Source organism: Capra hircus, chromosome 22, assembly GCF_001704415.2.
Source record: "Capra hircus breed San Clemente chromosome 22, ASM170441v1, whole genome shotgun sequence".
Lineage (NCBI taxonomy): Eukaryota > Metazoa > Chordata > Mammalia > Artiodactyla > Bovidae > Capra > Capra hircus.
The window spans coordinates 51624169-51693812 of record NC_030829.1 but is presented as its reverse complement, the minus strand read 5'-3'; the positions used below and the strand labels follow the sequence as shown (position 1 = coordinate 51693812).

Genomic DNA, 69644 nt, shown 5'->3' with positions numbered 1-69644 from the left:
CAACTAGAGCGCAGCCCCTGCTCTGTGCAGCCAGACTAGCTGGTGGGCGGCAACGAAGACCAGGACAGCCAGAACGAACTAACTAAAAAGCGCATTTTACTAAAAAAGCAAAAGAGAAGAAGGGATGTCCTGAAGGCTTTGGGAGTCAAGGGGAGGAGGTACCACTTTTGGTTAAGGTCAGGGAAAATTTTGCAAGGTGGCATGTCAGGGCAAGCAGAGACACCAGCTGCCGATGTGGGGGCCAAGCAGGAGGCTCCGAGATGGCTTGTGGTTGGAGTGGTCAAGGCAGCTTGAGACCTGACCTGCAGGGCCAGGTTGTGGACACTGAGGAGCTCCAGGAGAGCCAGACCCTGCTGTCAGGCGGGGGTCTGTGTGCTCTGAAGGCAGAGGGTGAAATGGTCAAATCAGCATTCTGCCTTCGCATCTAGAAATGGTGTGAAGGGTGGACAGTGGTCTGGGGAGAGCCTGAAAATCAGGAAACATGGAGTCTGGAGGTTGTGGCTTCACTGAGAGGAGAGGAGATGGGAGTAGGCCCAGGGCAGGGGTGGCGGGAGGTCAGGGGAGTGTCCTCAGGAGGAAGAAGGAGCAGGTGGGGCTCCCAGGCTTCCAGCTCAGGGCTCCTGCAGCAGCACCCAGCCAACAGCCCAGTGTAGACCACCAGGGCATTCATGGGAGTCTTGAACCCAGAGGCACAGTCCAGTATGTGTGTGATGGGCACTGGTGTCTTGAGAAGGGCCGTCCCCAGGAACGTGTGAGGACTGCGAGGAGAAGCAGCCCGGATGCTCCTGAGCCAGCCCTGCCTCCTAAGAGGAGAGTCCTTGGAGAAGACTCAGCAGGAGCCCCAGGGAGGAGGAGGGGACCCAGGAGAGCAGTGACAGGGGAGAATTGGTCAGGGGGCAATTTTAGGAGGACAGTGTTTCCCCAGCACCTGTGAAGATAAAGAGGTTGAGTGTAGCAACAGGCCACAACTGCTGACATTTTTAGTGTAAGGAAGTCAGAGAAGAGTAGGAGAGGGGACACGTGAAGCAGAACCCCTTGACTGGCTGAGGGTTGCAGAGAGACGAGGATGGTCTGACCTTGTGACTGCCTAAGGACAGGCTGGATGGGTGAGACTGTAGAAGGGATTGGCGCTGTCATCCAATCATCCAACTTTACCTATGTGCCTACTGGGTGCCTAGAGGAGGGGTTGTTGCTGTTCAGTCACTCAGTTGCGTCCTACTTTTTATGACCCCATGGACGCCAGGCGTCCCTGTCGTTCACTATCTCCCAGAGTTTGCTCGAACTCATATCCATTGAGTCAGTGGTGCCGTCCAGCCATCTTGTCCTCCATTGTCCCCTTCTCCTCCTGCCCTCAATCTTTCCCAGCATCAGCGTCTTTTCCAGTGAGTCGGCTCTTCGCATCAGGTGGCCAAAATATTGGAGCTTCAGCTTCAGCGTCAGTTCTTCCAATGAATATTCAGGGCTGGTTTCCTTTAAGATGGACTGGTTTGAGTCCAAGGGACTCTCAAGAGTCTTCTCCAACACCACAGTTCGAGAGCATCAATTCTTTGGTGCTCAGCCTTCTTTATGGTCCAACGTTCACATCCATACATGACTGCTAGAAAAACCATGGCTTTGACTAGACGGACCTTCGTTGGTAAAGTAATGTTTCTGCTTTTACATATGCTATGTAGGTTTGTCATAACTTTTCTTCCAAGCAGCAAGCGTCTTTTAATTTCATGGCCACAGTCACCATTCACAGTGATTTTGGAGCCCAAGAAAATAATGTCTGTCAATGTTCCCATTGTTTCCCCATCTATTTGCCATGAAGTGATGTGACCGCATACCATGATCTTCATTTTTTGAATGTTGAGTTTCAAACCTGCTTTTCACTGTCCTCTTTCACTTTCATTAAGGGGCTCTTTAGTTCCTCTTTGCTTCCTGCCGTAAGGGTGGTGTCCTTTGCATATCTGAGGTTACTGATATTTCTCCTGACAATCTTGATTCTAGCTTGAGCTTTATCTGGCCCGGTGTTTCGAATGATGTACTCTGCATGTAAGTTATATAAGCAGGGTGACAATATACAGCCTGGATGTACTCCTTTCCTAATTTGGAATCAACCCACTGTTCTATGTCCAGTTCTAAGTGTTGCCTTTTGACCTGCATACAGGTTTCTCAAGAGGCAGGTCAGGAGGTCTGGTATTCCCATCTCTTGAAGAATTTTCCACAGTTTGTTATGGTCCACACAGTCAAAATCTTTTACGTAGTCAATGAAGCAGGTTGAATAGCAAATACACTCCTTTACACTGAATCCTGAGGTGTGGAGGCAGAGGGGATGTAGATAGTGCCTGGCCCCTCCGTCTTCTGGAGGACTCAATCCTCTTGAGCAAGACTGCCTGTGGCACTCCCAGTGGGGTTCAGGAAAGGCCAGTAAGTTGTCAGGGAGATGGAGAAACCATTTTTTCACCTTGCACAGGGGCCTCCCTGCCCACTATTCAGAAATCCCATGAGGCAACAGCAGGGGCTGAGGCAAGTCCAGCTCACACCCTGGGAGGAGGGCAGGGATGGGGCGGGTCAGGAAGACTCCCGGTTGAACCATTGCATCAGGCGCAGGCTGAGCATAAAGGCAGATCCTGCAGTTTGGGAGGTGGCAAATTGGGGACCATGGAGACCCAGAGGGCCAGCCTCTCCCTGGGACGGTGCTCCCTGTGGCTCCTGCTGCTGGGACTAGTGCTGCCCTCGGCCAGCGCCCAGGCCCTCAGCTACGGGGAGGCCGTTCTTCATGCTGTCGATCGCATCAATGAGCAGTCCTCAGAAGCGAATCTCTACCGCCTCCTGGAGCTTGACCCGCCTCCCAAGGACGTGAGTTGGGGGATAGGGTGGGAAGGGGGCTGTCTCCCGCCTGCCTTGGCCACATTCTCACTCCTTTCACTCTGGCTGGTCCTCCTGTCAGGACGGCACTTTTCTCTCTCGGTGGGCTCCCATCTCTTCCAGGAAACCTTCCGAGACCTGGGGCCCCTCCCAGCACCAGGCTTCCTGCCTTAGCATCTCTGCTGTGGGATCAGGCACCCTGCACACCTGGCTCAGGCTCCCTGGACTTCTGGGAGCTCCAGGGATGGAGGGGTCACAGGCTCTGTGAGGTGGCTTCCCTGCTAATGTCCCCCTGAACCTCGGTGTCTCCCTGCCAGGAGGGCCTCTGTCAGCCTGGAGGCTCCAGTGACAAGGGCTCTCCCTGCAGGCGGCCCTGACCTCCCTGGGCCCCTCTGAGGGGAGGCGCTGCCAGCAGCGCTGCTGTGAGGGCCGCTCCTGCTCTCTGTGTGCCCGTGAGGCCGGGCACGGGCTCTGTGCCCTCCCCTGTGCTCCCAGCACCAAGCCCAGGCCCGGACACACAGGGGGCTGGAGAGGCTGCCGTCCGGGTGGGGGGCAGGGAGACAGATGAAAGAAGGAAACATGAGCCGAGCCCAGTCTCCCCACTTTATTCCTGGATCAGGATGAGAATCCAAACATCCCGAAACCTGTGAGCTTCAGGGTGAAGGAGACTGTGTGCCCCAGGACGAGCCGGCAGCCCACGGAGCAGTGTGACTTCAAAGAGAATGGGGTGAGCCTGGGGGCAGGGGCCACGGGTGAATGCTTCCCAAGCTGCTGAACAAGGGGCTTCAAGGAAATTTTTAGTCCCTGGGCAGAGCCTGGGAGGTTATGGCCTGGGGGTTCCAGTTTGACCTCCAGCCTCTCCTTCCAGCTGGTGAAGCAATGTGTAGGCACAGTCACTCTGGATGCGGTGAAAGGCAAAATGAACATCACCTGCGAAGAGGTGAGTGGCCCTTTCTGTCCTGCAGGAACTGCTAAGGTGATGGGTTGTGGAACATTCTTAGGACCAAAGACCAGGGCAGAGGAAGGCACTCCTGCCCTGGCCACTCCCTCCCGCAAGCCCCAGGTCTCCAGCACTGGTTCTGTGTCTTTTAGAGCAATGGTTCGCTAATGGGGTCCCCACCTAGGAACTGGCAGAGATGCAGATTCTCAGCCCAACTCAGACCTCTGGGGTGGGGTGCAGCCATTTGTCTTTTCACAAGGCCTCCAGGAGATTCTGATGGTTTGAGAGGCCCTGACTCAAGTAATGGTCTTTTAGCCCAGCTTGCTTCCATCTTTGCCAGGATGGGCCTGTGACCCTGGTAAGCCCCTTGTCACCCGAGGGCCTCAGTTTGCTCTTCGGTCTATAGGTGTCGAGGTTCAACCTTGTGCTTCAAAGGTTGCCTCCAAAGGGCGTGCTGGGGCTCCACATCTCCTGGTGTGGGCCTGGGAGCCTGTGTATAGATGCAGATGGGTCTGGTCTTACCCCTGGTTCCCTTTCCCACAAGTAACCTGCTTCTTCCTGGTTCATAGTTGCAGAGTGTTGGGAGATTTAAACGATTTCGTGAGAAGCTCAAAAGACTCTGGCACAAAGTCGGCCCATTCGTTGGCCCGATACTCCATTATGGGTAAATTGTGAGCCCATGGAAGAATCCTACGTGTGTCCTCCCTGGCTCAGGCTTCTGGATTCTGAGAAAGTAAAGTCTTCTGAAAACAACTTCCTCCAAGCTTTAATTTCACTTGTCTCCTCTCACTTAGCGCGACCAAATCTTTCCCTCTGGGAGCCCTCCTATGTGTGTGTGTATATGTGTGTCTGTGAGAGTGTTTTCGTGTGTGTGTGTGTGTGATCACAAACGCACAGTACAGAAGTGGTTGTTATTTCCAGGAGGGGAATCAGGGGCTGGCAGCAGGGCTAAGAGATCCAGGACAGCATCTTTATTCTCAGGTCCCTCCATGCCCAGAACCCGACCATGAACATGCATATGTGAACACTGATTTCAACAACAAAAAATGAATGTATTTCACCTCAGGAGGGAGATGTAATTGGCCTTTGTGTGGGAGGTCAGCAGGCCTTGTCAGTGAGTCAAGTACAGGGCCTGATGTGGAGAAGGACCCAGGGTGTCCAGGGTGGTGGTACAACAGGTGGGAGGGTTGGGGCTGTGCTGTAAGCCCAGGAGAATCAAGGATTTTACAAAGTGGTCAGAGTAGCACAGGAGTCAAAGAGGTCCAGGGAGTTGACATGTTGCATGTACATAGGAATTATGCACTAACACTAAGTGCACAACTTGTGGAGTTTCTGCTGTACAAACACATGTGTGTAATGCACCTAGAAAGGCTTCCCTGGTGGCTCAGTGGTAAAAAATCTGCCTGTCAATTCAGGAGACGTGAGTTTGATCCCTGGATCAGGAAGATCCCCTGGAGGAGGAAATGGCAGCCCACTTTCATATTCTTGCCCGGAAAATCCCATGGACGGAGGAGCCTGGCCGGCTACAGTCCATGCGGTTGTAGTCTTAGTGACTAAACATCACAATAGCATTGCACCTAGAAATCTCTGTATCCCCCTTCTAGTTGCTTCCCCATCTCCATAACCATGGCCCTGACTTTGGAACACTTAGGTTAGTGTAACTAGCGTTTGAAATTCATAGAAAATTATATTGTAGCATAGAGAGTCTCATTTGCACAATTTTTTTATGCTATATGTGTGTGAGAACTCATCATGTTTTTGTATGTAATTATAGTTGGGGAATTTTTTATTGCTGAGTTAGTATTCTGGGCTTCCCTGGTAGCTCAGTTGGTAAAGAATCCATCTGCAAAGCAGGAGACCCAGGTCCGATCCTTGGGTGGGGAAGATCCCCTGGAGAAGGAAATGGCAACCCACTCCAGTATTCCTGCCTGGAAAATCCCACGGACAGAGGAGCATGGCGGACTACAGTCTATGGGGTCGCAAAGAATTGGACACGACTTAGCGGCTAAACCACTACCACCTAGTATTCCACTGTATGAATATACCAAATATATTTACTTTCACTACTGAGAAATGTTTGTGGAGTTTATACATCGCTGGTTTTAAATCCTGAATGGACATAGCATTCCCAGTTACACACGTCTGGAAGGTTTTCAGTTCCCAAGGCTAAGAGAAGATGCAGGAGGCATCTTGGCTCCTTTGTCCCCGGCCATGTGAATGAGCATCCAGGCTTCTGAAGAGTGGGACTTCTGGGGGGACCCCGATAATGTATTGTGTTGTGCAGGCTTTCTCCTAGTGAGCATGTTGAGGGGTAGTATGGAGTGGGCAGGTGCTCTTTTCCCCAGGAGTTGGAGAAAGCTTTCTGGAAACTGACTCCTCTGACCCTCAGCTTCAAGGTCAGAGGGGGAAAATGTCTCCACGGAGGAGAGGAGGGCCTTCTGTGCATTTTACAGACAAGGAGGAGAAAGGGCAGCTGGTGAGAGTCAGCTTTACATTCACACCACTGGTCAGCAGGTTGGGCAGAGGGAGGGACGGGAAGTCAAGGTGCTCAGCCTTGGCCTTGCTCGTTCTCTTCACTGCTTTGCTCTCTTTGCTGGGAGGTCTTGGGCTCTGGGCTGGAATGAGGACATGTATAAACACAGATGAGGCTGTGCTTTGTCCAGTTAGGGTTTAAGTGCAGAGCATGATGGGAAAGGATATCTGGCTCAACCAGACTGGGAGGGGAGACAGAGGAGGACTGGGAAAGGTGGGCGCCCCAGGGTGGGGACGAGGTAGTGACAACAGTCTTGCAGCAGCCTCTGCCAGGACCTGTGCTCCCATCACTGGGCTGCTGATCCTCTGTTGGGTTAGGAGGGGGCGTGGCCAGAGATCCTAGGATCCAGTCTGACCATCTCAGGGCACAGAGGTTCTCGCACACCTGAGGCTGCTCCTCTGCGCCCTCCTTTCCCTCTCCCCCTGCTTCTCTCTCTCTAAGCAAGAGCCTGCAGAGAGAACTGCAGGAAAATGGAGCCGCAGGGGTTTCTCAGTTTTGTCTCACGCCATGTGAATTGGGTTCACTCTCATTCGCTGCTGAGAGTTCCACCAGAGCAGAATATTTGCAAGGAAGTCACAGCTGGTGAGAGGCAAACCAAGGATTCAAACTCTCATCTGCCTGACGCCAGTGTCGAAGGAGCTGGGTAGCCGCTGGGGGCAGCTTCTGGCCCCGCTGATATTAACAGCTGTTATGGAGCATCAGTTATGGGCCAGGTGCTCCCAAGTTCTTTTCCATGGTGGACTCCTTTATCAGACCTCGTCCCGGAGCAGCCACCTGTCCCCATGGAAGGATGGGGAAGGGGACTTCAGTGCTAAGGCTTAGGAAATGCAATGATGCAGAGGCAGGAAGCCAGGCACCAGTAACCATGCGTGTTGCTGATTATTTTCTACTGTAATCACCTCCTTTTCCATCTGTGACTTGGGGAAAGGATACCATTTGACTAAAAAGCCTCTCAGGCAATACCTGGACTGTGAAACCACATCACACAGAGGCCCACCTCTCCTCCCTTCTCCAAGGCTGATGTGTAACCAGCGCCATCCATCCAGCTGCCGCCTTCCGAGGGGCCCTGTCCAAGCCCCCAAGGGTCCCACAGGAACAACTGAGTCCAAGAGTTACCCCAGACCTCACAACTACATGGTCATTTCTCCCAAGACCTGTATAGGAATTTCCTTCTGAGCCCGTGGCCCCTCTATTCTTTTGGTTCATTATCTTCCCAGCTGTGTTCTCAAACCATTTCCACACCAGCCACCCCAGCGTGGTGTCCCAATCAGGGCACTGGACAGAAAGTCACTTGGGGTCAAATCAGAAGAGACTTCCTGAAGGCTGTGGGAGCCAAGAAGTAGAGGTGCCGAGTCTCCTTGGACATCAGGGAAGGCTTCCCAAGGAGGAAGGTCAGGGCAAGCAGAGGGATCAGGGGCAGAGATGGGAGGAGAGCAGGAGGCTCCGAGAGGCCTGAGGGGTTATGGCGGATGGGGCAGCCTGACACCCGAGGCCCGCAAGTCTGGGGTGAGGACAACTAAGAATAGCAACCGTCCAGGCCCTATGCCAGGTCAGGGGAATGTGGGCTCGGGAGGCAGGGGGTGACACGGTAAAACGGACAGTGTATTGGAGCCCTAGAAAATAACATGGACGGTGGACAGTGGTCAGGGAGAGCCTGATAATCAGGGAAGGTGGAGTCTGGAGGTTGTGGCTTCACTGAGAGGAGAGAAGACAGGGTAGGCCCAGGGCAGGGGTGGAGGGAGGTCAGCGGAGTGTCCTCAGGAGGGAGAAGGAGCAGGAGGCTCCCAGGCTTCCAGCTCCGGGCTCCTGCGGCAGCACCCAGCCAACAGCGCAGTGCGGACCACCGGCGTTCATGGGAGTCTTGAACCCAGAGACGGAGCAGTGATGCGTGTTCAGGAGAACTGGTGTCTTGAGAAGGGCCGTCCCCAGGAACGTGTGAGGACGGGGAGGAGAAGCAGCCCGGATGCTCCTGAGCCAGCCCTGCCTCCTAAGAGGAGACTCCTTGGAGGACACTCAGCAGGAGCCCCCAGGGAGGAGGCGGGGCCCCAGGAGAGCAGGGATGGGGAGAATTGGTCAGGGGCAAGTTCAGGAGGACAGAGGGTCCCCGGAGTCTGTAGAAATGAATGTGAATGCGGATCCAGTGAGGACTGGGCAGCCTTGAGTGTAGAGAGGGCACTGAATTGGGGTCACAGCGCAGACGACCTTTCCCATGCTTGACTGGCGAGGGGTCAGTTGAATAGGCAATGCCTGTTGGGGGCGTATCTGTGAAGAAGGACTGTACTTTTTACCATTTTTATTTTGTATTATAGTATAGCTGATTAAGCTAGAGGAGAACAAAGCAACCCACTCCAGTATTCTTGCCTGGAGAATCCCATGGATAGTGGAGCCTGGCAGGCCACAGTCCATAGGGTCTCAAAGAGTCTCAGAGTCAGACATGACTTCAGTGAATGAGCAGGCATGCATGCACGCATAGCTGATTAACAAACATGTTATGATAGCTTCAGGTGAACAGCAAAGGGACTCAGCCCTCTGTATATATGTATCCATTCTCTTCCAACCTGGAGGCGAACTTCCTAACTGAGAAACAGTGGAGATGAATCTAGGAGAGGGGACAGATGGAGCCAAGCTCCTGACAGGCTGAGGGCTGGCCCCAAAGACAGGATGGTGTGGGGTTGATGGCTGCCTAGGGACAGGCTGGGTGGGTAAGGCTCAGAAGGGGTTGGTCCTGTCATCCACTCATCAAATGTTAAATGAGTGCATACTGTGTGCCAGGCAGTGCCTAGGGCTGGGGGTTGAGTGCTGAATACACTCCTTTGCCCTGAATCCTGAGGAGCTCATGGTGTGGAGGCAGAGGGGATGCAGAGAGTGACTGGTTCCTCCCTCTCCTGGAGGACACAACCCTTTTGAGCAAGCCCGCTGGTGACACTCCCCATGGGATCCAGGAGAGGCCAAGAAGTTGTCAGGAGATGCAGAAACCATTTCTTCACCTTGCAAACGGGCCTCCCTGCCCACTGCCCAGAAATCCCATGAGGCAACAGGAAGGCTTGAGGTAAGACCAGCCCACACCCTGGGAGGAGGGCAGGGATGGGGCGGGTCAGGAAGACTCTTGGTAGAGCCTTTGCATCAGGGCTCAGACTGAGCAGAAAAGGAGGGTCCCTCGGGCTAGGAGGAGGCAGACTGGGGGCCATGGAGACCCAGAGGGCCAGCCTCTCCCTGGTCACTGTGGCTCCTGCTGCTGGGACTAGTGCTGCCCTTGGCCAGCGCCCAGGCCCTCAGCTACAGGGAGGCCATGCTTTGTGCTGTCGATCAGCTCAGTGAGCGGTCCTCAGAAGCTAATCTCTACCGCCTCCTGGAGCCATCTCCCCCCAGCCTTGGCCACACTGTCGCCCCCTTGCTCAGGCTGGTCCTCCTGTCAGGAAGGCACTTTTCCCTCTAGGTGGGCTCCCATCTCTTCCAGGAAACTTTCCCAGACCTGGGGCCCCTCCCAGCACCACACTTCCTGCCTTAGCATCTCTGCTGTGGGATCAGGCACCCTGCACACCTGGCTCAGGCTCCCTGGACTTCTGGGAGCTCCAGGGATGGAGGGGTCACAGGCTCTGTGAGGTGACTTCCCTGCTAATGTCCCCCTGAACCTCGGTGTCTCCCTGCCAGGAGGGCCTCGTCAGCCTGGAGGCTCCAGTGACAAGGGCTCTCCCTGCAGGCGGCCCTGACCTCCCTGGGCCCCTCTGAGGGGAGGCGCTGCCAGCAGCGCTGCTGTGAGGGCCGCTCCTGCTCTCTGTGTGCCCGTGAGGCCGGGCACGGGCTCTGTGCCCTCCCCTGTGCTCCCAGCACCAAGCCCAGGGCCCGACACACAGGGGGCTGGAGAGGCTGCTGTCCGGGTCGGGGGCAGGGAGACAGAGCAGAGAAGGAAACATGAGCCAAGCCCAGTCTCCCCATTTCGATCGTTGACCATGTGGAGGACCGGGGAGCTCGAAAGCCTGTGAGCTTCATGGTGAAGGAGACCCTGTGCCCCAGGACGAGCCAGCAGCCCCCGGAGCAGTGTGACTTCAAGGAGGATGGGGTGAGCCTGTTGGCGGGGAGTGAAGGAGGATGCTTTCCAGGGAGCTGATCCGGGAACTTCAGGGGACACTTTCTAGTCCCTGCGGTGAGGTGGGGTGTGGCTGGCAGGTTATAGCCCAGGAGTTCCAGTTTGACGTCGAGCCTCCTTCTCCAGGTGGTGAAAGAATATGGGCTGACAGTCACCGTGGACCACTGGGACGATGTATTCGCATAAGCCGTTATGAGGTGAGTGGCTGCTTCTGTGGTGTGCAGCTGACAATGCTGTGGTGTTTGGAACATGCTTTGGATCAATAACTCCCTCCTCAATCCAGGGCAGACCTTGCCCCTGCCTTCCCGAGCCCTAGGTCTCCAGTCCTGGCTCTGCATACCTTAAAGCAGTATGGTCTGATGGGGCCCCCAAGAAGAAACTAACAGAGAGGCAGGTTCTTGGCTCCACTCAGTTCAGTTCAGTTCAGTCACTCAGTCGTGTCCGACTCTTTATGACCCCATGAATCGCAGCACTCCAGGCCTCCCTGTTCATCACCATCTCCCAGAGTTCACTCAGACTCACGTCCATCGAGTCCGTGATGCCATCTAGCCATCTCATCCTCGGTCGTCCCCTTCTCCTCCTGCCCCCAATCCCTCCCAGCATCAGAGTCTTTTCCAACCTCCTGAATCAGACTCTGGGGTGGAGCCCAGGCATTTGGATTTTCACAAAGCCTCCAGGGCACCGACTGGACTCATGGGCTTTCAGCCTCTGTTCCATCCAGCTTTGCTGGGATGGGCTTGGACACTGGAAAGGCCCAGGCTTCCTGTGGGCCTCAGTTTCCTCATCTGTTTATGGGTGTAGGGATTCAATTGCACGTGTCCAGGGTCACAGCCAGAGGTGAACTGGGACCCCAAGATTCCTGGAGTCCACCACAAATGGAATGTCAGATGGGAAGGGATGGGCCATGTCTTGACTGTCACCCAGTTCTTACCAGAAACCTGTTTTTATTGGTGCACAGCTTAAGAGTTTCAGGAAATTTGGCTCATCGCCGTTCAATCCCACGAGAGCCCCTGGCAGCGGTTCCCTCCACCCACCTCCCTGCTCCATGGTTAGCTCCAGAAACAGTACCTCCATCTCCATTCCCCAGGCCACAGTTGAACGATATGCAGATGACTCCCTCACAGGGGTTTTTGGTGAATCAGAAGCTCAGGGAAGACCTCTTGGGATCAGTTTTGCCCTGTGTCAGCATCTAAAAAATAAAATCTTGTGAAAACAACTTCCTTCAGCCTTCAGTTTCAATTGTCTCCCCTCTTCTAATTTACTGGGACCTGTTAGGGGTGTGTGTCTGTGTGTGTGTGTGTGTCTGTGTGTGTGTGTGTCTGTGTGTGTCTGTGTCTGTGTGTGTCTGTGTATGGATGTGTGTCTATGTGCATGTGTGTATCTATGTCTGTGTGTGAGATCACTCCTGTGAACACAGAGAAGCGTGAGGCCTCTGTTCCTTCCAGGAGGGCATGGGGGAGGCAGTAGCCCCAGGAGCTCCAGGACAGCGTCCCCACCCCCGGGTCCCTCCCGAGCCCTTCACTCGCCCCTGCCTTCCTCCTCCAACACCCAGTAGGACGTACAGAGACCTGCTGTGTGTGCAGTCCTGGTGGGAATGCTGCTCCTGCTCATGTGGAGCTGACAGTCCACGAGGGGCCAGGCTTCTCACCTTGTAAAACACTCACAGAGACGCAGTTCAGTCTCGGGGCTGAGCCTGCAGGTGCAACGCCCAGAACGTACCTCTGGCCTTTAATTCTGAAATTGCCTGCCCCGCCTGGTTTTTCCTGTGGCATTGTGACACAGCACTGTTTCTTCAGCTGGGTCCCAGATTGAAGTGGTGGGCTTGTGTTTAGGGATCACATGGTACAAAATTTGCACCATTAAATACAAGCATCTTTTCCATCAGGATGAAGAGCTCTGCATGAGGGTGAGAAGCACAGAATCACATGTCAATTTGCCTGTGTGTTTCAGACACTGCCCATGTCCTGCCCACTCCCCATTCTCTAGCTGACCTTTGCTCTGCGGCAGACTGGAAGCACTGGGGAGTTTGAATCCAGGGAGCAGCTTCAACTAACCCCTGAGGGGACTTGATGGAAAAACACCTCTTCTTCCTCCTTGGGTGGCCCGCTTGCAGACGTTTCACCCCTCTGCCTGAGGTCCCCAGCTGGGTTGAGCCCATGTCCGCTTCCTCACTGATGTGTTCATTGACACCTTTTCTGATTCAGGTCCTGCCCTGTCTCCCCTCTCTACACTCCAGCCAGTGCTTTCTGGAATCGCCTCCCAAACAAACGACTTCTACTAAATGCTTGTCTTAGGTCTGCTTCTGGCCAACCTGTTCCTGAGAGGGACAGAGGGCAGGATCTCACAGAGCATTTACTTTGTTACCTGTTGGGCTTGTCTTCTCTTGGTGAGCTGGAGGGGCTGGTTTCAGGCAGTTTAGAGGAACCTCATGCTTCTCACTCTACATCACCCCAAGCTGAGGGAAGAAACTCTACAGAGGAAACCGAGGGGGCTTTATTGGGTCTGTGCCCGAAGATACAGACTTGCCAGAGCCAACTGCTAAATGGTCTGGGTATTTTTGAGCTGGTTGTTACATTCTTGGTAGCTTGAAATCAGCCTTGGTAGGAATATTTACATCATGGAAATTGGCAAACACTCCATATCAGGCCTGTCACAGTTGGCATGTTCCCGCCCAAACGGAGAGGGGGACCACTCATCAGGATGACATGGCGTCTGTGCAGGTCACATGTTTTCAACTCCTTCCCATGATTGCCCATCCTGCTTCCATGGCAACCCACCTGTAGCCTCAGGCCTATCTTGCCCTTTCATGTTTTATATCAGTGTTGACCAGATGTCCCTTGGCATGGAGGAAGCACTCAGCCTGCATATGTGACCTCTGATAGCAGACAGGAAATGATGCCAACAGTGTGTCCGTCTCAGCCCTTGAGAAGGAGACAGAACTGCTCCCAGGCAGGGAGGCGTGCAGGCCTTGTCAATGCCTTCTACAGTGATTGGGGAGAGAGTCTGCTGCTTGACCTTTTGACCTCTTACCCCTGAGAAGACAAGTGACAGATTATTTCATGAATGGCACAGAGCATCTCTCCATGACAAGCTTGAGTCGTCAGTTCTCCTGCAATGGATGGGGCCTAAGCCCAGCAGGAGGGAAAGAAGGCATTCTGGGGAGAAAATTACTTAGGAAAAAGCTCAGTGACTGGAGTGGTAGGATTAGAAGTAACACTCAGTTCAGTGCTCAAGGCAGGCATGCAAAAATAGTGCATGAACTCTCAAATTCTCTATTTCCAGAATCACCTACATTTTGCCTAAAGTGTTTGTTTCTCTCTTTCTCTTTCCCTCCTTTTCTCTCCAACTTTCCCTGTGTCTCTGTCTCCCAGCGTTTTCTATGTCCCCAGTGTTTGGCTTTATTCACCTGTGGTCCAATCACTAGGTGGGGAGCCCATCGCTGGTGCAGAGTGAGTCTGTTACTCACAGTCCCCGGGGGAGGAGGAGCAGGTCGTGCTGGCCCACAGGAGAGGATAGTCACAGCCCGTGTGATGTTCTCGGGGAAGGAATGGGCAAGGAGGGAGGGTGAGACCAGATTGAGGATGTATTAGCTTGAGTCATTTCAGTGGGCTGGTGTGGGTGTGGGGCTCCCCAATTTGTTGGTACCTGGCCCTGGGGTTACTAGGACAGAGATTTAGAGTCTCAGCGATAGAAAGGGTGGGATGGGGGTGCTGGTCAGTTTGCATGTGACAGGCGGACTGAGGGAGAGAGTGTGTGGTCTCCAGGCATCTACTAACCCTGGGTGGAGCAGCGAGATGTGAAAACATCAGATACAGAAACTAGAAACGCTGGGTAACACAGGACCACTTGTATTACATAATCATTGACACATTTGGAGTTTAATCTCATATCTGAAAATTCTTTTCTTCCTTCAGATAGTACCTTATTCTCTCTTACTTTTCTGCCTTCTTTAGATTTTGTTTTAGGATCCTAGCTTGCAAGATGTTAGTTCTCCAAACAAGGATTGAACCCGAGACTCTGGCATTGAGAGCACCAAGTCCTAACCACTGGTCGGCCACAGAGTTCCCCTTTGGATTTTTTTTTTTTATGATTCTGTTATATGTCCACTTTCGGCTGACTAGTTTTACTTCTGTTTAAAATACTTTTATGTGATTGTGGTAGGGTTTACAGACAGAATTCATCTGTCATCAATGCATCTGTATTCAATAATATATCAACATACAGTGGAAGGGACTTGCCACAATATACTGACAACATTGTCTAGTGATTTAATGTGTAGATGATGCTTGTTGGTTGGGAAGCCAAAAGTTTCCATCTAATTGCTCTGCCTTCTGTGTTATCAATAGTGCAGGTGTGACTGAACAATAACAGCAATACTCAGAGGCTTTTTCGCTGAGTGAAGTTTCTTGAAACCATGAGTGCATTCCACAAAACGGAATCCGTCAAGCATCAATGTGAAATTGCTCCCTTTTATAAAGTAAAGGCAGGAGGAGAAGGGGATTGAAGGCAGAAGGAAAAGGGGGCGACAGAGGATGAGATGGTTGGATGGCATCACCTACTTGATGGATATGAGTTTGAGCAGGCTCCGGAAATCGGTGATGGACAGGGAAGCCTGGTCTGCTGCAGTCCATGGGGTCGCAAAGAGTCAGATGTGACTGAGTGACTGAATTGAACTGATGAAGTAAAGACCTTGATGCTCCTGGTACTAGGACTACCTCTGTGCTGAACATGAAATGCCCTTTAAAAGCTGGTCCCTTTTTCTCTTCGTAGTAAACAAAGCCACACTCCATGGGGCTGTGGCCCCGCGTGGTCCTGATGACATCCCTGATAACTCCTCTTTAGGCTGAGATGGTACTATAGGATGTCTTTTTTAGGTCACAAATGTTCCCTTTCAGGATTTCCCTGATGGTACAATGGTTAACACTCTGCCCTTCGAATGTAGTGGGTACTGGTTTGATCCTAGGTTGGGGAAGCTCCGCAGCCATTCTGTGTGGCCAAAAAAAGGAAATAGTGACTGAATCCAACTAGAATGCAGTTAATAAAAATGTATGATGCAGGGCGCCCAAAGTCAGTGCTCTGTGACAACCTGGAGGGATAGGGTGGGAATGGAGGTGGGAGGGGAGGTTCAGATAGAGGGGACCCATATATACCTATGGCCGCTTCATACTGATGTATGGTAAAAACCATCACAATATTGTAAAGCAATTATCCTCCAGTTAATATATTGTATAACCCTTACTGTGAGGGGTGCTGACATTGGGGAAAGCCCAGTTAAGACAGTGACATTGGTACAAATGCCCAGTGAGAGCCCTCCAGGCTCTCCTGCTTGGCTTGGCCACACACGTGCCAGGTTGCTTCAGTCGTGTCCGCCTCTTTGCTACCCCATGGACTGTAGCCCGCCAGGCTCCTCTGTCCACGGGTTTCTCCAGGCCAGAATACCGGAGTGGGTTGCCATTTCCTTCTCCGGGGGATCTTCCCCCGCTCGGCCACAGGGTGGCAGTAAAGCAGCTTAGGAGACAAGAGTGGAAGTTTAGGAAGGCACTCACAACAGCGGGAGAGCTGGGGATGCGGGAGAGCTGGGGATGCAGAAGAGCTTCAAGAAAGCCACTCGCGGGTTGTGCAGACTGCCGTCGGCTCAGGCTGATCTGCCCTAGCAGCCTTTCCAGTGACACGTGGGGGGGGACTGAGAACCACACAGCCTGGGGCCCGGGGCAGAAGGAAGCCGATAGCAGGCGACGGTCTTCCTGCAGACACGGACACAGCACAAGCCTGACGCTGCAGCCCATTCAAGAGGCGTCACTGGCTTGTTACTGGGCATCAGTGGATGTTCAGAGCCTCAAAGAGCAACACGCCTATCACGGGAAGGGTGAAAAATGAAAATCTCAACAAAATGGTCCTTTCCCCGAAAACGGGAAAATGGGGCATTTGGAGGGAAACATCTAGAGGAAAACGTGGCTGGTCACATTCTAGATGCAGCTCTCTCAGACGTGGGGTCTGTGTCAGAGCTCCCGGGGTCGGGGTGGGGGTGTGGTTTGGTCCACCACTGTCCTGAAAATGCCTAGCCCTTCATGGATGGATCAGCTAAGTTAAATGTGGATGTGTGGGCTGTGCCACTGGGCAGGAGGGGAGGCTGTCCCAGCCCAGGAAGCAGCTTGCGATGCGGGACCTCCTGGGCTTGTGCAGGCGGGTGGGGTGGAGGGTGCTGGGCTGGACAGGAAGACAGGGGCCTAGTCACGAGCTCCAGATGCCCCCAGGGGTGGACGGCTGGAGATGCTGAGGGGAGTGGAAAGAGCACTGATCTGGGAGTCCAGCCCTAGGCTTGCCACGGCCACCCCTTGGCCTTGCTAAGCTCCCCTCTCTCTTGCTCTCCTGGGGCCTGGTTGCCCTTCTGGACAATGGGAGCTGCAAAGGCACTGCGCTTCTGTATTGGTGTGTTCAGAGCCCTACTTTTTTTCTTTCTCACTCCCTCTCTTTCTGTCTTTTTTTTTTTTTTTAAACAGAAATCACTTTATGTTCTTTACACAGGAAGAGGTTTTTCTTTTTGCTTTTGGCTGCACTGAGTCTTAGTTGCTGTGTGCTGGCTCTGTCTAGGTGCGGCGAGTGGGGGCTACGGTCTAGTTGCAGTGTGTGGAGTCATTTCTCTAGCTGCGGATCACAGGCTCCAGGGCACCGGGGCTGCAGTAGTTGCGTCGCATGGGCTTAGTTGCGTCTCGGCATTTGGGATCTTCCCTGACCAGGCATTGAACTTGTGTCTCCTGCACTGGCAAGCAGATTCCTAACTAGCTGACTCCGGGGAACGTCCCCTTCTTTACTTCTTAGAGAAGACTTTAGAGAACCAGTAAATCTAAACGACACGTGCCTGTTGTATTTCCCAGGGAATTAAAACCTCTACTATCTGAGGAACTCCAGAAGCAGGTACTTGGTGTCCTTCTTATCATCACTGTGTTTTGGGGGCTGGGGACAGGGCCAGAATCATGGGTGTGTCACCAGGGAGGTCACACAGGCCCCTGTGCTCAGGAGGGCTGGGTACCTGGTTTAATGCTCTATATATCCCTGAGGTCTTGAAATTCTATATACCTTTTGGAGCTGGGAGGCTGCAATTTCAATTTGCTAGTGGTATAGCTGGTTCTGGGCAGTGGTGACTCCACACCTCCCACAACACATGAAGGAGTCTATGGAAGTCGTTCTGAGAAAACTTATTTCCCTGTGAACTTGCCCAGAAAATCCCCGAGTCCTTGCCCCCAGCCTTGAGCAGTCAGAGGGCAGGGGAGAGCCCAGGAAGGGAAGGAAGAGAGTGGCAACACAAGTCAGAAGGGGACCCCCACCAGCCCTTCCCTGCACAGAGTGCTTTTGAACTGATGCTCAGCTTTTGAACTGTCTTCAAAAGCACTGGGCTGCAGGAGAGAGGCAGGGCAGGTCAGGATGATGGTTGCTGGGGTCGTACAGGGAACCAGGGAGCTAGTCTGAGAGACAGGGAGGCCCCAGTGGGCCCCAGGAAACTCACACAGGAACCAGAGCTCTGGGTGCCACCATCCACCCTGACTTGGCCAAGAGCTCCCTCCCAAGGCCACACCCCACCCGACCCTGGGCCTCAATTTCCTCTCTGGTCTTGTAAGACTGGTGGTGTCGTGCCCTGCTTCCTGACAAGAGTGCTGTGAGCTCAGAGTGGGTGGATGCATGGGAGACCATTGTACCCTGAAGGACCATACACCCAGGTCACATCCTTGGACTTATGTCTCCAGACTCCGTAGACAGCACAGCCATGGGAGGCTGTGAGGTGGGGGCAGGACACAAGAGGCCCCAGGCTCCAGTGTTGTCACCATGACCATCCTAAGGATTAGTGTTAGGGTTGTTGCTTTGGTGACAGGATGGACCTGGGGTCCTCAGTCAGTGCTGCTGCCACTGGCAAATTACTTGGAAGAAAACTCTTTCAACGAGGTTGCCCAAGGGTGCACAGGTGACCATCAGGGCAGGATCTCCCAGGAGAATGGAGAGGGTCATCTGTTTCAGGGATAGCAGGGGGGATCTCACTGATGTCCTCATAGCTTGGGTTTCACACCATCACAGCATGGCTCCCACCAGCTCAGCTCCACCCGCCATGGATTCTGCCACCCATCAGCCCTCCCAGTCTCCACCCCCCACCACCTACCTTTAATCCTAGCTTCCTAGGCTCTTCTTTTGTCTGTTGGTTTGAACAAGATGGGGCTTCCCTGGTGGCTCAGACAGTGGCCTGAAATGTGGGAGACCTGGGTTTGATCTGTGGGTTGGGAAGATCCCCTGGAGAAGGGAATGGCAAACCACTCCAGTATTCTTGCCTGGAGAATTCCACGGACAGAGGAGCCTGGTGGGCTACAGTCCATGGGATCGCAAAGAGTTGCACACGGCTTAGCTACTTTCACTTCACTTTGATCGAGAAGGTCATTTCAGATAGGAAAGAAACACCTAGAGAGGCAGTTTTTTTGCTGGAGACATGATCAGTGGTTCTCAGCTGGTAATCAGAGGCCAGAAAGGTGTCTTTAAAATCTACTAAATTCTTTTTGGAAATAAGAAACGTAGGTCTTCCCTGGTGATGTAGACATCGCCACCCGAGTCTGTTGGGCTTACGTGAGTGGTAGGGCTGGGGAAAGTGTGTTCTGATCAGCAATCTGTCCTTCTGCTCAGGGGTTGGTGCCTGCTCTAGTCACTTTACAAAGTGGACCTGACTAGAGCATCTGAAGGGGCAGTTTCTGCCTTCCCAGGACATCTCTGTGCAAATGGATTGAACAAGGAAAATCCAGGATGTAGGACAGGATCACCCAAGTACCAGGGACCTGGAAGTGGAAGGGTGTGTGTGCCTGTGTGAAGTGCCCTCTCTTACTCCATCCTCCTGGCAGTTGGGCTCCAGATGGCTTGACCTGCCTCCTGTTTGCAGCACATGGGGGTCCTTCTTGGAATACCACATGTGGGTCTCATTGACTCTTCAGCTGGTCAGAGAGCTGGTGGGTGTCCCCACAGTTGGGGGCACGGCAGCCTGGGGTTCAGTTCTCTTTCCCGTGGAGGGTCTGGACAGGAAGGAAGGGTGAGAGGAGCAAAGGAGGGGGCCGTGCAGGATCCCAGCTCATTCCTGAGTGAGCTGGGGGGAAGGCTGCATGTCGGTTTCTCAAGGACCAGATATGGAGTCAGGGACCACGTGCCTGGGGACGAGGACGTGGTGTCTTTCCTGAGAAGACCTCAGCTCTGACAGGCTGTGAGCACTAAACAGGAAAACTGGTTGCTGGAGGAAGGGAAGGTTCACCACCAAAACAGGAGGGGCAGCCTGAGGACCCAGACGCGGAGCCTCCAGGGGATCCAGGGAGGATGGGGGAGGGAACTTCAGTTTAACGTTTGAGCAAATGCCCAAACCCAGAGGCAGATAAGCACAGGACAGGTTTCAGGCTTACCTAATGGCCAGCAACCATGTGTACTACCAGTTGTTTCTGCTGTGGACATTCCTTTTCCTCGGTTGAGTTGGAAAAAGGATACAGTTTGAGGTCGCTGGGGCAATACCTGGACTGTGAAACCAGGTTGCACAGAGGCCCACCTCTCCTTCCTTCTCCAAGGCTGACGTGTAACCAGCACCATAAGACCCAGCTGAGGGGCTTTGGCCCAGTCCCCAAGAGCCCCATAAAGGCAACTGAATCCAAGAAATATTACAGGCCTCAAGTCACAGGACCAGGTGAAAGGGAAGATGGATGAAAATTTGCTTCATCACTTTCAGACATCTTCATCATTTTGGTTCATTATCTTTCCCAGCTGTGCTCTCCCAGCGCTGGCCTCCTCAGCCTGCTTTCTCAGCCAGAGCACTGGACAGGGAGATACTGAGGTCCAATCAGAAGGGAAGTCCTGCAGGCTGTGTGGGTGAAGAGGAGGAGATGATGAGTCTAGCTGGAGGTCAGGGAAGGCTTCCCAAGGTGGAGGTGAGGGCACACAGAGGGATCAGAGGCAGAGATGGGAGGAGAGCAGGAGGCTCAGAGGGGCCTGGGTGGTTGAGATGTAAGTGGCAGCCTGACACCTGAGGCCCGCGGGGCTGGGAGTGAGGAAAACGGAAAACAGCAGCCTTGGCCCTGATGCCTGGTGCGGGGAGTGTGGGCGGCTGAAGACAGGACTTGAAAAGGTCAAACTGGTGGTGTGTTGGGACTTCCAGAAAATGGTGTGGAGAGTGGACAGTGGTCAGAGGAGAGCCAGGAAATCAGGGGAGGTGGAGTGTGGAGGTTGTGGCTGCACTGAGAGGAGAGAAGACGGGGGTAGGCCCAGGGCAGGGGTGGAGGGAGGTCAGGGGAGTGTCCTCAGGAGGAAGAAGGAGCAGGAGGCTCCCAGGCTTCCAGCTCCGGGCTCCTGCAGCAGCACCCAGCCAACAGCCCAGTGCGGACCACCAGGGCCTTCATGAGAGTCTTGAACCCAGAGACAGATCAGTGATGCGTGTTCAGGAGAACTGGCGTCTTGAGAAGGGCCGTCCCCAGGAACGTGTGAGGACGGGGAGGAGAAGCAGCCTGGATGCTCCTGAGCCAGCCCTGCCTCCTACGAGGAGACTCCTTGGAGGACACTCAGCAGGAGCCCCCAGGGAGGAGGCGGGGCCCCAGGAGAGCAGGGATGGGGAGAATTGGTCAGGGGCAAGTTCAGGAGGACAGAGGGTCCCCGGAGTCTATGGAGATGAAGACACGGCTTAAATGTGAATATGGATCCAGTGAGGACTGGGCAGCCTGCAGTGGCCTTGAGTGTAGAGAGGGCACTGAATTGGGGTCACAGTGCAGATGACCCTTCCCATGCTTGGTTCAAGAGGGATCAGTGGAACGCGCCATGTCTTGCAGGGACAGGGGGAGGGTTGCTGTAAAGGAGAACTTTTTCAGTGAGAAAATAGTGGAGATGAATCTAGGAGAGGGCACCAAGGGAGCCAAACCCTCACTGGCTGAGGTCTCGGCCCAGAGGACAGGATGGTGTAGGATTGATGTCTGCCTAGGGATGGGCTGGAAATGTAAGTCTACAGCAGGAGTTGATGGTCTTACCGTCTTCAAGTGGTAACTGAGTGCCTATTAGGTGCCAGACAGGGCCAAGAGCTGGCGATTGAGATGTCAATACACTCCTTTACTCTGGATCCTGAGGGGCCCATGGCGTAGAGTCAGAGGGGATGTGGACAGTGTCTGGCACCTCCTCTCCTGGAGGACACAACCCTCTTGAGCAAGCCTGCCTGTGACACTTCCTATGGACAGGCCAAAACACTCAGGAAATGGAGAAACCATTTCTTCACCTTGCATAGGGTCCTCCCTGCCCACTGCCCAGCAGTCCTGTGAGGCCACAGCAGGGGCTGAAGCAAGTCCTTCTCACATGCTGGGAGGAGGGCAGGGATGGGGCGGGTGAGGAAGACTCCTGGTTGATCAATTGCACCAGGCCCAGGCTGAGCATAAAAGGAGGGTTCCTCAGGCTGGGAGGATGAGGACCGGGCACCATGGAGACCCAGGGAGCCAGCCTCTCGCTGGGGCGCTGGTCACTGTGGCTCCTGCTGCTGGGACTAGTGGTGCCCTTGGCCAGCGCCCAGGCCCTCAGCTACAGGGAGGCCGTGCTTCGTGCCGTGGGTCAGCTCAACGAGCGGTCCTCAGAAGCTAATCTCTACCGCCTCCTGGAGCTAGACCCTGCACCCAATGATGTGAGTTACGAAGGGATCTGGGGAGGGGGCCAGCTAGTTGGGGGGCAGGGAGACAGATCAGAGGACGAAGAAAGAGCCCAAACGCGGTTTCCCCTACTTTGACCCGTGACCAGGAGGTCGACCCAGGCACCAGAAAGCCCGTGAGCTTCACGGTGAAAGAGACCGTGTGCCCCAGGACCACCCAGCAGCCCCCGGAGGAGTGTGACTTCAAGGAGAATGGGGTGAGGCTGGGGTAGGGGGGAAGAGAATGTCAGATGCTTCCCCGGGGTTGGACAGTGGGCTTGGGGATGATTTCCAACTCCTGGGAGGAGGCCGGGAGGTTATGGCCCAGGGGGTTCCTTTGACCTTGAGCCTCCCCTTGCAGCTGGTGAAACAGTGTGTGGGGACAGTCACCTTGGATCCATCCAATGACCAGTTTGACATAAACTGTAATGAGGTGAGTGGCCCCTTTGGACTCAGGGGGTACTGGGCGGGGTAAGTATGTGAACGATCCTTTGGACCAATGGCCCCACTGCCCCATCGAGGGCAGAGAAAGACCCTCCCACCAGGCCCAGCTTCCCTGAGCCCCAGGTCTCCAGCCCTGGCTGTGCATCCCTTAAAGCAGTAGTTCTCTAATGGGGTCCCCACCCGGGGACAGGAAGGCAGATTCTCAGCACCACTCAAACCAACTGAATCCGACTCTGGGGTGAGGTCCAGCCGTTTGTATTTTCACAAGGCCTGCGGGGGATTCTGACTGTGCAGAAGCTTGAGAGGCACTGACTCAGTAATGATCTTTCATGCCCTGCTTTCTTGGGATGGGTTTGTGACCCTGGGAAGTCCCTTATCATCTGTGGGCCTCAGTTTCATCTCTGTCTGTGGTATGGAGACTTAACCATATGCTCCAAGGGTCACAGCTAGAGGGTGATCTGGGTCTACAAGGTTCCTGGAGTCCACTAGGAACGGGCTGGCAGACGTGAAGGGTTGCATCTTGTCTTGACCTTCCCCCGGGTCTCACAAGAAACCTGTTTTTATTGGTTCACAGCTTCAGAGTGTCAGATTTCGTCCACCAATCCGTCGTCCACCAATCCGTCCGCCATTCAATCCACCGTTCCGCCCACCGGTCCGCCCACCGTTCCGGCCACCATTCAGGCCACCTTTCCGTCCACCCATAGGACCATTTCCTGGTAGACGGTGAACAATAGGCAGAAAACTCCCTGATAAGCCCAGGGAAGACCTCTTGGGATCTCATTTGGCCTGAGTCAGCATCCAAAAAATAAAATCTTGTGGAAACAACTTCCTCCATCTTTCAGTTTCAACTGTCTCCCCTCTTCCAAATTACCATGACCGTTAGGAGTGTCTTTGTATGTGTGTGTCTGTGATCACTCCTGTGAACACAGAGAAGCGTGAGGCCCCTGTTCCTTCCAGGAGGGTACGCGGGGAGGCAGCAGCCCCAGGAGCTCCAGGATAGCGTCCCCACCCTCAGGTCCCTCCGGAGCCCTTCACCCGGCCCTGCCCTCCTCCTCCAACACCCAGTAGGACGTACAGAGACCTGCTGTGTGTGCAGTGCTGGTGGGAATGCTGCTCCTGGTCACGTGGAGCTGACAGTCCACGAGGGGCCAGGCTTCTCACCTTGTTAAACACTCACAGAGTCACAGCTCAGTCTCAGGGTTGAGCATGCGAGTACAATGCCCAAAATGTTCCTCTTGCCCTGGACAATCTTAATTCTGGAATAGCCTGCCCCTCCTGGCTTTTCCTGTGGTTTTGAGACACACTACCATTTCTTCAGCTGGGTCCCAGATTGACGCAGTGGGCTTGTGTTTAGGGATCACATGACACAAAAATTTGCACCATTAAAGACAAGCATCCTGCTCTTTGGGGTGAAGAGTTCTGCATGAGGGTGAGAGACACACACAGAGTGACACACAGGTCACATCACTGTTTGCCTGGGTGTTTCAGACACTGTCCACGCCCCACCCACTCCTTATCCTCTAGCCAATCTTTGCTCTGGGGCAGACTGGAAGCACTGGTTTGGGGCTGGAGGGCTGTTTGATCCAGGAAGCAACTTCATTCAACCATTGCAGAGACTTGGTGGAAAAACACCTCCTCTTCCTCAAGCCTTGGGTGGCCCGTTTCCAGACATGTCACACCACTCCCTGATGTCCACAGCTGGGTTGAGCCCCTGTCTCCCATTTTTGTAACCCCTTCATTGAAACACATCCTGTTTGACTCAGGTCCTGCCCTGTCTCCCCTTTCTACACTCCTGCTGGTGCTTTCTGGAATCATCTCCCAAATAAAACACTGCATTAGCCAAAAAGTAATATCTTACCCGAAATCCTGAACAACTTTTTGGCCAACACAATACTTCCACGAAACGCTCGTCTCAGGTCTGCCTCGGAGCCGACCTGAACCAAGACACAGGTTCCCTTCTCTGAGAGGGCCAGAGGGTAGGAACTCACGGAGCATTTACTCTGCTACCTGTCAGGCTTGGCTCCTCTTGGTGAGCAGGTGGGGCTGATTTCAGGCAGGTTAGAGGAACCTCATGCTTCTCACTCTACATGGCTCTACTTCATCCAGCATCCTCGGATGAATGAATGCCACAGGGAGACGCGGGGCTGTGTTGTGTCTGTGCCTGAGGATTCAGGTTTGCCAGAGCTACAGGTTAAATGGTCAGGATTTCTTTTTTTGAGCTAGTTGTTAAACTCTGGGTAGCTTGAAGTTGGTGGCTGTTCCTGCTGACAGGTTGATGCCTCCCAAGCTCCGGGCCACCCCACTCCTGCCTGTGCCGCTGAGGCAGTGAAGACTGCAGGGAAGAGAAGTGGTACCAGAACACACGGCTGGAGTCCGCTGTCGCCAACGAAACTGAGCAGCAGCCTGCGACGGGAGCAGTCCTTCCCCGCTGTCTTTATGGCTGAGTTTGGTGACTGCTCCTCTTCCCGACCTCACTCCATTCTATGATGCCATCATTGCTCTGAGAGGTTTCCTTGAGCCAACATGCATTTCCTCTTGAGCACGTGAAGATAAATTTCACCCTGGTGGCTCAGCTCTGTAGGTCAGATGCTAGGAGCTATGATGGGTGTCTCTGCTTTCTGTTCACAGGGCCAGTCAAGATGCTGATTCGGCTGAATGCCTTTCAATAACCTCTAGGGGAGAACTGCTTTCAAGCTCGTTCAGGTTGATGGCAGAATTTGGTCCTTTGTGCTTGTAGGATCGAGATAGTGACTCTCTTGCGTGCTATTGGCTGGGGTTGGTCTCAGTTCCTAGAGGCTGTAACCAGGCCTTTGCTCATCTCCATCTTCAAAGGCAGCAATGGCCAGTGGAGGCCTTCCCTTTCTCCTAATCTCTCTGACTTCTGAGAGCTTGAATTTCCTAATAATTTTTGATTCAAGTGACATGTATTTTCATCTTACAAGTTATGTAGCTGGCCCTGGCCAGTGGTGTCTCCACACTCCCCACATCACTTAAAGGAGACTCTGGAAGTCATTCTCAGAGCAACTGATTTCACTCCATCCTTGTGGGGAAAACATCCAGATTTCTTTTTGAAGCCTTGAGAACACAACAAGAAATATAGTTAAAAATAACCAGAGTACCTGGGCTGATTAGCCGAGGTCAGTGAGTCCTGCATGAGCAGTGGGAAAGTGAAAGGTGAGGACTCAGGAATATCGGGTCACCACAAGTTAGAACGCTGCTTGCGAACGCACTGATGGGTTCTCTGATGTTCCTGTGGGGATCTTTGCTTCCAGTCATCTGGAGCCCTTTGTACAGAAAATAACATAGAAGTTCCAAAGAAAATCATTCGCTGGGGACGCGACTGGGAACATGGGAAACTTATGTTATCTAAAAACCCCAGACACTTTCTGCATACCAAGAGCTCAATAAAAGCGATATCGAATTTGTCAGCGGGGTTCTTGATCCTTGAGATCTTGAGTCTCCCGGTCCCATCTTTAAAACTTTAATTCTGTCTGTAGTTTCTTTTTTCCAAACTGTATGTTGACCCACTTTTGATCCTTACCCGCTGTGCTGGCCACAGCACATACTTACCCAGCTTTCATGTGCTGTCTTCACCCGTAGTCTTGAGCACCAGAGGACAGGGGACAGCTCAGGAAGGGAAGAAAGAGAGTGGGAGTTGGCACAGCACAGAAAGGGACCCCCAGAGCAGCCTGTCAATGCTCATTGTGCTGCAAGTCAAAAAGCTGAATCTCCAGGCCGCTTGAAGCAGTGGGCTGCAGGAGCGATGCAGGGCTGACCAGGGTGGTGATGGGGGCCAGGCAGAGGCGGCCTGGGGGTCATCTGAGACAGAAGTAGGAGGCCTCATATCGGACCGGGAAAAGTTTACTCAAGAGCCAGAGCCGAGTGCTGCCATCAGCACCGGTCTAGACCTCCCTCCCAAGGCCACACCGCCACCCCACCCAGGGCCTCCGTTTCCTCCCTGGTCTGATGGTGATAAGCCCTGCCCTGCCTCCTGACAAGAGTGCTGTGAGGACTTCCCTGGTGGTCCAGTGGTTAATAATGTGCTTGCCAATGCAGGGGACACCGGTTCGATTTCTGGTCCGGGAAGATTCCACGTGCCGCAGGGCAGCGAAGTCCGTGTACCACAACCACTGAGCCGCCTGCCCTAAAGCCTGTGGTCTGCCACAGGAAAAGCCGCTGAGATCAGAAGCCTGCACACCGCAACTAGAGAGTGGCCCCCACTCGCCACAACTAGAGAAAGCCCGTGCTCAGCAATGAAGACCCGAAAAAAATTAAAAAAACTCTTAGGTAGCCAGCGCTGCTGCTGTTTAGTCGCTATGTCATGTCTCTTTCAGGACCCCATGGACTGTAGTCCCCGAGGTTCCTCTGTCCATGGGATTCTCCAGGTAGGGATACTGGAGTTGGTTGCCACTTCCTCCTCCAGGGGATCTTCCTGACCCAGGGATCAAACCCGAATCTTCTGCTTGTCAGGTGGATTCTTTACTACTGAGCCACCTGGAAAACCCATATATCACACACAGCAGTATTATATATTTTACAAAAGAGTGCTGTGAGCTTAGAGGAGGTGGATTCACAGGAGCCCTTTGTATCCTGAAGGACCACACACAGAGGTCCCTTTCTTGGACTCAGGTCTCCAGGTTCTATAGATAACACGGCTGTGGGAGACTAGTAGGAGGGCAGGACACAAGGGCCCCCACTCTCCCCTCACAGAGTTTTCATCATGACCATCCCAGAGATTCATGTTCGGGTTATTGCACTGGATGGACCCCAGGCACCTCACTCACTGGAAGGAAACTGGCGCCACTGGAGGAAAACTCACTTCAATGAGCTCACCCACGGGCAAACAGGTGGCCATGGCAAGTGGAGGAGCCCCCAGCTTCAGCAGCTTCAGGGGCAGTCGGGGGCACCTGCTCTGTGCCCACTGCAGAACTTGGGTTTCACACCAGCACAGCATGGCTTTCACAAAACACAGTTCTAGCCCACCCCGTCCCTGCCACTCATCAGTCCTCCCAGTCTCCATCCCCATCCGACCCACGATCCCTCCTGCCCAGCTCCTCCCTTGTGTGTTGTTTTTAATCAAGGTCAGTATCTGAAAAGAGTTTCCCCCTCGGGAGGCAGTTTGCTGTTGGAGACATGAACAGTGGTTCTTTGCTTGTGGTGAGCTGTCTGAAAAGCGCTTTTAAAATCTCCAAATTACTTTGTTCTGTTTCTTCTTTTCCTTTCCTTTTAAAAAATTTGACTGTTTATTTATTTTGACTGTGCCAGATCTCTCACTGCTTTGCAGTGAAGGGTTACAGCTTTGTCCAGTTGCACCGAACAGGGGCTGAACTCTGGTTGTGGTATGCAGACTCCTCAGTGCGGTGGCTTCTCTTGTCGCAGAGCATGGGCTCTAGGCATGCAGGCTTCACTAGTTGCAGCACGTGGGCTCAGTAGCTGTGGGTTGTGGACTCTAGAGCACAGGATCAGGAGTTGGGGCCCACAGGCTTAGTTGTCCTACGGCATGTGGGATCTCCCTGGACCAGGGATCGAACCTGTGTCTCCTGCTTTGATGGAAGGATTCTTTACCGTTGTATCACTAGGGAAGTCCTTTCTTTTTCTTTCTTTCTTTCTGGTTTAATTTTTGCTGGCTTCCAAATTGTTTTTTGGAAATCAGAAAAGCAAGTGCCGCCTGGATCTATTGAGGTTGAACCTGGGATCAGGAGAGAGGTGGATTCATGAGAAATAGAATCAGAGGAGATTACATTCTGATTTCCAGTCCCTCATTCTCCCCAGGAGTTGGTCCCTTCTGTCTTTCCAAAGTGGATCAGTTCAGTTCAGTTGCTCAGTCGTGTCTGACTCTTTCCGAACCCATGGATCGCAGCACGCCAGACCTCCCTGTCCATCACCAACTCCTGGAGTTTACTCAAACTCATGTCCATCGAGTCGGTGATGCCATCCAGCCATCACATCCTCTGTCGTTCCCTTCTCCTCCTGCCCCTAATCCCTCCCAGCATCAGAGTCTTTTCCAGTGAGTCAACTCTTCGCATGAGGTGGACAAAGTACTGGAGTTCCAAAGTGCATAGTAGATGGCAAAACCTCAGAGGAGCTGCTGGAAGAGTGTTCCTACCTCCCCAGGGCACTCATGGACAGATGAAAGACATATACTAGGGCAAGCCAGTCAGTGGGAAGGGAACACAGAGGCACACAGGGAAGAATGTGTGGGCTTCGTGAGAAGGGCCTTGTCTTCCTCCATCCTCCCAGAAGTTGATGTCTGCATGGGCTCAGCCCACTTCCTGCTTGAAGTTCGTGGTCTCCAGGAGGCTGACCCTGAGGTCCTGAGGGTTTGCAGTCTTTGTCCTGGTAGAAGAATGAAAGAGCATTTGCTTTCCTGATGCACCCAAGGCATCCAGGGTCCTGTCTGGGGAGAGAACAGTCCCTCAGTCTCTCTGCTGACAGGTCTGGCCTGGACCCCCAGCTGCCCTGTCTACACCCATGTCCCCAGTAAAAACCCACTCACAAAAATGGTACCCATGCCCCACAGTCGGTTCACTGCCTGGGGCTGGCCCTGAGCCTGGTTCTCTTCTGCAAAGCTCAGGCACCTTCCCACTCAGCCCCCACCCGGGCCGAGGTCACCTTGTCACACAGTCCCAGATCCTGTGGAGAGGAGCTGGTAGGATGTTTGCTGTGCTTGGTGGTGGTGAGATTTGGAGCCCGAGCTTGGCTCAGCTGAGGCCCTTGGAATCACTGGGCTCAAGGCTGACTCTGAGCAGTCACCCCGATGCCCTGCAAGTACTCTGGCTAAGGTGTGGTTGGTGCAGCCTCTGTTGGTTTTATGTCCCCTGCCCTTCAGTACTTGTGGGTGGGATGGCGCTGCCCTCCTGTAAGCTGATCTGCTTCATCAAACCCTGTGCCTGGGAAGCCCAGGCTAGCTGAGGAGTTTCCAGGAGGACTTAGCCTCCCCATCTCCTCGCTTCACCTGAAGTGGTCAGTGGGAAGAAGGAAGTAGACACCAGCAGAGAGAGGGTCCTGATGCTCAACCTTCCTTCCCTGTTTCCTGCAGAGGGCAGGAGGGATGGCCAAATTGCCCTCCACTGGTCCCCGAGAGGTGGATAGCATGCTGGGTCAGTGGAGGGATTGGGTCCTCCACTAGGTCTGCCATTTCCTAGTGAGGGGGGAGGTGTCCTTGATTGAAAGATTTGCCTGTGGGTCTCATTTTCCATGACAACTGATCTATACAGAGAGCTGGTGGGTGTTCCCAGAGATCTGGGGCCCTGTTTAGAACTGGGTTTCCATTCCGATTGCCCCAGATCCTCAGGGACCGAAAGGGTGGCTGGGAGGAGAAAGGAGGGGGTGATGCAGGATCAAGGCTCCTACCTGAGTTTGTTGGGGGTGAAAAGTGTATGTGGATTTCCCAAAGACCGGATGTGGAGTTGGGGGGAACCTGGCTGGGGACAAGGGCGTGGTGTCTTTCCTGAGAAGAGCTCTGTTCTGACAGGCTGTGAAGACTAAAGCAGGATCCTGGAGGCATGGAAGGCTCACACTTGGCATTATAGGAGGCACAGCCTGAACCTGGCAGAGGACACGACACCGCATCCAGAGAGGATGGACGAGGGGACTTCAGTCTGAAGTCTGAGCAAAGGCAAAGGCTCAGAGGCAGGAAAGCATAGGGTGCATGTCAGGTTACCAGCCACCCAATAACCATGTGTATTGCTAGTTAGTTTCTATTGCAATCATCTCCCTTTCCTCCTTTGATTTGGGAGAAGGATACAGCTTGACCAAGGTGCCTCTGGGGCAATATCTGGGCTGTGTAACCGGGTTTCACAAAGCCCAGCTTTCTTTCCTTCTCCAAGACTGAGTGGGCAACTAAAGTGTGTATCCAGGCTGCCTCCTTCCAAGGTGGCCTGGCCAAGCCCCCAAGGGTCCCCCAGGGCAACTGAGTCCACGAGCCACCCTGGGCCTCACCGGCTTGAGGTATCTTGTGGTTGGGGTGGATGGGGCACCGTGACACCTGAGAACCTCAGGGCGGGGGTGTGGACAATGATGAGGATCAATATCCAGACCATGGTGCCCCTGCCTCAAGGCAGCTGGTCAGTGGCCACATGAGTGGCTGGCAGGAGCCCTAGATGACGGGGTGGAGGGTGGACAGTAGTTAGGGAAGAGCCTGGAACGCAAAGAAGTTAAACTGTGGGGCTTGTGGCTTCACTGAGATGAAAGGAGACAGGGGGAGGAGCTGGGCAGGAGTGGAGGGAGGTCAGAGGGGATGTAGACACTGTGTACTCCTTCCCTCTTGGAGGGCACAACCCACCTGAGCAAGCCTTACTGTGACACTTCCCATGTGCCCCAGAGAGGCCAAGGTATTAAGAGAGATGGAGAAACCATTTCTTCACCTTGCACAGGGGCCTCCCTGCCCACTGCCCAGAAAACCCATGAGGCAACAGCAAGGACTGTGGCAAGACCTGCTCACACCCTGGGAGGAGGGTAGGGATAGGGAAGGTTCCTGGTTGAACCTTTGCATCAGGCCCAGGTTGAGCATATAAGAAGCATCCCTCAGGCGGGAGGAGGCTGACCGGGGACCATGGAGACCCAGATGGCCAGCCTCTCGCTGGGACGGTGTTCCCTGTGGCTCCTGCTACTGGGACTATTGCTGCCCTCGGCAAGCGCCCAGGCCCTCAGCTACAGGGAGGCCGTGCTTCGTGCTGTGGGTCAGCTCAATGAGAAGTCCTCAGAAGTTAATCTCTACCGCCTCCTGGAGCTAGACCCGCCTCCCAAGGATGTGAGTTGGGGAGGGGGCTGGGGACGGGCCCTTCTCCCACCTGCCTTGGCCACACTGTTGCCCCCTCGCTCTGGCTGGTCCTCCTGTCAGGAAGGCACTTTTCCCTCTAGGTGGGCTCCCATCTCTTCCAGGAAACCTTCTCAGACCTGGGGCCCCTCCCAGCACCAGGCTTCCTGCCTTAGCCTCTCTGCTGTGGGATCAGGCACCCTGCACACCTGGCTCAGGCTCCCTGGACTTCTGGGAGCTCCAGGGATGGAGGGGTCACAGGCTCTGTGAGGTGACTTCCCTGCTAATGTCCCCCTGAACCTCGGTGTCTCCCTGCCAGGAGGGCCTCTGTCAGCCTGGAGGCTCCAGTGACGAGGGCTCTCCCTGCAGGTGGCCCTGACCTGAGGGGAGGCGCTGCCTGCAGCGCTGCTGTGAGGGCCGCTCCTGCTCTCTGTGTGCCCGTGAGGCCGGGCATGGGCTCTGTGCCCTGCCCTGTGCTCCCAGCACCAAGCCCAGAGCGGGACACACAGGGGGCTGGAGAGGCTGCTGTCCGGGTCGGGGGCAGAGACACAGGTTAGAGAAGGAAACATGAGCCTGAGGCCAGTCTCCCCACTTTGATCGTTGACCAGGTGGAGGACCAGGGAGCTCAAAAGCCTGTGAGCTTCAGGGTGAAGGAGACCGTGTGCCCCAGGACGAGCCAGCAGCCCCCGGAGCAGTGTGACTTCAAGGAGAATGGGGTGAGCCTGGGGGCGGGGAGTGAGGGCTGGGATCAATGCTTCTCAGCGAGCTGAGCAGGGTTCGGGAAGGTTTCCAGCATCTATGGGGTGAGGTGAGCCTGGGAGGTTACAGCCCGGGGGTTCCAGTTTGACCTTGAGCTCCCCTTGCAGCTGGTGAAACAGTGTGTGGGGACAGTCAGCCTGGATCCATCCAATGACCAGTTTGACCTAAACTGTAATGAGGTGAGTGGCCCCTTCTGGTTTTGGAGGATTCTAGGGGGTAGAGTGTGGAGCATGCTTTGGACCGATGACCCGCTGCCCCATCCAGGGTAGAGAAAAGCCCTCCTACCTGCACCCTTCTCTCCCCCAGGTCCCAGGTCTCCAGCCCTGGCTCTACATCCCTTAGAGCAGTGGTTCTCTGATGTGGTCCCTACCTGGGAACTGACATGAGAGAGATTGTCGTGTCTGAGAGCTCCTGAATCAGACTCTGGGGTGGGGTCCAGCCATTCGTATTTTCACAAGGCCCACAGGGGATTCTGACTGGGTTGAAGTAGAGAGGAGTAAACTCAGTGATGATCTCTAATCCCCTGCTCTTATCCGGCTTTGCTAGGATGGGCTTTAGACCCTTGGAAGCCCTATGTTGGCTGTGGACCTGTTTCTCCCTAGGTGTCTGTATATAGGGATTCAATCATATGCTTCAAAGATAACAGCCAGAGGGTGAACAGGGTCCAACACTCGTGGTTCCCAGTTAGAGGGCTGTTCAGGTGTGAAGTGAGGGATCTTGTCTTGACCCTTGCACAATCCCACAACAAATCTGTTTTGTCATGGTTTACAGCTTCAGAGTGTGAGGAGACTTCGCCCCCGGCGCCCACGTTTGCCAAGGCCAAGGCCAAGGCCAAGGCCAAGGCCAAGGTCATTGCCATTACCACGGCCACAGCCAAGGCGAATTCCAAGGCCAATACTATTACCTTGGCGACCTCCAAGGCCAATTCCAAGGCCACAGCCACAGCCAATTCCAAGGTGGTTGTGATAATCATTGGGAAGGCCAACATCAAGGTTAGCACTGCGGCCAAGACCAGTGCCAAGCCCACATCCATTCCTGCTGACATCTCCCATTCCAAGGTTTCCTGGAAAACAGCGAAGGATTGGGTGACATCACACCCATTAAAGAATTTTGATGAATCCTGAGTCCACAGAAGGGTCCTAAGGGTTTGACTTGTTTGCCTAGACTTCTGGACGGTGAAAAATAAATTCTGGTGAAGACAACTTTCCCCCACCTTCAGTTTCAATTTTCTCACCTCTTAACACTTACTGAGACCGAGTCCTTAAGTCTGAGAGGCCTCCTTTGAGTGTGTGTGTGTGTGTGTGCCTGTGCATGGGTGTGTATCTATGCACATGTATGTCTCTGTGTGTGTGTGAGATCACTCCTGTGAACACAGAGAAGCGTGAGGCCCCTATTCCTTCCAGGAGGGCACGGGGGAGGCAGCAGCCTCAGGAACTCCAGGACAGTGTCTACACCCTCAGGTCCCCCCCGAGCCCTTCACCCACCCCTGCCCTCCTCCTCCAACACCTAGTAGGATGTACAGAGACCTGCTGTGTGTGCAATGCTGGTGGGAATGCTGCTCCAGCTTTCATGGAGCTGACAGTCCATGAGGGGCCAGGCTTCTCACCTTGTTAAACACTCACAGAGTCACAGTTCAGTCTCAGGGCTAAGCTGGAAAGTTCAATGTCCAGAATGTCCCACCTGCCCTTGACAAATTTAACTCTGGAAAAGCCCACTCCTTTTGCCTTTTCCTGTGGCATCGAGACACATCTCTGTTTCCTTACCTGGTCCCAGATTTCAGTGGTGGGTTTGTGCTTAAGGATCACTTGGTATAAAAATTTGCACCATTAAATAGAAGCATCCTGCTCATTGGGGTGAAGAGCTCTGCATGAGGGTGACTCAGAATGACACACAGGTCACATGTGTTTGCCCCGGTGTTTCAGACACTGTTTCTGTCCTGCCCACTCCCCCTTCTCTAGCTGACCTTTGCTCTGGGGCAGACTGGAAGCACTGGGGAGTTTGAATCCAGGGAGCAGCTTCAACTAACCATTGAGAGGACTTGATAGAAAAACACCTCCTCTTCCTTAGTCCTTGGGCTCTCCTTAGTCCAGACATATCACACCTCTGTCTGAGGTTCCGGGCACTTCAGTGACCTCTTCATTGAACGTACTCTTCTGACTCAGGTCCTGCCCTGTCTCCCGTCTACGTCCCTGCTGGACCTTTCTGGAATTGCCTCCCAAACAAACTACTTCCACTAATACTTGTCTTAGGTCTGTTTCCGGGTCAAGACACAGATTCCTTTCTCTCAGAGGTACAGAGGGCAGGATCTCACAGAGGGTGTGCTTTGTTACCTGTCAGGTTTGTCTCCTCTTGGTGAGTAGGAGGGGCTGATTTCAGGAAAGTTCGTGCGTCTCACTCGACATCATTCTCACTGTGGGAGGAAACCCTAAAGGGAAACGCAGGGCTCTGTTGTGTCTGTGCCGGTGATACAGGCTTGCCCGAGCCAACTGTAAAATGGTCAGGATTTTTTTTTTAGCTGCTTGTTAAGCTCCTCGTAGCTTCAAAACAGTGGACATTCCTGCCAACGTGTTGATGCCTCCCAAGCTCCGTGTCACCCGGTCCTGTCCGTGCTGCTGAGGCAATGAGAACTGCAGGGAAGAGAGTTGGTACCAGAACACACAACTTGGAGTCTGCCGTTGTTGATGAAACTGAGTAGCAATGTCTTTATTTTCCAAAGCGCACACTAGATGTCAAAACCTGGGAAGAGCCACTGGAAGGGCTGTTTGTTTGTTTGTTTTGTTTTATTTATTTATTTTTATTGGAGGCTAATTACTTTACAATATTGTGGTGGTTTTTGCCGCACATCCACATGAATCAGCCATGGGTATACGGGTGTCCCCCATGCTGAACCTCCCTCCCACCGCACTCCCCATCCCATCCCTCAGGGTCATCCCAGTGCACCAGCCCTGAGCACCCTTTCTCATGCATCGAACCTGGACTGGTGGTCTCTTTCACATATGATAATACACATGTTTCAGTGCTATTCTCTCAAATCAACCCACTCTCGCCTTCTCCCACAGAGTCCAAAAGTCTGTTCTTTACATCTGTGTCTCTTTCACTGTCTCGCATATAGGGTCATCATTACCATATTTTAAAATTCCATACATATGCGTTAATATGCTGTATTGGCGTTTTTCTTTCTGACTTCCTTCGCTCTGTATAATAGGCTCCAGTTTCATCCACCTCATTAGAACTGATTCAAATGCATTCTTTTTAATAGCTGAGTGATATTCCTTTGTGCATATGTACCACAGCTTTCTTATCCATCCGTCTGCCAATGGACATCTAGGTTGCTTCCATGTTATTGTAAACAGTGCTGCGATGAACATTGGAGTACACGTGTCTCTTTCAATTCTGGTTTCCTCAGTGTATATGCCCAGCAGTGGGACTGCTGGGTCATATGGCAGTTCGATTTCCAGTTTTTTAAGGACTCTCCACACTATTCTCCATGGTGGCTGTCCTAGTTTGCATTCCCACCAGTAGTGTAAGAGGGTTTCTTTTTCTCCGCACCCTCTCCAGCATTTACTTTTGTAGACTTTTTGATAGCAGCCATTCTGACTGGTGTGAGATGGTACCTCATTGTGATTTTGATTTGCATTTCTCTGCTAATGAGTGATATTGAGCATTTTTTCATGTGTTTCTTAACCATCTGTATGTCTTCTTTGGAGAATATCTGTTTAGTTCTTTGGCCCAGTTTTTGATTGGGTCACATATTTTTCTGGAATTGAGCTGCAGGAGTTGCTTGCATATTTTTGAGATTAATTCTTTGTCAGTTGCTTCATTTGCTATTATTTTATCCCATTCTGAAGGCTGTCTTTTCACCTTGCTTATAGTTTCCTTCGTTGTGCAAAAGCATTTAAGTTTAACTAGGTCCCATTTGTTTATTTTTGCTTTTATTTCCATTACTCTGAGATGTGGGTCATAGAGGATCCTGCAATGATTTATGTCAGAGTGTTTTGCCTATGTTTTCCTCTAGGAGTTTTATAGTTTCTGGTCTTACATTTAGATCTTTAATCCATTTTGAGTTTATTTTTGTGTATGGTGTTAGAAAGTGTTCTAGTTTCGTTCTTTTACATGTGGTTGACCAGTTTTCCCAGCACCACTTGTTAAAGAGATTATCTTTTCCCCATTGTATATTCTTGCCTCTTTTGTCAAAGATAAGGTATCCATAGGTGCGTGGATTTATCTCTGGGCTTTCTATTTTGTTCCATTGATCTATGTTTCTGTCTTCGTGCCAGTACCATACTGTCTTGATGATTGTAGCTTTGTAGTATAGCCTGAAGTCGGGCCGGTTGATTCCTCCAGTTCCATTCTTCTTTCTCAAGATTGCTTTGGCTATTCAAGGTTTTCTGTATTTCCATACAAATTGTGAATTATTTGTTCTAGTTCTCTGAAAAGTACCGCTGGTATCTTGATAGGGATTCCATTGAACCTATAGATTGCTTCGGGTAGTATACTAATTTTCACTATATTGATTCTTCTGATCCATGAACATGGTATATTTCTCCATCTATTAGTGTCATCCTTGATTTTTTTCACCAGTGTTTTATAGTTTTCTATATACAGATCTTTTGTTCCTGGAAGGGCTGTTTCTACCTTCCCAGGGCACCCATGGACAGATGGAAGACCTCCACTAGGGCATGCCAGTCATTTGTGAGGGAACACAGAGGCACCCAGGAAAGGGGTAGGAGTGTGTGGGCTTCGTGTGAAGGGCCCTGTCTTTCTCCATCCTCACAGAAGTTGATGTCTGCATGGGCTCAGCTCACTTCCTGCTTGAAGGTCGTGGTCTCCAGGAGGCTGACCCTGAGGTCCTGAGGGTTTGCAGTCTTTGTCCTGGTAGAAGAATGAAAGAGGATTTGCTTTCCTGATGTACCCAAGGCACCCATGGTCCTGTTTGGGGAGAGAACAGCCCCTCAGTCTTTCTGCTGACAGGTCTGGCCTGGGCCCCCAGCTGCCTTGTCTACACTCATGTCCCCAGTAAAAACCCACTCACAAAAGTGGTACCCATGCCCCATGGTCTTCACTGCCTGGGGCTGGCCCTGAGCCTGGTTCTCTTCTGCAAAGCTCAGGCACCCTCCCACTCAGCCCCCACCCGGGCCGAGGTCACCTTGTCACACAGTCCCAGATCCTGTGGAGAGGAGCTGGTAGGATGTTTGCTGTGCTTGGTGGTGGTGAGATTTGGAGCCTGAGCTTGGCTCAGCTGAGGCCCTTGGAATCACTGGGCTCAAGGTTGACTCTGAGCAGTCACCCCGATGCCCTGCAAGTACTCTGGCTACGGTGTGGCTGGTGTAGCCTCTGTTGGTTTTATGTTCCCCCCTTCAGTACCTGGGGGTGGGATGGTGCTGCCCTCCTGTGAGCTGATCTGCTTCATCAAACCTGTGCCTGGGAAACCCCAGGCTAGCTGAGGAGTTTCCAGGAGGACTTAGCCTCCCCATCTCCTCGCTTCACCTGAAGTGGTCAGTGGGAAGGAGGAGGTAGACACTAGCAGAGAAAGGGTCCTGATGCTCAGCCCTCACCCAAGTCCGTCCTCACAATTCACTGGAACCTTCCCTATTTCCTGCAGAGGGCAGGAAGGAGGGCTAAATTGCCCTCCACTGGTCCCTGAGAGGTGGATAGCATGCTGGGTCAGTGGAGGGATTGGGTCCCCACTGGGTCTGCCATTTCCTAGTGAGGGAGGGTGTCGTTGATTGAAAGATATGCCTGTGGGTCTCATTTTCCTTGACAACTGATGTACACAGAGAGCTGGTGGTTGTTCCCAGAGATCTGGGGCCCTGTTTAGAACTGGGTTTCTGTTCCAATTGCCCCAGACTCTCAGGGACCAGAAGGGTGGCTGAGAGGAGAAAAGGAGGGGGTGATGCAGGATCAAGGCTCCTACCTGAGTTTGTTGGGGGTATAAAGTGTATGTGGATTCCCCAAACACCGGATGTGGAGTTGGTTGGAAGAATTGATTCTTTTGAACTGTGGTGTTGGAGAAGACTCTTGAGAGTCCCTTGGACTGCAAGGAGATCCAACCAGTCCATTCTGAAGGAGATCAGCCTTGGGATTTCTCATGAAGGAATGATGCTAAAGCTGAAATTCCAGTACTTTGGCCACCTCATGCAAAGAGTTGACTCATTGGGAAAGACTCTGATGCTGGGAGGGATTGGGGGCAGGAGGAGAAGGGGACGACCGAGGATGAGATGGCTGGATGCCATCACTGACTCGTTGGACGTGAGTCTGAGTGAACTCTGGGAGTTGGTGATGGACAGGGAGGCCTGGCGTGCTGCGATTATGGGGTCAAAAAGAGTCGGACACAACTGAGGGACTGAACTGAACTGAACTGGCTGGGCACAAGGGCGTGGTGTCTTTCCTGAGAAGAGCTCTGTTCTGGCAGGCTGTGAAGACTAAAGCAGGATCCTGGAGGCATGGAAGGCTCACACTTGGCATTATAGGAGGCACAGCCTGAACCTGGCAGAGGACACGACACCGCATCCAGAGAGGATGGACGAGGGGACTTCAGTCTGAAGTCTGAGCAAAGGCAAAGGCTCAGAGGCAGGAAAGCATAGGGTGGGCGTCAAGGTTACCAGTCACCCAGTAACCATGTGTATTGCTAGTTAGTTTCTATTGCAATCATCTCCCTTTCCTCCTTTTACTTGGGAGAAGGATACAGCTTGACCAAGGTGCCTCTGGGGCAATATCTGGGCTGTGTAACCAGGTTTCACAAAGCCCAGCTTTCTTTCCTTCTCCAAGACTGAGTGGGCAACCAGCACCATCCATCCAGGCTGCCACCTTCTAAGGCAGTCTGGCCAAGCCCCCAAGGGTCCCCCAGGGCAACTGAGTCCACGAGCCACCCTGGGCCTCACGGGCACATGGTCCTTCCCTGCTGGTGATGGATTCGAATGGGCTTCATGGTCTCAGGACTCCTCTGTCCCTTGGGCACATTCTTTTTCCCAGCTGTTCTTTCTTGTCCTCCCAGTGGGCCCCGCTCCCCCATCCCCACCCGTGTTCAACCAGAGCACTGAGCAGGGAGTCACTGAGGTCAAATCAGAAGGGATGTCCTGAAGTCTCTGTGAGCCAAGAGAAGTTTCCTTGTGTGGTTGCAGGTCAGGGAAGGCTTCTCAAGTTGGAAGACAGGTCAAACAGAGGTATCAGGTGCAGAGATGGGAGGAGAGCAGGAGGCTCTGAGAGGCTTGTGGTTGGGGTGGATGGGGCACCGTGACACCTGAGAACCTCAGGGCGGGGGTGTGGACAATGATGAGGATCAATATCCAGACCATGGTGCCCCTGCCTCAAGGCAGCTGGTCAGTGGCCACATGAGTGGCTGGCAGGAGCCCTAGATGACGGGGTGGAGGGTGGACAGTAGTTAGGGAAGAGCCTGGAACGCAAAGAAGTTAAACTGTGGGGCTTGTGGCTTCACTGAGATGAAAGGAGACAGGGGGAGGAGCTGGGCAGGAGTGGAGGGAGGTCAGAGGGGATGTAGACACTGTGTACTCCTTCCCTCTTGGAGGGCACAACCCACCTGAGCAAGCCTTACTGTGACACTTCCCATGTGCCCCAGAGAGGACAAGATATTAAGAGAGATGGAGAAACCATTTCTTCACCTTGCACAGGGGCCTCCCTGCCCACTGCCCAGAAAACCCATGAGGCAACAGCAAGGACTGTGGCAAGACCAGCTCACACCCCAGGAAGAGGGCAAGGATGGGGCGGGTCAGAAAGACTCCTGGTTTTTCCTTTGTATCAGGTCCAGACTGGGCATAAAAGATGTTCCTTGGGCTATGAGGAGGCTGACTGGGGACCATGGAGACCCAGAGGGCCAGCCTCTGCCTGAGACGGTATTCGTCGTGGCTACTGCTGCTGGGACTATTGCTGCCCTCGGCCTGCTCCGAGGCCCCCAGCTATAGGGAGGCTGTGCTTCGTGCTGTGGATCAGTTCAATGAGAGGTCCTCAGAAGTTAATCTCTACCACCTCCTGGAGCTAGACCCGCCTCCCAAGGATGTGAGTTGGGGAGGGGGCTGGGGACGGGCCCTTCTCCTGCCTGCCTTGGCCACACTGTCGCCCCCTCGCTCAGGCTGGTCCTCCTGTCAGGAAGGCACTTTTCCCTCTAGGTGGGCTCCCATCTCTTCCAGGAAACCTTCTCAGACCTGGGGCCCCTCCCAGCACCAGGCTTCCTGCCTTAGCCTCTCTGCTGTGGGATCAGGTGCCCTGCACACCTGGCTCAGGCTCCCTGGACTTCTGGGAGCTCCAGGGATGGAGGGGTCACAGGCTCTGTGAGGTGACTTCCCTGCTAATGTCCCCCTGAACCTCGGTGTCTCCCTGCCAGGAGGGCCTCTGTCAGCCTGGAGGCTCCAGTGACAAGGGCTCTCCCTGCAGGCGGCCCTGACCTCCCTGGGCCCCTCTGAGGGGAGGCGCTGCCAGCAGCGCTGCTGTGAGGGCCGCTCCTGCTCTCTGTGTGCCCGTGAGGCTGGGCACGGGCTCTGTGCCCTCCCCTGTGCTCCCAGCACCAAGCTCAGGCCCGGACACACATGGGGCTGGAGAGGCTACTGTCCGGGTGGGAGGCAGGGAGACAGATGAGAGAAGGAAACATGAGCCAAGCCCAGTCTCCCCACATTGATCGTTGACCAGGTGGAGGACCGGGGAGCTTGAAAGCCAATGAGCTTCATGGTGAACGAGACCCTGTGCCCCAGGCCAAGCCAGCAGCCCGCAGAGCAGTGTGACTTCAAGGAGAATGGGGTGAGCCTGGTGGCAGGGAGTGAGGGCTGGGATCAATGCTTCTCAGGGAAGGATTGAGCTGAACAGGGAACTTCGGGAAGGTTTCCAGCATCTAGGGGGTGAGGTTAGCCAGGGAGGTTATGGCCCGCGGGTTCCATTTTGACCTTGAGCTCCCCTTGCAGCTGGTGAAACCATGTGTGGGGACGCTCAGCCTGGACCAGCCTGATGATCAGTTTGGTCTAAACTGTAATGAGGTGAGTGGCCCTTTCTGTGTTGTGCAGATGCTAACAAGTGGGCTGTGGAGCATGCTTTGGACCGATGACCTGGTGCCCCATCCAGGGCAGAGAAAGGCCCTCCTACCCAGACCCCTCCCTCCCCCGAGCCCCAGGTCTCCAGCCCTGGCTCTGCGTCCTTTAGAGCAGTGTTTCTGTAATGTGGTCCCCACCGGGAACTGACATGAGACAGGTCTCAGGTCCCACTGAGCTCTCAGAATGAATCAGACTCTGGGGTGGGGTCCAGCCATTGTACTTTCACAAGGCCTTTAGGGAATTCTGACTGGGCTGAGAGGCATTGGGTTGAGAGGCACTGACTCAAGTAAGTAATGATGTTTCATCCCCTGCTCTAATCCAGCTTTGCTAGGATGGGCTTGTGGCCCTGCGAAACCCCATGTTGTCTGTGGATCTCAGTTTCTCCATAAGTCTCTGTACATAGGGATTCAATCACATGCTTCAAAGATAACAGCCAGAGGGTGAACCGGGCCCAACACTCGTGGTGTCCCAGTTACAGGGCTGTTCAGGTGTGAAGTGAGGGATGTTGTCTTGACCCTTGCCCCGTCCTACAACAAATCTGTTTTGTCATGGTTTACAGTTTCAGAGTGTCAGGAGACTTCATCCCCGGCATCAACATCTCCCAAGCGAAAGGCCATGGCCAAAGCCATTGCCATTGCCATTGCCACTGCCAAGGCCAGGGCCAAGACCATGGCCAAAGCCATTGCCATTACCACTGCCAAGGCCAGGGCTAAGGCCATGGCCAAAACCACTGTGATAATCATTGTGAAAGCCCAGGTCGAGTTTAGCACTGTGGCCAAGACCAATGCCAAGTCTACGTCCATTCCTGCTGACATCTCTCATTTCAAGGTTTCCTTGAAAATGGTGAAGGATTGGCTGCCATCACATCCATTAAAGAATTTTGGTGAATCCTGAGTCCACAGAAGAGTCCTAAGGGTCTGATTTGTTTTGGCTTAGACTTCTGGATGGTGGAAAATAAATTCTTGTGAAAACAACTTCCTCCAGGATTCAATTTCTACTTTCTCGCCTCTTCCCATTTATTGAGACTGAGTCCTTAACTCTCAGAGGGCTACTGTGTGTGTGTGCCTCTGTGTGTGTGTGTGTCTATGTATGTGTGTGTCTATGTTTCTGTGTGTTTGCATGTTTGTCTATGTGTGTGTGTATGTATCTGTGAACACAGAGAAGTGTGAGGCCCCTGTTCCTTCCAGGAGGGCATGGGGGGAGGCAGCAGCCCCAGGAGCTCCAGGACAGCGTCCTCACCCTCGAGTCCCTCCCGAGCCCTTCACCTGCCTCTGCCCTCCTCCTCCAACACACAGTAGGACGTACGGACACCTACTGTGTGTGTAGTGCTGGTGCGAATGCTGCTCCAACTTGCACGGAGGTGACAGTTGAAGAGGGGTCAGGCTTCCCACCTTGTTAAACACTCACAGAGACTGTTCTGGGCATTGCACCTGCAGGCTCAGCCCTGAAACTGAACTGCGTCTCTGTGAGTGACACATAGATCACATCACTGTTTGCTTCAGTGTTCAGACACTGCCCATGTCCTGCCCACTCCCCATTTTCTAGCTGACCTTTGCTCTGGAGCAGATGGTAGCCCTGGAGAGTTTGAATCCAGGGAGCAGCTTCAACTAACCATTGGGGGAACTTGATGGAAAAGCATCTCCTCTTTCTCCCTCCTTGGGTGTCCCACTCCCAGATGTGTTACACCTCTGTCTGAGGTCCCCAGCTGGCTTTAGTCTCAGCCATGCACTTCAGTGACCTCTTCATTGAACATACTCTTCTGACTCAGGTCCTGCCTTGTCTCATGTCTCTACATCCCTACAAAGCTTTCTGGAATTGCCTCCCAAACAATTTCTGATAATTGCTTGTCTTAGGTTTGCTTCTGGGTCCACCTGAACCAAGACACAGATTCTTTTCTCTGAGAGGGACAGAGGGCAGGATCTCACAGAGCATGTACTCTGCTACCTGTGAGGCTTGTCTCCTCTTGGTGAGCAGGTGGGGCTGAATCAGGAAGGTTAGAGGAAAACAATAGAATGGGAAAGGCTAGAGATCTCTTCAAGAAAATTAGAGATACCAAGGGAACATTTCATGCAAAGATGGGCTCCATAAAGGACAGAAATGGTATGGATCTAACAAGCAGAAGATATTAAGAAGAGGCGGCAAGAATACACAGAAGAACTATACAAAAAAGATCTTCATGACCCAGATAATCAGGAAGGTGTGATCACTCACCTAGAGCCAGACATCTTGGAATGTGAAGTCAAGTGGGCCTTAGGGCCTACGAACAAAGGTAGTGAAGGTGATGGAATTCCAGTTGAGCTGTTTCAAATTCTAAAAGATGATGCTTTAAAATGCTGCACTCAATATGCCAGCAAATTTGGAAAACTTAGGAGTGGCCTCAGGACTGGAAAAGGTCAGTTTTCATTCCAACCCCAAAGAAAGGCAATGCCAAAGAATGTTCAACCTACCACACAATTGCACTCATCTCACACACTAGTAAAGTAATGTTCAAAATTCTCCAAGTGAGGCTTCAACAGTATGTGAACCGAGAACTTCCAGATGTTCAAGCTGGATTAAGAAAAGTCAGAGGAACCAGAGATCAAATTGTCAACATCCGTTGGATCATAGAAAAAGCAGGAGAGTTCCAGAAAAACATTTACTTCTGCTTTATTGATTACGCCAAAGCCTTTGACTGTGTGGACCACAACAAACTGGAAAATTCTTAAAGAGATGGGAATACCAGACCACCTTACCTGCCTTCTGAGAAATCTGTATGCAGGTCAAGAAGCAACAGTTAGAGCCGGACATGGAATGATGGACTAGTTCCAAATTGGGAAAGGAATGCTTCAAGGATGTATATGGTCACCCTGCTTATTTAACTTATATGCAGAGTACATCATGAGAAATGCTGGATTCAATGCTGGATGAAGCACAAGCTGGAATCAAGATTGCTGGGAAAAATATCAATATCCTCAGATATGCAGATGGCACCGCCCTTATGGCAGAAAGTGAAGCAGAACTTAAGAGCCTCTTGCTGAGAGTGAAAGAGGAGAGTGAAAAAGCTGGTTTAAAACTCAACATTTAAAAAACTGAGATCATGGCATCCAGTCCTGTCACCTCCTGGCAAATAATTTGGGAAATAATGGAAATGGTGACAGACTTTATTTTCTTGGGCTCCAAAATCACTGCAGATGGTGACTGCAGCCATGAAATTAAAAGATGCTTGCTCGTTGGAAGAGATGCTGTGACAAACCTAGGCAGCATATTAAAAAGCAGAGACATTACTTTGCGGACAAAGGTCCATCTAGTCAAAGCTATGCTTTTTCCAGTAGCTATGTATGAATTTGAGATTGGACCATAAAGAAATCTGAGCCCCAAAGAATTGATGCTTTTGAATTGTGGTGTTGAAGAAGACTCTTGAGAGTCCCTTGGACTGCAAGGAGATCCAACCAGTCTATCCTAAAGAAAATCACTCCTGCATATTCATTGGAAGGACTGATGCTGAAGCTGAAGCTCAAATACTTTGGCCACCTGACAAGATGAACTGACTCATTTGAAAAGACCCTGATGCTGGGAAAGATGGAAGGCAGGAGGAGAAGGGGACGACAGAGGATGATATGGTTGGATGGCATCACCGACTCAATGGACATGAGTTTGAGCAAGCTTCAGGAGTTGTTGATGGACAGAAAAGCCTGGCTTGCTGCAGTCCATGGGGTTGCAAAGAGTTGGACATGACTGAGCAACTGAACTGACTGAACTGATGTGTCTCACTCTACATCACTCCTCACCATGGGAGGAAACCCTATAGGGAAACTGAGGGTTCTGTTGTGTTTGTATCAGTGATACAGGCTTGCCAGAGCCAATTGTTCAATGGTCAGGATTTTTTTTAGCTGTTTGTTAAGCTCTTGGTGGCTTCCCTGGAAGCTCAACTGGTAGAGAATCTTCCCGCAATACAGGAGATCCCAGTTCGATTCCTGGGTCGGGAAGATCCTCTGGAGAAGGGATATGCTACTCGCTGCAGTATTCTTCGGCTTCTCTTGTGGCTCAGCTGGTAAAGAATCCACCTGCAATGTGGTTGATCTGGGTTCAATCCCTGGGTTGGGAAGATCCCTTGAAGAAGGGAAAGGCCACCCACTCCAGTATTCTTGCCTGGAGAATTCCATGGACTGTACAGTCCATAGCGTTGCAAAGAGTCAGACACGACTGAATGACTTTCACTTTCATTTTAAGCTCGTGGTAGCTTCAAACCAGTAGATGTTCCTGCCAGAGTATTGACGCCTCCCATGCTTGTGCTGCCCCATCCTGTCTGTGCGGCTGAGGCAGTGAGAACTGCAGGTAGGAGACTTGGTACCTGAACACACAGCTGGAGTCCGCTGTTGGTGATAAAACTGAGTAGCATCTGTCTTTACTTCCCAAAGCACACACTCGTCAAAACCTGGGAGGAGCTGCTGGAAGGGCTGTTTCTACCTTCCCAGTGCACCCATGGGCAGATGGAAGACCTCCGCTAGCACAAGCCAGTCCGTGGGGAGGGAACACAGAGGCACCCAGGAAGAGGGAGGAGTGTGTGGGCCTTGTGTGAAGGGCCCTGTCCTCCTCCATCCTCCCGGAAGTTGATGTCTGGATGGGCTCAGCTCACTTCCTGCTCAAATGTTGTGGTCTCCCAGGAGGCTCACCCTGAGATCCTGAGGGTGTGCAAAGATGGGAGAGGGGACTTCAGTCTGAAGCATGAGCAAATATAAAGTTTGGAAATATAAAGAGGAAAGAAGGCACAGGGAAGGTTTCAGGCTTACCTAGTAGCCAGTAATCATGTGTATTGCCAATTCTTTTCTACTGTGACCATCTCCTTTTCCTCATTTGAGTTGGGAAAAGGATACAGTTTGACCAATAGGCCACTGGGCAATACCTGGACTGTGAAACCAGGTTGCACAGAGGCCCACCTCTCCTTCCTTCTCCAAGACTGATGTGTAACCAGCACTATCCATCCACCTGCCACCTTCTGAGGGGGCCTGGCCAAGTCCCCAAGGGTCCCATAGGAAAACTGAGCCCAAAACAACCCCAGAACTCACAACTACATGATAATTCCTCCTGAAACTTGTACAAGAATTTCCTTCTTGGCTTGTGGCCCGTCTATTGCTTTGGTCCATTATCCTTTCAGCCAGCTGTGTTCTCAAAACCCCACACACTGGCCACCCCAGTGTGGTGTCCGTACCAGGGCATGGGACAGGAATTCACTTGAGGTCAAATTGGAAGAGACTTCCTGAAGGCTGTGGGACCCAAGATGAAGAAGTGCTGAATCTCCTTGGACATCAGTGAAGGCTTCCTAAGGGGAAGTTCAGGGCAAGCAGAGGGATCAGGGGCAGAGATGGGAGACGAGCAGGTGGCTCTGAGGTGCCTGAGTGTTTGTTTGGGATGGAGAGGGGAGCCTGACACCCGAGACCTGCAGGCAGGAGGGAGAGGACAACGCCGAGCATCAAGCTCCAAACCTTGTTGCCCTTGACTCAAGGTGGCAGGTGAAATGGTCAAATCAGTGGTTTGCAGGACCCCTAGACAATGGTGTGGAGGGCGAACAGTGGTCAGGGGAGAGCTAGGAGCATGCTCTCTAGAAACTGCATAAAGAAAAGGCTTTAACCTAACCTAATTATTTGGTGAGGACTGTCCATCCTTTGGTTGCCTTCACTGTGAGAGAGAACAAAGAACTGTGGTCTTGATACAGATGACACTTCCTCATAGTTGGGGAGGTACCAGGGTAACAGCCCAGGCATCTGGCCTTAGGAAATATATGACTGAGAAAGTAATCAGAAGAATCCAGAAGAGGGGACAGATGGAGCCAAGCTCCTGACTGGCTGAGAACTGAGCCCAGAGGACAGGATGGTGTGGCCTTGATGCCTGCCTTGGTACTGGCTTGGGGGGCAGTTAGGCTCTAGACATGATGATACTGTCAATCATTCGTGAAAGTTGTTGAGTGCCTGCTGGCCAAGAGCCTTGAGCAGGAGATTTATTATTGAATATACTCCTTTAAGGGCTTCCCATGTGAAGCTAGTGGTAAAGAACCCGCCTGCCAGTTTAGGAGATGTAAGACATATGGGTTTGATCCCTGGATGTGGGAGATCCCCTGCAGAAGGAAACTGCAACCCACTCCAGTATTCTTGCCTGGAGAACCCCATGGACAGAGGAGCCTGGTGGGCTACAGTCCATGGGGTCACAGAGAGTTGGACATGCTGAAGTGACTTAGCATGCACACATGCAAAGTCCTTTAAACTGTTGTCCAGGTGTGCAAGTGTAAGACAGATCTCTTAAGGACTCAAGCATTTTGAGCAAGCCTGCTGGTGACACTCCCCAGGGTGTCCAGAAGAGACCAAGGAGTTGTCAGGGAGACCCTGTCTTCACCTTGCACCTCGCTTAAAGCAGGGGTTCTCTACTGGGGTTTCCATCTGGGAACTGACATGAGATAGATCCTCAGGACCCACTCAGACTTCCTGAATCTGACACTGGGGTGGGGCCCAGCCATTTGGATTTTCACAAGACCTCCAGGGAATTGTGACTGAGCTCAGTTTGTGACACACTGACTGCAGTCATGGGTTTTCAGCCTCTGCTCTCATCCAGCTTTGCTGGAATGTGCTTATGACCCTGCGAAGCCCCATGCCATCTGTGGCCCTCAGTTTCCTCTCTGTCTGTAGTATGGAGATTCAACCACATGCTCCAAGGGTCACAGCTGGAACGTGACCTGGGGTTCCAAGGCTCCTTGGGCAGCCTGGGAAGGTCGAGGTGTGTGTGTGGGGGGGTGTGTGTCAAGGGTTAATCTTGAGTCAGTCCCAAAAGAAGCCTGTGTCTTCTTGTTTCACAGTTTCAGAGTGTCAGGATACGCTGGCCGTGGCCAGTCTGGCTTGGACCCAGAATCCGAGGTTGATGCAGAAGGACTGTCGGATCCTGAACCTGGGGAAGACTCCTAAGTGTCTGATTTGTTCTGATTCAGGCTTCTGGACAGTGAAAATAAATTCTTGTGAAAACAGCTTCCTCCAGGCTTTAATTCCACTTGTCTCCCCTTCGCCCACTTATCAGGACCATATCCCTAACTCTGGGAGGCCCCCCACGAATGTGTGTGCATCTATGTGTATGTGTCTATGTGTGTGTGTGTGATCACTCCTGTGAGCACAGAGAAGCGTGAGGCTCCTGTTCCTTCCAGGAGGGCACGGGGGAGGCAGCAGCCCCAGGAGCTCCAGGACAGTGTCCCCACCCTTGGGTCCATCCCGAGCCCTTCAGCCGCCCCTGCCCTCCTCCTCCAACACCCAATAGGACGTACGGAGACCTGCTGTGTGTGCAGTGCTGGTGGGAATGCTGTTCCTGCTCACGTGGAGCTGACAGTCCACGAGGGGCCAGGCTTCTCGCCTTGTTAAACACTCACAGAGACGAAGTTCAGTCTCAGGGATAAACCTGCAGCTGCAACACCCAGGACATACTTACTTCTTGCCCTCAACAATGTCAATTCTGAAATAGCCCATCCCTCCTGGCTTTTCCTGTGGCGTTTAGACTCAATACTGTTTCTTCAGCTGGGTCTCAGATGTCAGTGGTGGGTTTGTGCTTAGCGATCACATAGTATAAAAATTTGCACCATTAAAAAGAAGTATCCTGCTCATCGGGGTGAAGATTTCTCCATGAGGGCGTGAGAGACAGAGTGACACAGAGGTCACATGTCTATTTGCCTGTGTGTTTCAGACACTGCCCATGTCCTGCCCATTCCCCATTCTCTAGCTGACCTTTGCTCTGAGGCAGACAGAAAGCACTAGGGTGTTTGTATCAGGGAGCAGCTTCAACTAACCCCTGGGGGAACTTGCTGTAAAAACATCTCTTCCTCACTCCCTTGGGGGCCCACCTCCAGACGTATCACACCTCTGCCTGAGGTCCCCAGCTGGGTTGAGCTCCTGTCATCCACTTTAGTACCTGTTTATTGACATGTTTTCTTCTCACTCATATCCTGCCCTGACCCCTCTGTCTACACTTTTGCTGGCTTTTTCTGGAATTACCTCGCAAACAAACTCCTTCCACTAAAGGCTTGCCTTCAGTCCCCTTCTGGGCCACTGTGAACCAAGACATATTCCCCTGTCTGAGAGGGACAGAGGGTAGGATCTCACAGAGCATTTACTTTGTTACCTGTCAGGCTTGTCTCCTCTTGGTGAGCAGGTGGGTTGATTGCAGACAGGTTAGAGGAACCTTGTGCATCTTCTCTACATTGCCATATGCTTTGGGGGGAAGCCCTACAAAGGGAACTCAGAGCTGGGTTGTGTCTGTGCCCGAGGATCCAGGCTTGGTAGAGCCAAGTGTGAAATGGTCAGTTTTGTTTTTTGAGCTGGCTGTTACACTCTTGGTAGCTTGAAATCAGCCATGGTGGAAATTTTTACACCATGGAAACTGGCAAATGCTCCACATTAGGCCCGTCACCGCTGGCACATCCCAGCCCCACTGGAGAGACGGACCACCCATCAGGATGACATGGCATCTGTGCAGGTCACTTCTGTTTTCAGTCGTTCCCCGTGATTGCCCATCCTGCTCCCACGGTCATCCACCTATAGCCTCGGGCCAGTCTCGTCCTTTCATATTCTACGTTGGCGTTGACATGACGTTCCTTGCTGTGGAGGAGGCTCTCAGCATGCGCAGGTAACCACTGAGAGCAGAAAGGGGTAGATGCTTACATTGGTTCCATCTGAATCCTAGAGCAGGGAGCTGAAGTGGTCCCTGGCAGGGAGGTCTGCAGGCCTACTCAGCGCCTTCTAAGGGCATTGGCTTCTGAGTGTCTGCTGTTCCATCCCTGGACCTCTTACCCCCTGAGAGAACAAATATCAGATCCGTCCATTAATGGCTTTGAGCATCAGGCCAGGGCAGTGGTCATGAGAGGAGGGAAGAGCCTCTCTAGAGGCTGAGAGAGTGTGGGGCTGCCTGGGACGAGCTACTGAAGACAAGATGAGGCAAGTTGATTCCCTGACAGGCTGGACCATGTGGGCGTGGGTTGTGAGAGCACAGTCCTGGGCTGCTCAGCGCCTGGCTGTAGGTACGAGATGTGTGTGGGGGGAGATGACAGTTCAGTTTTGACCCCTTTGGTTGGGGGGGCCAGAGGGATGCTGATCTCTGGGTGGGGCGCTGGGCAGTAGGCATTGTTAGTGTCTCGCTCAGATCCTGTCACTGGGCGGCTGCCCTGAGGACCCCCAGCTGTTGGGACTGTGGGAGGTAGATAGTAATGGCTCACAGGTCCCCCTTCACAGCTGCCTTCACAGCTGCCCCCTCCCCAGGAGATGGCTGGGGTATTCTGTCTCCTCTGCACTTGGCCTGTGTAAGTGACTGCCTGTGAGGGACATGAAAGCCCAGCTCCCTCAGCAGTGAGTGCTAAAGCAGGGGTGCAACGCCAGTTCCAGGGCTTTTGGGGTGAGGTTTAAGCTCGTCTCAGGGTAGAGCACCTTCCTAAGGGAGGGTTTGGGTCACCCTGCTGAGTCTGCCATTTCCTAGTCAGGGGGGTCCTTGATTGAATGGTTTACCTGTGGGTCTCATTTTCCTCATCAACTGACCTACACAGAGAGCTGATGGGTGTTCCCAGAGGTCTGGGGGCACTGGTTGGGACTGGATTCTGCTTCTCCTTGCCCCAGAGTCTCATGGACAGGAAGGATGGCTGGGAGGAGCAAAGGAGGGGGCAATGCAGGATCAGGGCTCCTACCTGAGTTTGTTGGGTGCACGTGGGTTTCTCAAGGATCAGATGCAGAGTCGGGGACATGCTGGCTGGGGACAAGGGCTGTGCTGTCCTTCCTGAGAAGACCTCAGCCCTAACAGGCTGTGAGGACTAAACCAGAAAAGCTGGTTGCTCAGGGCATGGAAGACATGCTCCTCACCATGGGAGGTGCCATCAAGGACCTCGCTGAGGACCCTACACAGAATTAGGGAGGATAGGGGAGGGGACTTCAGTCTGAAGTGTGAGCCAATGCAAAGGCCCAGAGGCAAGAAAGCAAAGGGAGGGTTTCAGGCTTACCTAATAGCCAGTAACCATGTGTATTGCTAGTTATTTTCTATTGTAATCATCTCCCTTTCCCTCTTTGACTTGGGAAAAGGATACAGCTTGACCAAGAGGCCACTGGGGCAAGACCTGGGCTGTGTAACCAGGTTGCACAGAGGCCTACCTCTCCTTCTCTCTCCAAGGCTAATGTGTAACCAGCACCATCCATCCAGCTGCCAGTTTCCAAGGGGCCCCAGCCAATTGCCCAGAGTCCCACAGGCCAACACATGCCAAGAGCTACCCCTGGCCTCCAGTCACATGGCCATCCCAAGGTAAGCCTTATAAGAATTAGCTTCATGGTCTCTGAGCTCTTCTAACACGTTGGCTGCTTGTATCTTCCATCTGTGCTCTCTCTACCACCCAGCACCAGCCCTCAAGCCTGGTGTCTCACCCACAGGACTGGACATGGAGTCAAATGAGAAGAAACTTTCTGAGGGCTGTGAGAGCCAGGAGGAGGAGATTCTGAGTGTTCTTAGATGTCAGGGAAGACTTTCCAAGGAGGAAGGTCAGGGCAAGCAGAGGTACAAGGGGCACAGTTGGGAGATGAGTTGGAAGCTCCGACGGGCCTGAGTGATTGGGGTGGCCTGGGACCTGATACCTGAGGCCTGTAGGGTGGGGAGTGACGACAATAAAGAGACCCAACCATCCAGACCCTAATGCCCCTGGCTCAAGGAATCAGGTGAAATGCCCAAATCAGTGATTTGCAGGAGCCCCCTAACTATAGTACGGAGGGTGGATAGTGGTCAGGGAAGAGCCAGGAACACAGAGGAGGACTTTGGGCATTCTGGCTCCCCCTTGGAGGAGAGAAGATGGGGTAGGACCAGAGCAGGGGTGGTGGGAGGTCTAGGAGTGTCCTCAGTAGGAAGAAGGAGCAGGTGGGGCCCCCAGGCTTCCAGCTCAGGGTTCCTGTGGCAGCACCCAGACAACAGCCCAGTGTGGACAACCAGGGTATTCATGGGAGTCTTGAACCCAGACACAGACCAGTGATGTGTGTGAATGAGAACTTGTGTCTTGAAAAGGGAAGGGACAGCCCCTGGAACCTGTGAGAACTGGGAGGAGAAGCAGCCTAGATGCACCCAAGCCAGCCTTGCCTCCTAAGAGGAGACTCCCTGGAGGAGATTCAGCAGAACCCACAGAGGAGGAGGGGACCCAGGAGAGAAGCGACAGGGGAGAATCAGTGTTTGGAGGACAGATGTACTCTACAGCCCGTGAAGATAAAGATAAGGCTTGAGCGTGGCCCCTGTACTTAGGGAGGGCTGTTCAGCCTGTGATGGCCTGAGTGTGAAACAGAGCAAAGAACTGTGCAGATGACCGTTTCTCAGGCCAGATGAGAGGCAGCCAAAGCAATAGGCCAGGTTTGGTGGGTTCTGGGGAGAGGACATTTTGAGACTGAGAAAAGCAATGTAGAGGAATCCAGGAGAGGGGACAAATGGAACTCACTGTCTGAGGGCTGGACACAGAGATGATGATGTGGGCCTTGTATCTACCTAGAGACTGGCTGGTGTGTATATCTTGAGATGTAGTACTGTCATCCACTCACCAAATGTTAAGTGACTCTCTACTGGGTTCCAGGCAGTGCCAAGAGGTGGAGGCTGACTGCTGAATACACACCTTTACCCCGGATCATGAGGGGCCCCTGGTGTGGACTCAGAAGGGATGTAGACAGTGCCTGGTCCTTCCCTCTCCTGGAGGACTCAACCCCTTTGAGCAACCCTGACACTTCCCTAGGACCCCAGGAAAGGCCGAGATATTGTCAGGGAGATGGGGAAACCCTTTCTTCACCTTGCACAGGGGCCTCCCTGCCGACTGCCCAGAAATCCCCTGAAGCAACAGCAAAGCCTGAGGCAAGTCCACCTCGCACCCTGGGAGGAGGCCAGGGATGGGGCGCATCACGTTGAGTCTTTGCATCAGGCCCAGGCTGAGCATAAAAGGAGGGTCCCTCGGGCTGGGAGGAGGCAGACTGTTTGCACCATGGAGACCCAGAGGGCCAGCCTCTCCCTGGGGCGCTGTTCGCTGTGGCTCCTGCTGCTGGGACTAGCGCTGCCCTCGGCCAGCGCCCAGGTCCTCAGCTACAGGGAGGCCGTGCTTCGTGCTGTGGATCAGCTCAATGAGCAGTCCTCAGAACCCAACATTTACCGTCTTCTCGAGCTGGACCAGCCTCCTCAGGATGTGAGCCAGGGAGGGGGCTGGGGAAGGGACCCTCTGTGTGGGGGAGCAGGGACACAGAGCAGAGAAGGAAGCCTGAGCCCGAGCCCAGTCTCCCCACTCTGATCCTCCAGCAGGATGAAGACCCGGACAGCCCGAAGCGGGTGAGCTTCAGGGTGAAGGAGACCGTGTGTCCCAGGACCACCCAGCAGCCCCCGGAGCAGTGTGACTTCAAGGAGAATGGGGTGAGCCTCGGGCTGGGGGCGCGGGAGGCTGCTTGCCAGACTGCTGAACAGCGGGCTTCGAGCAAGGTTCCCAGCCCCTGGTGTGAGCCTGGGAGCTTATGGCCTGGGGGTGGGCGGTTCCATTTGACCTTGAGCCTGCCCTTCCAGCTGCTGAAACGGTGTGAGGGGACAGTCACCCTGGACCAGGTCAGGGGGAACTTCGACATCACCTGTAATAATGTAAGTGGCCCCTTCTGTACTGTGGGAACTGCTGTGGGGGTGGGTTGTGGAACTTGCTTTGCTCCGACGACCCACTGCCTCATCCAGGGCAGAGAAAGGCCCTCCTATCCTGCCCCCTCCCTCCCTGAGCCCCAGGTCTCCAGTCCTGGCTGTGTGGCCCTAGAGCAGTGGCTCTCCTGGGGTCCCCACCCAGAGAATTGTCAGCAAGGCAGATTCGCAGCCCCACTCAGACCACCTGAGTTGGACTCTGGGGTGGGGTCTGACCATTGGTCTTTTCCCAGGAATTCCAGGGATTCTGACCATGCTAAAGTTTTGAGAGTCACGAGCCCTCAGCCTCTGCTCCCTTCCAGCTTTGCTGGGATGGGCTTGTGACTCTGGGAAGCCCTTGTCTTCCCTCAGTCTCTTCATCTCTTTGTGAGTGTGGGGATTCCACCTCATGCTCCAACTGTCACAGCCAGAGGGGAACTTGTGCCCCGAGGATCCTGGTGTGACCCTGAAAAAGGAAGGGCCAGGTGGGGAGGGATCTTGGCTTGATGGTGATGCAGTACCAGCAAGCAACCTGTGTTTTTCTTGTTTCGCAGCACCAGAGCATCAGGATTACAAAGCAACCGTGGGCACCACCACAGGCAGCCCGAATATGTCAGTTCGTACTTATAAGGGTTTGCAGATAATCAGCTCTTGTAGATTTCTGTCACAAGCCAGCAAAGAGTCCTAAGGGTTTTCTTACTCGGCCTCAAGCTACTGGATCTGAAAAATAAACTCTTGTGACATGATATCCTCCAGGTCTCAATTTCATTGTCTCCCCTCCTCACAGTTACCAAGAAACAATCTTGACCAATTCCATGTCTCGTGTGTGTGTACCCGTGTGTGTATGTGTGTGTGTGTGTCTATGTGTCTGTGTGTGTGTCCTTGAGTGTGTGTGTGTCCTTGAGTGAATGTGTGTGTGAGATCACTCCTGTGAACACAGAGAAGGGTGAGGCCCCTGTTCCATCCACGAGGGAGGCAGGAGCCTCAGGAGCTCCAGGACAGCGTCTCCATCCTTGGGCGCCTCCCGAGCCCTTCACCCAGCCCTGCCCTCCTCCTCCAACACCCAGTGGGACCTAAGGAGACCTGCTGTGTGTGCAGTGCTGGTGGGAACGCTGCTCCTGCTCTCATGGAGCTGACAGTCCACGAGGGCCACGCTTCTCACCTTGTGAAGCACTTAGAGAGACGCAGTTGAGTCTCAGGGCTCAGCCTGCAGGTGCAAGGCCCACGAGTCTCATGGACATGACGCTGGCTGGGAGGAGCAGAGGAGGGGGCGATGCAGGATCAGGGCTCATACCTGAGTTGGCTGGGGAAAAGGTGCATGCGGATTTCTGAAGGACCCGGTGCGGAGGCGGGGGCAACCACTCTAAGATGAGGACCGTGATGTCTTTCCTGAGCAGACCTCAGTTCCGACAGGCAGTGAGGACTAAACCAGGAAAGCTGGATGCTTTCACCTCTCACATCACTGGAAGTGCAGCCTGAGGACCCAGAAGTGGGCCCTCCTAAGGATCAGGGAAGGACGGGGGAAGAGGGCTTCAGTCTGAAGAGTGTAACAGTGAAGGGCCCAGAGGCAGGAAAGCACAGAGAGGATTTCAGGGTTACCAGAACCAGTCACTACGTGTATTGCTGATTATGCTCTATTGTAATCAAGTCGCTTTCAGCCTTTGATTTGGGAAAAGGATACAACTTGACCACAGTCCAGGGTCAAACCTGGAGAAGGAAAGCAGGGTGCACAGAAGCCCACCTCTTGTTCCTCTCCAAGGCTGAGTGTGTAACCACCACCATCCATCCGAGCTGCCATCTTCCGTGGTGTCCCAGACAATTGTCCCCAGTCCCAGAGGCCCACAGAGGCCATGAGCTACCCCTGGACTGCAGTCACATGGCCATCCCGAGGGAAACTGGATTAGAATTTGCTTCACGGCCTCCGGGCCCCTTTAATATTTTGGCTTATTATCTCTCCCGGTTGTACTCCCTCCACACCCCAGCGCTGCCCACTCTACTTGGTGACTTGTCCAGATGACTGGACATGGAGTCACTTGGGGGTCAAATTAGAAGGGATGTCCTGAAGACTGACGTCCTATGTCAGAAAAGAGGAGGAGGTGCCTTCTGTGCCTGCAGATGCCTGAAGGCTTCCCAAGGAGGTAAAGCAGGGCAAGCAGAGAGATATCAGGGGCCGAGATGTGGGGAGGAGCAGGAGGCTCTGAGTGGCCTGAGGGATTTGGGTGGGTGGGACAGCCTGACACCCAAGGCCCGCAAGTCTGGGGTGAGGAAAACTAAGAATAGCAACCGTCTAGGCCCTGATGCCAGGGCGGGGGCTTGTAGGGTTGGGAGGCAGGGGGTGAAATGGTCAAATGGGCAGTGTGTTGGAGCCCTAGAAAATAGCATGGAGGGTGGACAGTGGTCAGGGAGAAGCTGGTATTCGAGGAAGGTGGAGTCTGGAGGTTGTGGTTCACTGAGAGGAGAGAAGAAGGGGTAGGCCCAGGGTAGGGGTGCTGGGAGGTCAGGGGAGTGTCCTCAGGAGGGAGAAGGAGCAGGAGGCTCCCGGGCTTCCAGCTCAGGGCGCCTACAGCAGCTCCCAGCCACTAGACCTCTGCAGACAAGCAGGCTTTTCATGGCAGTCTTGAAACCAGCGGCAAAGTCCAGTATGTGTGGAATGGACACTGGTATCTTGAGAAGGGCCGTCCCCAGAAACGTGTGGGGACTGGGAGGAGAAGCAGCCTGGATGATTCTGAGCCAGCCATGCCTCCTAAGAGGAGAGTCCTTGGAGGAGAGTTAGCAGGAACCCCCAGGAAGGAGGGTACCCAGGAGGGCACAGCAAGAGAGAATTGGTCAGGGGCAAGTTCAGGAGGACAGGGGCTCCCCAGAACCTGTGGCGATAAGACAAGTCTTGAGTGTGGCCTCTGGATCTAGGGAGGGCTGCTCAGCCTGTGATGGGCTTGAATGTAAGCCAGCAAAGAACTGTTGGAGGTGGTGTAGGTAACACTTCCTCAGGCTCTTTCGGGGAGTGGCCAGGACAATAGGCCATGGTTTGTGGGGTCTGAGGACAAGACATTGTTAGATAAAAGGAATGAAGAGGAATCCAGGAGAGGGGAGAAATGAGACTCACTCTCTGAGGCCCGGGCACAGAGAAATAGATAGTGTGGGTTTTGTGTCTGCCTAAGGACTAGCTGTGTGTGTAAGTCTTAAGTTGTGAGTAGTACTGTCAAGCATCATTAAATGACTCCCTATTGGGTGTTAGGCAGTACTGAGAGCTGAAGGTTGAGTGCGCAATACACTTTTTTATCCTGAATCCTGAGAGACCGTAGAGGGGAAGCCAAGGAGATGTAGACAGTGCCTGGCCCTTCCGCCTCCTGGAGTACTCAATCCTCTTGGGCAAGCCTGCCTGTGACACTTCCCATGGACCCCAGGAGAGGCCGAGATATTGTCAGGGAGGTGGAGAAACCCTTTCTTCACCTTGCACAGGGGCCTCCCTGCCCACTGCCTAGCAATCCCATGAAGCAACCACAGGGGTTAGGCAAGTCCACCTCACACCCCGGGAGGAGGGCAGGGATGGGGCAGGTCAGGAAGACTCCCGGTTGAGCCTTTGCATCAGGGCTCAGGTTGAGCATAAAAGGAGGGTCCCTTGGGCTGGGAGGAGGCAGTTTAGGGACCATGGAGACCCAGAGGGCTGGCCTCTCGCTGGGACGGTGGTCACTGTGTCTCCTGCTGCTGGGACTAGTGCTGCCCTCCGCCAGCGCCCGGCCATTCAGCTACAGGGAGGCCGTGCTTCGTGCTGTGGATCAGTTCAATGAGAGGTCTGCAGAAGCTAATCTCTACCGCCTCCTGGAGCTAGACCCGCCTCCTGAGCAGGATGTGAGTTGGGGAGGGGCCTGGGAAGGGGATCTGTCTCCTGACATCCTCGGCCACACTGTCGCCCCTTCGCTCAGGCTGGTCCTCCTGTCAGGAAGGCACTTTTCCCTCTAGGTGGGTTAACCTTCCCAGACCTGGGTCATGTCCCAGCACCAGGCTTCCTGCCTTAGCATCTCTGCTGTGGAACAGGCACCCTGCACACCTGGCTCAGGCTCCCTGGACTTCTGGGAGCTCCAGGGATGGAGGGGTCACAGGCTCTGTGAGGTGACTTCCCTGCTAATGTCCCCCCTGCTCCTCGGTGTCTCCCTGCCAGGAGGGCCTCTGTCAGCCTGGAGGCTCCAGTGACAAGGGCTCTCCCTGTAGGCGGCCCTGACCTCCCTCAGCCCCTCTGAGGGGAGGCGCTGCCAGCAGCGCTGCTGTGAGGGCCGCTCCTGCTCTCTGTGTGCCCATGAGGCTGGGCACGGACTCTGTGCCCTCCCCTGTGCTCCCAGCACCAAGCCCAGGGCCGGACACACAGGGGGCTGGAGAGGCTGCCGTCCGAGTGGGGGTCAGGGAGACAGATGAGAGAAGGAAACATGAGCCGAGCCCAGTCTCCCCACTTTGATCGTTGACCAGGCGGAGGACCAGGGAGCTCGAAAGCCTGTGAGCTTCAGGGTGAAGGAGACTGTGTGCCCCAGGACGAGCCAGCAGCCCGTGGAGCAGTGTGACTTCAGGGAGAATGGGGTGAGACTGAGGGCTGGGATCAATGCTTTTCAGGGAGCTGAACAGGGGGCTTCTGGGAAAGAACTGCAGTCCCTGGGGTGAGGTGGGGTGTGGCTGGGAGATATTGTCTGGAGTTTCTAGTTTGACTTCAAGCCTTTTCCAGCTGGTGAAACAGTGTGTGGGGACAGTCACCCGGTACTGGATCAGGGGTGACTTCGACATCACCTGCAATGACGTAAGTGGCCCCTTTTGTACTGCGAGGACTGCTAGAGGGGTGGGTTGTGGAACTTCCTTTGGCCCAATGACCCGCTGCCCCATCCAGGGCAGAGAAAGGTTCTCCCACACTGGCCCCTCCCTCCCCAGAGCCCCAGGTGTCCAGTCCTGGCTCTGTGTTCCTTAGAGCATTGGTTCCCTACTGGGGTCCCCAACTGGGAACTGACATAAAGGCAGATTCTCAGCCCCAGTCAGATCCCCTGAATCAGACTCCTGGATGGGTGGCAGCCTTTTGTATTTTCACAAAGCCTCCAGGGGCTTCTGCCGATGCTGAAGTTTGAGACACATTGACTCGAGTCATGAGCTCTCAACTCCTGGTTCCCTTCCAGCTTTGTTGGGATGGGCTTGTGACCCTAGGAAGCCCCCTGTCACCTAAGGGACCTTGGCTTGCTTATCTATCTGTGGTGTGGCGATTTAACCATAGGCTCCAAACATCATATGGGAGGTAAACTGGGGCTCCAAGCTTCCTGACGTGGCCTCGGAATTGGAGTGTTCAAGTGACAAGGGGTCTGGTTTTAATGTTGAGCCAATCCAACAAAGCAACTATTTCCTCCTGGTTCACAGATTCAGAGTGTGGGGCTATTCGGCCGGCTGCGGGACTCACTCCGAAGAGGTGGGCAGAAAATCCTCGAAAAAGTAGAGAGAATTGGTGACAGAATCAAAGATATCTTCAGGGGATGAAGTCCTAAGGATCAGGTTATCCTGGCTCAGACTTCTGGACTCTGAAAAATAAATTCTTCTAAAAACAACTTCATCTAACATTCAAATTCACTTCTCTTCCCTCTCAGTCTTACCAGGACCAGGTCCTTAACTCCGAGAGTCCTCTTGAGTGTATGCGTGTGTGAGAGAGACAGACAGACAGAGATCACTCCTATTAACTCCCAGATGGGTGAGGGAGTCCCCCTTTCTGGAGGGTATGCGGGTACAGGGATGTAATGACGACCATAGCTAACACGGATGTATGGTATATTTGAAAGTTAAGAGAGTAGAGCCCAAGTGTTCTCATCACAAGGAGAAGACCTCATTTGTTTTTTGTATCTCTTTGAGATGATGGATGTTAAGGAAACTTACTGTGGTACTCATTTCACAATATAGGTAAGTCAATTCGTTATGCTGTACACTTGAAATTTGTAATGCTGTTTGTCAATTGTATCTCAAATGAAACTGGAAAAAATATTTAAAGAGTGTGAAAGGATTATTACAGCAAAAAGCTTGTGAACCGCTACTTAGAGAAACTCTCCATGGGTGTGCAGGGAGACATATATGATAATATCCAATTGGAGTATTGGTGTTTCTTCAATAGATACCAAACAGCAGTGAACACAAATAAATGGATTACCGTGTATCATTCAAAACAAAACAAAACAAAAACTGTGCAAAATGAGCTAGTAAATGTGTTATAAGGCTACTTATATAATGTCTAAAAGCGTGGAAACAACACTATGTTTTGCCTGTGGGTACTGGTGGTAAAAACAAAAAAACGTGCTAGAAGAGAACTGAGCAGGTCAACGCGCTAGGACAGTCCTCTTCCGTTCCACTAGAGTCGCATTCTGGCCCCAAACTACGCTTCCCGGCAGGCTGCGCGCCGCGCCGTGACGCACTTCCTGCAGACGCACTGCCTTTGCTTTGTTCGTTGCTAGGGCAGGGCGGCGCTATCTTTTAGCAGCTGGATTCAACTGCTGGTAACTTTGATGCTGCCGCGTAGCCCAGCCGGTAGCAGATGCGGACCTCGCGGGAGCAGTTCCTGGGCTTGCCCGTGAACTGTGAGGTGGACCAGCTGGCCAAGTGCTAGGGCAGGAAGGGAGCGACCGTTCCCCCGCACCCCGTCCCCGGATGTTCGGACCTCAGGCGCAGGCCTGACGTGGGCCTGGGTGTCGCGGGGCTGATTCCCTAAGGAGTTGTGGAGAGGCGCCCTGAGGATGCGACCACCCCTCCCAACTGCTTGCCTTCCTTTTGGGTGGGGCGGCGTTCCCTCCCTCGTTGTCCAGAACCCTGTTCTTGTGGTTTATAGCTACCTCCCCAGAGTCCCCGGCCTCGCCTTCCGCCGCGGGGTCCTGTCTGCGCCGTCCACTCCGGCGGCAAATCCGCTGGCGGCGAAAATTGAGCGCTTGAATTGTGGCGAGTGGAACTGAAGAACAGTTCAGTTCAGTCGCTCAGTCGTGTCCGACTCTTTGCGACCCCATGAGTCGCAGCACGCCAGGCCTCCCTGTCCATCACCAACTCCCGGAGTTCACTCAGACTCACGTCCATCGAGTCCGTGATGCCATCCAGCCATCTCATCCTCTTGTCGTCCCCTTCTCCCCCTGCCCCCAATCCCTCCCAGCATCGGAGTCTTTTCCAGTGAGTCAGCTCTTCGCATGAGGTGGCCAAATACTGGAGTTTCAGCTTTAGCATCAGTCCTTCCAAAGAACACCCAGGGTTGATCTCCTTGCAGTCCAAGGGACTCTGAAAAGTCTTCTCCAACGCCACAGTTCAAAAGCATCAATTCTTCGGCGCTCAGCTTTATTCACAGTCCAACTCTCACATCCATACATGACCACAGGAAAAACCATAGCCTTGACTAGATGGACCTTTGTTGGCAAAGTAATGTCTCTGCGTTTGAATATACTGTCTAGGTTGGTCATAACTTTCCTTCCAAGGAGTAAGCGTCTTTTAATTGCATGGCTGCAATCACCATCTGCAGTGATTTTGGAGCCCCCCAAAATAAAGTCTGACACTGTTTCCACTGTTTCCCCATCTATTTCCCATGAAGTGATGGGACCAGATGCCATGATCTTCATTTTCTGAATGTTGAGCTTTAAGTCAACTTTTTCACTCTCCTCTTTCACTTTCATCAAGAGGCTTTTTAGCTCCTCTTCACTTTCTGCCATAAGGCTGGTGTCATCTGCATATCTGAGGTTATTGATATTTTTCCCAGCAATCTTGATTCCAGCTTGTGCTTCTTCCAGCCCAGTGTTTCTCATGATGTACTCTGCATAGAAGTTAAATAAGCAGGGTGACAATATACAGCCTTGCCATACTCCGTTTCCTATTTGGAACCAGTCAGTTGTTCCATGTCCAGTTCTAACTGTTGCTTCCTGACCTGCATACAATTTCTCAAGAGGCAGGTCAGGTGGTCTGGTATTCCCATCTCTTTCAGAATTTTCCACAGTTTATTGTGATCCACACAGTCAAAGGCTTTGGCATAGTCAATAAAGCAAAAATAGATATTTTTCTTATGTCCTGTTAATTAATATCTAACTGAATGATGAAGAAGTCTAGAACTTGTTTTTCATCAGATACAGGTTGTTGTTCAGTTGCTAAGTCGCATCTGACTTGCGACCCCATGGACTATACCCCATCAGGCTCCTCTCTCTATGAGATCTCCCAGCAAGAGTACTGGAGTGGATTACCATTTCCTTCTCCAGGGAATCTTCCCTACTCAGGGGTCAAACCTGTGACTCCTGCATTGGAGGCAGGTTCTTTACAGCTGAGCCACAGGGAAAGCTCCCAACAAAAAGTTATTATTTTGCTGAGACTACATTTCGCTTTAACTGTCTTTTTAACGTCTTTTGAAATGTGCTGTCGGTATGCAAAACACATCTAATATCAAAGAGATAACGGGGGGTGGGGGATGAATCTGAACTATTGATAACCACTTAACATTGCATATATGTTGAAATGATAATATCTTAGCTATGTTGGGTTGAAGAAGTGAAGTTAGTCACTCAGTGTTGTCCGACTGTTTGGGACCCCATGGACTCTTTAGTCCCCCAGGCTTCTCTGTCCACGCAATTTCTCCAGGCAAGAACACTGGAGTGGGTTGCCATTACATTCTTCACGGGATCTTCCCAACCCAAGGATAGAACCCAGGTCTCCCACATTGCAGCCAGATTCTTCACCCTCTGAGCTACCAGGGAAGCCCATAAAATTAATTTCACCTTGTAAAACACTATTTGAGATGGCTGCTATGGAATTTTTTTCCCCAGTGGTGCCATGTGGCACACGGGAGTCAGGAATCTTAGTTCCCAGACCAGGGATGGAACCTGTGTCCCCTGCAGCGGAAGCACAGAGTCTTACCTCTGGGACCACCAGGGAAGTCCAGGAAATTTAAAATTACGTATGTGGTTGGCACCGTAGCTCCTATATTGCTCTTGGATAGCGCTGCCCTGGGAGAAGGGATATTTCTGCATCTGACAGAGCCTTCCTGGGCTCTTGGGGATGCTTCCTAGAAGAGCTGATGTGTCTGGAGGGTGTTCTTACCCTGTCTTGTCTGAGGGGGTCTGGTCTACCACAATTAATGTTTCTGTTGGAGGTTCCTGCAGAATGGCTTTTTCAGCCCCTCTTCCCTAGCCACCAGGCACCTTCCTGGGTTGGGTTATGCTGTAGAGAGAAAACGAAGGACCCGATGGTGACCTGAGAATGTGAGATGGCAGGAGGATGCATCTGTCACGACCAAATGCCTGGTGGTACCAAAGTAAAGAAGATTCTAATGGTTTTAGAAGCCACGTTTGCAATTTTAATATATGCTGAACTGCCATGTAGTTTGTAGTTTGTGCCCACCAATTATTAAAGAGGCATTGTTTTCTCATTGACTTGAAATGAGATATATGCCACATACTATGATTAGGTTGTCCTTCATTCCATCCAGCCAGCCATTCATCCTTCTTCCTCTGCAATAAAAAGTGTAGATATGACCAACCTATGATTGACCTGGATCATGAAGGAGGGGGGACATTGTACTAAGTATAATATGTACAACTATATAAGTAGAGGAGAATAAGGGGGATCCAGAGTGCCAGGGTGTAGAGGCAGAGCTGGGCGATCAGTGTTGGCTTCTGTGAAGAACTATGTGTGAGCAGAAGCTTGAAAGAGGTAAGGAAGGTATATATGTCGGTGTGGTGGGAGACTCTTCCGGGCAGGGAAACAACCAGTACAGAGATAGGAAAGTAAGGAGGCCAGCGTGATCAGAGCACAGAGAGCAAGGAGGAGAAGAAAATATTAAAAGAGGCCCCTCTGAGTCCTACAAGTAAAAAAATCTTAAAGTGTAATTAAATCTCTCAGTTCTGTGTCGTGTTTTAACTGATTCTTTTTACTATTATTACTTTACTTTAGCTGCACTGGGTTTTTGTTGCAGCACGCAGGCTTAGTTGCTCCATGGCAGGTGAGATCTTAGTTCCCTGACCAGGGATTGAATCTGCATTGCAAGGCGGATTCTTAACCACTGGACCACCAGGGAAGTCACGAGTTTTGTGGTTTATAAGTTCTATGGTCCTCAGGGTCACAAAAGAGTCAGACTTAGCGACTAAACAACAGCAAAGTTATTTAATATCATAAATCATATTTTTGTTCATGTATTGAAAACTTGAAACTGCCTCCATTGGTAGATACAAAATTATTCTGGATATTCCTGAGCTCTTAAGACTGCTATTTTCCGAGTTGAACATCAGTTTCTGTCAGAAGCTTTCTTAAGGTTTTTCTCTATTTGGCATAGCTAGGAATTAAATAGTTCTGCTTTGTTCTATTCTTTTCTGCTTGTATCTGTTTTGAACTGCTTTCATCAGTTTAAATTGGCTCCACTTCACTCCATTTAGCTTCTCACCTAGTTTCTCCATCTGTCTCAGTGGAGACTCACCCACTGAAATTTGCATTCAGCTAGCCAGTGTAGTTGGAGAAGGCAATGGCACCCCACTCCAGTACTCTTGCCTGGAAAATCCTATGGATGCAGGAGCCTGGTAGGCTGCAGTCCATGGGGTCAGACACGACTGAGCAACTTCACTTTCACTTTTCACTTTCATGCATTGGAGAAGGAAATGGCAACCCACTCCAGTGTTCTTGCCTGGAGAATCCCAGGGACGGGGGAGCCTGGCGAGCTGCCGTCTATGGGGTCGCACAGAGTCGGACACGACTGAAGCGACTTAGCAGCAGCAGCAGCAGCAACCAGTGTAGTTTGCTCTTGTTTTTATCTTGTTTCACCTGGTGGTCTTCTTCTCTGTCACTATGCTCATGCATTTCATTGATTCTGAGAAGTATATAACCTCAAGTTATTAATAAATTAGTCTTTTACATGGAAACTTTGGATCATATTGGATCCATTTCAGGCTTTGTACTGTTTTGCTACACTTGATTTATCCTTCCTTTTCTCTGTATAGCTTTTTTCTTTTATTGCTGAATTATTTAAAACAAATCCCAAATAATGTAATGTGACATATCACTCCTAAATATATCACAATGTAGCTATAACAAATAAGGATTTACAAAATATATATATAACCACATTATCAGTAGTGTCTTAGTATTTTCTAATGCTTGGTCTGTGTTCAAATTTACCTGATCATCTCAAAGTCTTTTGTGAATTCGAATCAGGATCTCAACAAGAGCCACACATTTTTTTTTTTTTAATGATTCTTAAGCCTGTATCAATTCTTCATCCCTCTTCTGTTTTTTCTCTCCAGGCCATGGATCTATTTATAATGCTCTGAATCTAGAATATAAATCTACTTCAGATAATATTGTAAAGTAGTTTTCACATAGTAGATTGTAAATCAAGGGAAAAATAGTTCTGAACTTTATCACGAAATTTCGTGCTGGTCCAGGGCTTAAGGCTCGGCGCTTTTACTGCTGTGGCCTTTACTCACTCTCTGATTGGGAACTAAGATCTCGCACACTGCTTGGCATAGCTGGGGAAAAAAAGAAAACATTACATCATCAATGGCATTGCTGGCTGTAGTATTTAGTAACCACCCATATAGCACACCTGCGTCTGTCATCAATAGAATGTACACATCATCAATAAGGCACGTCCATGTCTGTCTCCATTTGTAACTGTGATGTGCCTACAGTTGTAAGCATCTGATTATTTCACCGTGTCTCCTAATGTAGTCCTTCCAATAAATTCATATTGAAAAGCATAGTATTTTTATTGTGAATTACTTTCCTTTATTTCTCTTTTATATTTTGGGTTAGGGCACTATTTTTTAAAAATTCTGTGTATGGGGACATTTTATTCAATATGAATCTCATTTCAAGACAGTAAATGAGATGGTACAAAACATAGACTCTGAGAAGGAGCCTTTGATTCAAACAGTGTTGAGAACAGAACATGTGTCTATCTTCTGTCTAACCTTTCAAGTTGTTTCTTAATTAACTCTGCTCCTATCACCCGTTCACTCAAAAGTATTCATTAACTATTAAATGTTAAGTCCAATTCTGTGTTCTTGGGATGTACCAATAGTATATCTGGGAGAAGGGTGTTCCAGACATAGGAACCAGTCAGTGCACAGCAGCAGGACAGAAATCAGTGCAGCTCAGACTGGAGTGAACAAAGGGTAGAGTACAGATGGAGTCAGAAAGCCGATAGGTTATGAAAGAATGTAGAACCTAGTGGGCCCCTCTCAGGGCTTGGCTTTTACTCTGAACATTGTGGATACATATATATTCATTTGCTTTTGGTTGCACTAGGTCTTCACTGCTGCCTGGGCTTTCCCTAGTTGCAGTGAGCGGGGGCTACTCTCTAGTTGCGCTGCACGGACTTCTCATCTAGGTGGCTTCTCTTATTGTGGAGCACAGGCACGCAGGTTAGGGTTAGGGTTTCTGTAATTGTAGCTCCCAAGCTCTAGAGCACGGGCTCAGGGGTTGTGGCACATGAGCGTAGTTGCCTCACAGCACGTGGAATCTTCCCACCAAGGATCAGACCTGTGCCCCCTGCATTGCCAAGTGGATTCCTTACCACTGGACCACCAGGGAAGTCCTGGATACATATACATGCTTTAATAAAATGAACAGTTCTATTTCTTAGAAATGTGCAATAAAGAAGGAAGAGATCGGAATTAGCTTTCGCCACCTGTTCCCAACCTGTTCCTCTATTCGTGATCCCAGACAGAACTCTCATGGCTCCAGAGAGTACTTCCTTCAGATCAGTGCGGGCCCTGACTTGATTGGGCTCAGTAGACCCTCTAGAGCAACATGTCTTAGCATCCTTCATTCTGTCCTGAGAGAGTTGGACAGATAATGATTGGGGAAATTCAAATGGTTTCACATGTGCTCTGGTTAGCCACTATTCTCCACTGTCTTCTGTATTAGGGACATCCAGACTGAGTGACTCCTCTGTCAATCTACTCTTTCTTTTCATAGAAAAGTCAGAAACAACGTTCTCATATTCGTCATGATTGTTCTCTCTTGTTGGAAACGAATCGTTGTAGGTTATGTGTCAGTGTAACTGGTTACAGCCTAGAAGATAATTTTAGTTTAAGTGCAGATTCTTACAAAGCTGGTGATGCCTCTGATGTTTACTTGGAAGATTCCTTACTGGGATAATATATAGAATAATAGGTTCTACTGTGGGTATTTTTTTTTTTTTTGCTTGATTCAAATAAAAGATGTAATAAGTAAAAATTTACTAAAGGGTGGTCTAGTGATTAAGAATCCACCTTGGGATACAAGGGACACTGGTTCAATCCCGGGTCCAGGAAGATCCCACATGTCACAGAGCAGCCAAGCCTGTGTGTCACAACTACTGAGCCTGTGTACTAGAGCCCGCAAGCTGCAACTGCTGAGCCATGCACTGCAACTGCCGAAGCCTGCATGTCTAGAGGCCATGCTCTGCAACGAGAAGCCGCCACAATGAGAAGCCTGCCATGCTGCAATGAAGAGTAGCCCCTGCTTGCGACCACTAGAGAAAGCCTGTGTGCAGCAACAAAAGCAGCAACAAAGACCCACCACAGCCTAAAAATAAAATAAATCTAAAAAAAAAAAAGCAAATTGACTGTGGTACATAATCTGAACCTAATCACAAGAAAATGTCAGGAACGTTCTATACATACTCTAAACATGGGAAAGATTCTCTAAAAAAAGAACTCTGCTCTTCAGAAATGCCATTCTCATGGAAGAGACACTAATGGAAACTAAGGAAACATAACTAATTATAATATGATTGTAGACAATCCTGTACTGTAGGGAAAATGCTATAAAGGATATTATTGGATCAGCTGACAACTGGAATACATATGATAGTCATTAAGTTAAAGTGAAAGTTGCTCAGTCGTGTCCAACTCTTTGCAACCCCATAGACTATATAGTCCATGGATTTCTCTAGGCCAGAATGGGTGGCCTGGAGTGGGTAGCCTTTCCCTTCTCCAGGGCATCTTCCCAACCCAGGGATCGAACCCAGGTCTCCCACATGGCAGGTGGATTCTTTACCAGCTGAACCACAAGGGAATACTGGAGTGGTTAGCCTATCCCTTCTCCAGGGGATCTTCCTGACTCAGGAATTGAACCAGGGTCTCCTGCATTGAAGGAGGATCTGATAGTTGTTAAAGTATTATATAAATGTTAAATTTACCGGAGTTGATAACTGTATTGTGGTTATGAAAAAGAATATCCCTACTTTTGTCAGACACACAATGGAGTATTTTTAGGTAAAGAGCATGACTGTATGCATTGATTCAAAGAAAAAAATGTATGTATATATACGTGTACACACACACATATATAACACAAATTTTAGCAATAAGTAGTTTGGGAAAAGGTTACAGAGCTGTTCTGTGTACTGTCCTTATTCTTGCAACTTTCTGTATGTTTGAAATTATTCCCAAATAAAAAGTCAAAAGGGGTTGAAGGAAATATCAGTTCAGTTCAGTCACTCAGTCGTGTCCGACTCTTTGCGACCCCATGAATCGCAGCACGCCAGGCCTCCCTGTCCATCACCATCTCCTGGAGTTCACTCAGACTCATGTCCATCGAGTCCGTGATGCCATCCAGCCATCTCATCCTGGGTCATCCCCTTCTCCTCCTGCCCCTAATCCCTCCCAGCATCAGAGTCTTTTCCAATGAATCAGCTCTTTGCATGAGGTATCCGAAGTACTGGAGTTTCAGCTTTAGCATCATTCCTTCCAAAGAAATCCCAGGGTTGATCTCCTTCATAATGGACTGATTGGATCTCCTTGAAGGAAATATAGGTCTGGTGAATCTTGCCTTGGAGAGACAGACATTAATGGTTGTGAATGATGAATGGACTATAAGATATTATGACAAGGAGGAAAAGCCTAGCTAACCCTTCCTGGGACTACTTTGACTGAAAACTCTTTTCAGATTCAAAGCCAGAAATCCATCCCTGGCCTCTCTATCCTCTGGCAGTCAGCAGATTCTCAGCCAGCTGATGTCTGCAGTCATCCTATTTCCAGATTCATGTGCAGGAAATCAACACCAATCAGGAGATCCTTGCCCAGTTGAGCAGCAGCAGTAGCAGCAACAACATTCTGATAAAAACCAATATGGGGAGGGGTGGTGGTGGGCAAAGCAGACATCAAAGAGTGAGGGTCTCTACCCCTTTGTTTTAAAGTTCCAATGACAGCAGGACTTCAGTGGTTTTCTCTAGTCCACCCCAGGGACCACCAGTAAACTCTCAGGGAGGCAAGTAAGTGTTGAAGGTGCAGCTCAGTCTAACCCAGAGGGTAAGCTCTGGGGAAACTGACAAGGTTCCAGAGAGGGTAGAAATCTCAGGATCTGGAGAAATCTGGTTTGTAGAGTCCACACTCTACTGGCTTTAGCCAGAAGTCAAACCTCTTCAGATGCAGGCAGTCGTGGGGAGGGAACATCTTCTGTGTGCAGAGTGTGGGTGAAGCTTTCGTCCAAAGTCATATTCATCAGACATCGGACGACACACGGGGAAAAGCTTTAAATACAGAGGGAGAGTAGGCCAGGCTTTTTGGATGTCACCCCTTAAAACCACCAGAGTACACACTCAGGGGATAAGGTTTATGTGTGCTTTTAGCCTCAAGTCACACTGCATCAGAGGACACACACAAGGGAGAAGCCCTTTGTGTGGGTGAGGTATTAGTGAAAAGTCAGACCTCACTAAGCACCAGAGGATTCACAGAGGGCATAAACCTTATGTGTGCAGGAACTGTGGTCAAGACTTTAGGGTGAAATCACACCTCAGGACACATTCAGGTGAGAAGCCTTTTGTTCACAGGGAGTGTGGGTGGGGTCCTAGTCAGAAGACAATCCTCCACACACACCAGAGGACACACTCAGGAGAGCAGCCTGATGAATGCCAAGTATGTGGGCAAGGCTTCTGCCTTCCTTCTCTGGCTATTTCTCTCTTTTCTTGGCTTGTGCAAATATTTGT

At 52.0% G+C, this 69644-nt stretch overlaps 6 protein-coding genes and 1 pseudogene across 6 annotated transcripts; all 7 read left to right on the top strand.

The window, feature by feature from the left end:
* Positions 2644-4541, top strand: MAP28 (protein). The gene is given in 4 exon segments (NM_001285546.1): positions 2644-2841; positions 3470-3577; positions 3719-3790; positions 4360-4541. Coding segments are annotated over 4 exon segments (477 nt in total). The 3' UTR covers positions 4459-4541.
* Positions 9510-10596, top strand: LOC102181444 (cathelicidin-3-like). Its single transcript, XM_013973490.1, is given in 4 exon segments — positions 9510-9535; positions 9537-9697; positions 10274-10383; positions 10537-10596. Coding segments are annotated over 4 exon segments (357 nt in total).
* BAC5 (Bac5 protein) lies at positions 21872-23339 on the top strand. Its single transcript, NM_001285577.1, is given in 4 exon segments — positions 21872-22069; positions 22183-22290; positions 22434-22505; positions 23091-23339. Coding segments are annotated over 4 exon segments (531 nt in total). The 3' UTR covers positions 23244-23339.
* BAC7.5 (Bac7.5 protein) lies at positions 31071-33232 on the top strand. The gene is given in 4 exon segments (NM_001285545.1): positions 31071-31268; positions 31883-31990; positions 32141-32212; positions 32805-33232. Coding segments are annotated over 4 exon segments (573 nt in total). The 3' UTR covers positions 33000-33232.
* Positions 39849-41804, top strand: LOC102169712 (annotated as a pseudogene).
* LOC102169231 (cathelicidin-1) lies at positions 53052-54462 on the top strand. The gene is made up of 4 exons (XM_018038479.1): positions 53052-53249; positions 53360-53470; positions 53618-53689; positions 54271-54462. Exons 1-4 carry the CDS (start codon positions 53052-53054, stop codon positions 54358-54360), a joined length of 471 nt encoding a protein of 156 aa, XP_017893968.1. The 3' UTR covers positions 54361-54462.
* On the top strand, positions 57365-59927 carry MAP34-B (protein). Its single transcript, NM_001285620.1, is given in 4 exon segments — positions 57365-57565; positions 58178-58285; positions 58428-58499; positions 59102-59927. Coding segments are annotated over 4 exon segments (498 nt in total). The 3' UTR covers positions 59219-59927.

Coding starts and splice junctions, on each gene's coding strand:
- LOC102169231 (XM_018038479.1), top strand. CDS start 53,052: ATGGAGACCCAGAGGGCCAGCCTCTCCCTGGGGCGCTGTTCGCTGTGG. Junction 53,250..53,359: donor TGGACCAGCCTCCTCAGGAT/GTGAGCCAGGGA, acceptor CTGATCCTCCAG/CAGGATGAAGACCCGGACAG. Junction 53,471..53,617: donor GTGACTTCAAGGAGAATGGG/GTGAGCCTCGGG, acceptor CTGCCCTTCCAG/CTGCTGAAACGGTGTGAGGG.